The 72,089-nt window shown below is 38.3% G+C and overlaps 5 protein-coding genes across 7 annotated transcripts; 3 read left to right on the forward strand and 2 right to left on the reverse strand.

Moving 5' to 3' along the window:
* Positions 1-8,015: 8,015 nt before the first annotated feature.
* Positions 8,016-15,139, forward strand: LOC103998551 (CDPK-related kinase 3). Of its 3 annotated transcripts, XR_001979753.2 has the most exons (12): positions 8,017-8,794; positions 9,430-9,560; positions 9,936-9,977; positions 10,084-10,192; positions 10,322-10,400; positions 10,604-10,900; positions 11,074-11,183; positions 13,467-13,574; positions 13,752-13,814; positions 14,315-14,482; positions 14,563-14,751; positions 14,839-15,139. XR_001979753.2 is itself a non-coding variant. In XM_009420044.3 (11 exons), the coding sequence occupies exons 1-11, from the start codon at positions 8,240-8,242 to the stop codon at positions 14,695-14,697; spliced, it is 1,797 nt and encodes a 598-aa protein (XP_009418319.2). In that variant the 5' UTR covers positions 8,017-8,239; the 3' UTR covers positions 14,698-15,139. The 3 variants fall into 3 exon arrangements, 1 of the variants encoding a protein (XP_009418319.2); XR_001979754.2 differs by lacking the exon at positions 14,839-15,139 and having other exon boundaries at positions 8,016-8,794; positions 13,752-13,819; positions 14,563-14,700; XM_009420044.3 differs by having other exon boundaries at positions 14,563-15,139.
* Positions 15,140-17,966: 2,827 nt separating this feature from the next.
* On the forward strand, positions 17,967-28,464 carry LOC135593529 (uncharacterized). Its single transcript, XM_065083641.1, has 3 exons — positions 17,967-18,390; positions 19,565-19,713; positions 28,074-28,464. The coding sequence occupies exons 1-3, from the start codon at positions 18,205-18,207 to the stop codon at positions 28,204-28,206; spliced, it is 468 nt and encodes a 155-aa protein (XP_064939713.1). The 5' UTR covers positions 17,967-18,204; the 3' UTR covers positions 28,207-28,464.
* Positions 28,465-34,198: 5,734 nt separating this feature from the next.
* LOC103998553 (RHOMBOID-like protein 3) lies at positions 34,199-36,910 on the forward strand. The gene is made up of 5 exons (XM_009420046.3): positions 34,199-34,588; positions 35,326-35,489; positions 35,801-35,964; positions 36,043-36,293; positions 36,635-36,910. The coding sequence occupies exons 1-5, from the start codon at positions 34,311-34,313 to the stop codon at positions 36,744-36,746; spliced, it is 969 nt and encodes a 322-aa protein (XP_009418321.2). The 5' UTR covers positions 34,199-34,310; the 3' UTR covers positions 36,747-36,910.
* Positions 36,911-38,518: 1,608 nt separating this feature from the next.
* Positions 38,519-39,249, reverse strand: LOC103998555 (histone H3.3). Its single transcript, XM_009420047.3, has 2 exons — positions 39,090-39,249; positions 38,519-39,000 (listed from the first exon to the last, which is right to left on the reverse strand). Exons 1-2 carry the CDS (start codon positions 39,159-39,161, stop codon positions 38,662-38,664), a joined length of 411 nt encoding a protein of 136 aa, XP_009418322.1. The 5' UTR covers positions 39,162-39,249; the 3' UTR covers positions 38,519-38,661.
* Positions 39,250-41,276: 2,027 nt separating this feature from the next.
* On the reverse strand, positions 41,277-44,119 carry LOC135593530 (arginine decarboxylase-like). The gene has a single exon (XM_065083642.1). It carries the CDS (start codon positions 43,677-43,679, stop codon positions 41,523-41,525), a length of 2,157 nt encoding a protein of 718 aa, XP_064939714.1. The 5' UTR covers positions 43,680-44,119; the 3' UTR covers positions 41,277-41,522.
* Positions 44,120-72,089: the final 27,970 nt, after the last annotated feature.

Raw genomic sequence — 72,089 nt, forward strand, 5'->3', positions numbered from 1 at the left:
TGTTGCCCATCACTATCATCGTTGTAGCAACAACAACATCTAGCGATAGTAATCCAAAACTTCTACAAACCAAGTAGACAGCTTTCTGGTGAAGTCGAAGTTCTCAAAGAGCACATTAGTGCCCCCACCTTCTTCCTACATAGGCAGAGCCAAACCTTCTCCCTCGATCTCACTCGCGACCGCGTAGAAATCCGTCTGTAGAAAACCATTGTCGATCGATTGCTCTACGCCTACAGCATCATCGGCTTCTCCCAAAACTGCAAGTTGTAGCATCTCAAAGACCTGCAAGCTGCAGCATCTCACATACCTGCAAGCTGCAGCACATTTAGCGACGGTGGTGCCACTGTAGTCGTTGTTACTTGCGATAGCATCAACAACTACAACTGCATCATGAACAGTGGTAGCATGGATCTCATTGCTTGCTTGCCATTAATGCCTCAGTGAAGACTTGTCAAGGTGCAGCATCATATGGCAAATACAAGAAGACCTTTTGCCTAGAAAGTTGGCAAGTGATTAGTACAGGAGGCCTTCTCGTAGCAGAATAAAACTACTTTTCCTCCGAGAAGTATAACTCCTCGCACTTAATCGCAGTAGTTTTTTTTTACCCATCTAATCGTTGCAGTCTCCCACCTTGCTCCCTTAAATTGGTATATATGTCTAACATGTCCTCATCATTTATATCTAACATTCCAATTACTATTCCCGTAGAAAACCACAGTATCTTTTACTCTATAGGCCTTATTTCTATCAATGCTACCACTCTCATCCCCTTCAAATTATCCAAAGGTAGTAACTACTTATCATGGCTTGCTCAATTCTCTAATCTACTATTTGGCTATGATCTTCTAGGCTTTATCGATGGCTCTCTTCATTGTCCACCGACAATGCTCAACATCCGAGGCGTATTCAGTCTAGTATCAAATCCGACCCACAAACTATGGTTACGCCAGGATTGTTTCATCCTTCAAGCAATTCAAGCCTCGGTCGTTGGATCCCTCACCCCACTCATTTCTTCATGTGACACTACTGTCGAAGCTTGGTGCAAGTTGCAAACCACCCTGACCAATCATTTCCGCACTCGCATGCTTAGTCTCATATCCAGTCTCATAAAGATAAAACAAGAGGGAAGTACTGTTGCTGATTATCTACACAATATAAAGATTATCATCGATAACTTGACTTTGATAGGTTATTCCCTTAGTGATGAAGAAGTTACTGTCTATATCCTCAATGACCTAGGAGACGAGTACAAGGAATTGGCAGCAGCAATATGAGCACGTGATTCACTAGTGTTATTTGAAGAACTCTATGACAAGTTAACTGACTATGAGATATATCTCAAGCATGAGGACAAGTTGCTAAGACCATCTATCATAGCTCAAGTCAGTCAAAAATCTTAGAAGAAGAGCAACCGGCACAATAAGGGCTCCAAACAAACCTCCCCTCCTCAACCTTCTCAATATTTTAATTGCAACCATCAAGGCGGCTACTTCAATTATCCTCATCCCTGGTGTCCTGATCACACAAATCAACAAAGAGTTGTCTGCCAACTATGTGACAAATTTGGCCACTCTGTAAAAGTATGTAAAACTTGACCCAGACTTCCTCCTCCGTCGCATTGGCCTCACGCAAATCTTACAGCTATTTCGGCTACTGGTCATCAAAATTGGATTATGGACTCTGGCACATCTCATCACATCATCCCTGATTTACAAAACTTGTTCATCTACAACGACTATGGCGGAAACGAAGATATCATCATCGGTGACGATAACAGACTCCCCACTACTCATACTAGTTCCACAATGCTTAATTTATATAGTACTTCATTTACGCTAGATGATGTTTTATGTGCACCCCACATCAAACGAAACCTCATTTCTGTTTCTCAATTCTGTAAACAGAATAATACCTCAATTGAATTCTTTCCTAACTCCTTTCTTGTTAAGGATTTGAGTACGAGGGCGTCCTTGTCCGAGGCCAGAGTAAAGATAACATTTACAAGTGGCCATCAGTTCCACAAATCATCCAACCCACTGCCTATTCTTCGGTCGCAACTCCAATTGATGTGTGGCATCGTCGTCTTAGTCATCCCTCCACTCTTATTCAGCAAAAACTGCTTTCCCGTTATTCTCTTCCTACGCTTAAAACCAATAATATCATAACTCATTGTGATGCTTGTTTAAGTAATAAAAGTCATAGACTTCCCTTTGGAAAATTCTCCATATCCTGCTCTAAACCCCTTGAGGTTATTTACACCGATGTTTGGGGCCTCGCTCTAATCACTTCCTTTAACAAATTTAGATTTTATGTTATTTTCATAGATTATTTCACCAAATACACATGGTTATACCCTCTTCACCATAAATCTAAAGTTTCAACAGTCTTTATCAACTTTCGAAGATTGGTCAAGAACTTCTTTCAGTCTAAAATTAAGACCGTTTACTCTGATGGTGACGGCGAATATCAAGCTCTCACATCCTGCCTATCTGCTTGTGGTAAACAACACCTCAAGTCACCTCCACACACTCCTCAACTCGTCGGCTCTGCTGAACACAAATATCGACATATAGTTGAAACTGGTCTCACACTTCTACACCAAGCCTCTATGCTACCAACTTTTTGGACTGTAACATTTCAAGCTGTCGTCTACCTCATTAATCATATGCTCACTTCAATCCTCGAGTATGAGTCACCATTTGAAAAATTATTTCACAAATCCCCAAACCTTCAAAAACTCAAAGTGTTTGGTTGTCTATGATATCCATGATTGCATCCATATGCCTCACATAAGATAACATCAAAATCTAAACCTTGTGTTTTCATTGGATACTCCCTTGACCATAATGTCTTTCGATGCTATGAACCTCAATCTCGAAAAGTCTTTATGTCCCGTCATATTATTTTTATAGAGACTACCTTTCCATTTCACAACCCTGAGTCTCCTGCTGTGCGACCTACTCAATCATATATACATTACTGGAGTACGCTATAAATCCCGTCAACCGAGTCTCCCATAATATCATCCAGTCCTTCTCCTCAGGATCCACACTCTCTCCTTCTCCCGGTGCAACAACTCCTCTCCCCCTCCATTGTGCCTCTCCCTTTTTCACTAGGTTCCCCTACAACTGAAGGCATTCCCTCAGAATCACAATCACTATCTTTATCCTCTCTTGGGACCAATGACATTGAAGACCACTGAACCTACCATAATTACTCAAGCCCAAAAATCTCCATACTGGCGTAAAGCCATGTGTGAATAATATGATGCACTCCTCTATAATTCTACATGGACTCTTGTACCCTCTCATCCCACACAAAATATCATCGGGTGTAAGTGGGTCTTTCGAATTAAGCAGAACCCAGATAGATCCGTAGCCAGATATAAAGCGCGTTTAGTGGCCAAAGGGTTTCATCAACAACTTGGTATTGACTTCACAGAGACATTCAACCCTGTTGTTAAACCCACAACAATCTGACTTATTCTGAGTTTGGCCATCTCACAAGGCTAGCATTTACGTCAACTCGACGTTAAGAATGCCTTTCTACGGGGGACCCTAACTGACAATGTCTTCATGCAGCAGTCTCTTGGCTTCATCCACCCTCAATATCCAAAGCATGTTTATAAACTACAAAAAATTATTTATGGACTTCGTCAGACTCTAAGAGCTTGGTACACTAAACTTGGCTCGTTTTTTGCATTAGTTGGCTTCATCAACTCCAAGTGTGATACCTCCTTATTTCTCCGTCACCAAAGTAGCAATATAATATATCTTCTGGTATATGTAGGTGATATTATTATCACAGGCAACAATTCTATGGAAATTAAGGTATTCCTCAAGCATTTAGCAGATCGATTCTCTCTGAAAGCTCTAGGAACCTTGAGCTATTTTTTGAGAGTAGAAGCAACATACACATCTTCTAGCCTCTTCCTATCATAACAAAAATATATTCAAGATCTATTATCTAAAACAAACATGCAAGATGCAAAGACAGTTACAACACCTTTGTCTACTAGCAAGTCGCTCAAACTATATGATGGAAGCCCTTCTACAGACCAAACTCAATACCGTCAAGTCCTTGGCTCCTTACAATACTTATCTCTCACCTATCCAAATATCTCATTTACGGTCAATAAATTATCCTAGTTCATGCATTGACCATCTACTATGCATTGGTTTGTAGTCAAATGAATCTTACGGTATCTTCACGGGACTATCAATCATAGCCTCTTTTTTCGCAAACACTCCTCCCTTAATCTCCATGCCTTTGTCGATTCTGATTAGGTAGAGAATTTTGATGATAGAACATCCACGTCAAGGTATATTCTCTTCCTTAAATCTAATCCAATCAATTGGAGTTCTAAGAAACAAAATACAGTGTATATTCTACAACTAAAGCTGAATACCATGTCATAGCCATCGTTGCTATAGAACTCAATTGGATCATGAATCTCCTCAAGGAACTTGGCATTAACATCACCTCTACTCCTAAATATATTATGATAATGTTGAAGCCAGAAACATATAGCCATCGACTTTTACATAAGATCTTGACTGTTATCAATATGATCCCATCCACCCATGAGACTCGCTTCCCCTCTTCGGTCAAAGCAAAGAATCTCGACAAACTATTCAATCTAACCATGCATGCCTTTACGAAGCCAATTGGTAATGGGTGCAACGCCTCCATCTAGAATTATCGATGGGCTATCAACTCTAACAAATTCTTTGGTATTGCCTCTAATATTGGATTCGGATTCGGTAGATGTAGTATGCTATAATGTTTTGTTTGTTCCTAGATTATAAGGTTGATTCCTACACTACTATGCATATAGTACATTCAATATGTTTTTATTTGTCTCTTTGTGTCACCCAATGTTATATAGTTATCCACAAAGTTATAGGAAAAGTTGAACCGAAAAGAAAACATTTTGTTTGGCTTCAGCAAGTTGTTATAGAGATGCTATTTGATTACTTGAGTTCCTATGGTGTTAAAAATTCATCTGATCATGCTTTGATTATTTGAATATCAACATACAGGTCTTGTGTACTGTTTTACCAGCTCTCCATCTTTCACTTATTCAAAGATTTTTGTATGTTGCCCAGATTGTATGTGCCATTTCAAACATATATATTTACATGTATTACCTGCTTGGTATATATTGATAGAACTTAGATTTGAGGGTGGCTTATGCAGTTAAAACATCATATTACACAGAAATTCCTACTAAATGAATTTGATTATGCCCTGAGTTAATTGCTGCTCCACAATTTGGCTAGTGGTTTTTTTTTTTTCTTGCATGTTGAAAAATATCCTTATTTGGTTTTATTTGTTGTTCTCTTAGTCATTGGTGTGGCAAGCATTACACATTGTCTTGTTTGCAAGTTGGGATTGTTTATAACTGTGGCAAAGAGGATGATTTAAATTAACAATTCATCTGTGTAGGAAGCTTAACAGTTGATGCAAGAGATGTTGCATTTCTCCAGCTCTCAGTTCCTGTAATTTTGGATAGCACTCTTTAATTTTCTGGTGTAATCAACATTATGTTGCTCTTATGTGCTCTCATAATAGCTTTAGAATACTGCTGGATTTCTAAAATTAATGTGTTATCTATTAGGATATTAACATCTTCAACCAAGATTTATAAAGAATATGGTTAGAGGGGGTGAATCAATTAGGATTAATTAGTAATGCCAGGAGAATAAAGGAAAACCCATAAATATAAATATTGTTCTTTTTCTATTGATTAATATGTTAGGCACTGATTTTTAAGGAAGAGATGTGTAATATTTCTAACAAAAAAATATTTCTTTTTCTGCAAAAAAATCTGCTTCGATCAATGAAAGCACTTGAATTAATCAAAGCATATTGATCAGACTCATCTTTAAGGAAGAGCTGTGAAATATTTCTGCCATTTTAATTTTATGCTGCAGAAAAAATCTGCTCCCTTCGATTAAAAGCACTTGAATTAGTCAAAGCAGATGATGCTTATGTTATTAGACCGGTGGAATTCTGGTTCAGTTCGTATGGGCAGATCTGATCATGGTTCGGTTCGAACTTAAATTGAACCGGGCTTAAATCCGGATTGAATTGGTACAATGACGCATTAATTTCGAATCAAATCAGAATTGGTTTGATACGGTTCGATTCAGATTCTCAAGTTTGAAAATTTGGAATCGTGACTGTTTTGGTTTCGATTTGAATCATCTTTGTAATTTTTATATTATTTTTATTATTCAAAAATAAATTTATATTTTTTTATATATTTTAAAATTATTAATTAAAATAATAATAATGAAAAATTATCGTTTCAAAATTGATCTTTGTTGATTTGATTTTGATTCTTGATTTTGTTTTGGAGAATTGAAAATCACATTAAGATTTGTTAATAGTGTATACAATTAAAACTTGGAAAAAATATAATTCTTGAATAATGTTTGTATGCTTTTAATTAATATTATCCTCCTCTGCAACTCCTAATATATCATTTGAAAAATAAATAATTTTTTGAAAAAAAAAAAACTCTTATTGTCGCCTTCGTCATCTCCTCCCTCCTTCAAGTAAACTAAGATGATTTTGATAAAAGAATCTCTCATGATATAAGAAAAACCTTTTATTATCATTTTTTTCATCAATTTTGTAGGTACCGTGACCTAATAATAAAAAAAGAGAAAAGAAAGATGTTTTCTGATTAATTAATCGAATAGTAAGGGATCATAATAATTTTCATCAAAATTGGTCAAGACAATAAATGATTGTTAACCCAAATGCTTCGTGCTTCACGATGAATAAGAATAATTTGTATCTTTTATACTAAATGCTCGTTGTTGTTAGACTATAGATAGAGATAGATAGAGAGAGAGAGAGAGAGAGAGAGAGAGAGAGAGAGAGAGAGAGGGCATTCTCTTGTACTTTGGTCAACGAGAAATAAATAGAGGTATATCACAATTTGAATTTGACCCCAATTAGGGTAAGCCTTGGAAATTGAGTTTCTCGATTTACCCAACTAATTCTTTTAACGCGTACTTAAAAAGAACAATTTCAAAGACTCGTTCAAATTTCTACGTTGGCATGTACAGTTCTTTTATTACGTATTTAGCATTTCTCATCGACATCCCTCATAAATAGCATGGAATTTTTTTAGAAAGATTAATTACATATAAAAATAGCATCTACATTTCATTAACAAACTTACATAATAGTGGAAAAAAATCATAAAATATTTTTTTTGATAAATTATATGTGTTCTATCTACTTAAATTATGTCGATGTTTGCGATCAGGTGGATTCGAATAAAATTTAAATTTCACTTCGAGTCTTTTGAAAATCTAAATATGTTACTTGACTTTAAGATTTAAATTTATCATCCATATTTATTATGAATTTCACTTTGAGAGCATCATATTTATAATTATCTATATTAATATAAAACTATATATATATATATATATATAGCTAAAATTATGATAATATTTTTTATTTTTTTAAAATTTTATTTTAGAGGTGAGTATTTTTTTATTTTTTTTATTTTTAAACATATTTACGCGTGAGTATTGGATTTCCACTCGAAATTAATTATTAATTCTTTTCGTTTTCTTTCTTTAGCATGTCTTGAATTAATCTTACGCTCGAATCGACGTCGTGGATCGCGTGGCCTCTCCGCCCATCTCTTTCCTCCATTCATCATCTTCCACGTTAGCCTACGAATCAGGATGACGACGAGAGCCGTGATGTCGCTCAACAAACATTATATCGTTTCCTGGCGGTCTTGCAACAGAAGATCCTTTTTCTACTTAAGTCGACGGGTCATCGCGTAACGTCTTTACCCATCTCTTTGTTCATTCACCGTCCATCGGTTTCCTCCATTCGTCGTCTTCCACGTTTGTATCCGAATCACGATGACGACAACAAGCAGTGTTATCACTCGAGAATATTATCGTTTCCTGGGTGGATCCTTATTCCAACGTATTTTACAGATAGGCCACTCACGTTTGCGTATTGTGTTTGCAGTCCTGTGCGAGACCCCTGTTTAACAGCTAACGCCCATCTCCCTCCTCTTCCGCTCCTCCTCTTCCTCCAACGGCCCAAAGCCGCGTCTTTGACCTCCTCTGCGTTCCCCCTCGCGAATTAAACCCACGAACCCTAGCGCTCCGGTAAGAGAAGAGGAAGAAGAAGAGAGGTTGGAGAGGCGGCGGCGGCGGCGGCGGCGTCGTCGGGCGGCGGACGAGGACGGGGAATGGGGCAGTGCTATGGCAAGAACATCTCCGTCGTCAGGGACGGTGGGCGCCACCGACGGCAGACTCCGACGCACCCGGACAACGGTGTCGATGCCGGGGGTGTTCCCTCCGCTGCCGTCACCCCGCTCCGCGAAAGTAGCGGCCCCGCCACCCCTGTTCACCAGTCCTCCACCTCCTGTCCCAGCCCCAACCCCCAGGACTCAGCCGGCCCCCTTCCCGCCGGGGCCTCCCCCTCGCCGTCCAGGTCCACCCCGCGGCGATTCTTTCGCCGTCCCTTCCCGCCTCTGTCGCCCGCCAAGCACATCAAGGCGGCGCTCGCCAAGCGCCTGGGCTCGGAGAAGCCCAAGGAGGGGAGCATCCCCGAGGCCGTTACGGGAGAGGCAGAGCAGCCTCCTCTGGATAAGAGCTTCGGGTATGGGAAGAACTTCGGATCCAAGTATGAGCTCGGGAAAGAGGTGGGGCGGGGGCATTTCGGGAATACGTGCTTGGCTACGGCGAAGAAGGGGGAGATCAAGGGTCAGACTGTTGCTGTCAAGATCATCGCCAAAGCTAAGGTGCGGTAGCATGATGTCTTATAAAAGAACCATTTCCTCTTTTCTCTTTGTTTTTACTTCTTATTGAGTCACCACCTACGTAGTTCTTCATAGAAATTGGAGGGTGCACAGTGCAGAGTAATTGGATTCATTGATGTAGTTCCGATCCATCTTACCCAATATATTACACTCCTTAATTTCGTCATGTTTGTATCCGAGTCTGAATGATGTTTGTGTTCTATTTATCGAGGTTTTTATGGATAATAACTGCTGGATTTTATTGAGTTAAATATAATAACACGTCATTTTTGTCATAAATTTGCTATCAAGATTTTGGAGACCAAAAGGACTGCAGAGTCAAAATCCACATGGCCCATCAAGCTTTTAGCAGTAAATTATGTCACACATCTTAAATTTTGGTGGTCTTGGATTTGTTTAGAAGATCTTTTCCATTCATATTAGTCACATAGCACAATCTAAGAAGTGAGAACTTTATTTTTTCAGTTAGCCCTGGTGCAATATATAGCATGGTTTTGGTTTTAGCTTCTTTACCTTTTTATTTGTTTGACATAAAAGGTATATTTTTTTCTCAACTAGACCTTAGAGCTCCACTTAAATTGATTTATAATCATGTGGCTTGTTGTTTCTTATGGCAGATGACAACAGCAATATCGATTGAAGATGTTCGTAGGGAGGTCAAAATTCTGAAAGCTTTGTCGGGGCACAAAAGTCTTGTTAAATTTTATGATGCATGTGAGGATGACGTTAATGTCTACATAGTCATGGAGTATGTCAGTATTCATTTCTTTTTCAGTTCTTTTGTAAGTTGTTATGATATACTGGAATATATCTTCTTCCTGAATTGTGCATACAATGATATTTCTGACCAGATAAGAAAAAATGATCTGCCTTTGTTTTTTAAATGGCTGTACTATAAAAGGAAGTATTACCAGTGAACATTCTTATTTACATAATTAAAATTTCTAATTCCTTAGATCTATTGAAAGATGCAGTATCTTAAAAAAATATGGCATAAAATTGATCTTTTACCTGATTTTTTTATCATAGTTTTTTGAATTTTCTACTATGTTTTGGTGATTGTCAAGCCTGTTAGTTTAGCTGTCTCATAATTTTAACTAGCTCGCCCTGCTTTTCTTCTCAGATTATGTGAAGGTGGAGAATTATTAGGTAGAATCTTAGCCAGGTATTTAAAATTACTCCATTTTAGTTAATTTGTTTGGAAGAGGAACTTCATTTTTGTTTTAATTTATCATGGACTTGTGAGATCTTTAATTCCTGTATTTCCAAAGAGGTGGAAGGTACACGGAGGAAGATGCAAAAGCAATTGTTCAACAAATATTGGGTGTAGTAGCATTTTGTCATCTTCAAGGTGTTGTGCATCGTGATCTAAAGCCAGAGGTTTACCATGAATTTTATGTTTGAGGCTTCATAAATAAGTTTGAAATTAGCTGCACCTTTTTCTGTGCATTTTCCTTTTCTATTAAACCTATATTTGTTGCTGGTGTTATCTTCTTTATGTTGTAACAGAATTTTCTCTTCACCAATAATGATGAAAATGCTCCGATGAAGTTGATTGATTTTGGTCTTTCTGATTTTACCAGACCAGGTACAACATGGCCATGTTTGTTGTATATATATTTTCTGATATTTCATGCATTAAGTTACATCTTCTCTAGCTTATTTGCCTACTCCAGTTTCAGTATCTTCTCTAGCTACCTGATTATGGTATATCAGTTATTTTTTCCCTATTACTGTACTTGCATTTCATGTCTGAGGTTTAACAAAAGCTTCCTATGTATGATCATGCAGATGAAAGGCTAAATGACATTGTTGGAAGTGCATACTATGTTGCTCCTGAAGTATTGCATCGATCATACAGTAATGAAGCAGATATGTGGAGCATTGGTGTTATAACTTATATTCTGTTATGTGGAAGTAGACCTTTCTGGGCACGAACCGAATCAGGAATCTTTCGCTCTGTTTTGAGAGCTGATCCTAATTTTGATGACTCACCGTGGCCTGCTCTATCCCCAGAAGCCAAAGATTTTGTGAAAAGGCTTTTAAATAAGGACTACAGGAAAAGAATGACAGCTGCTCAGGCTTTGAGTAAGTTGCTTGTTTCATAAAATAATAATTGGTCATCAATCGTATCAAGTTATTATTTTTGGAATTCAGTATATATCTGACTAATACATGACATGTCTACTTTCCCTCTTTTTTTTTCAAACTCTTTGTTATTTTTCCATTTGAAAGCAAATATGTTCTTCCTTTTGTGGCAGCTCACCCTTGGTTGAGAAAGGAGCAGAGTTCAATTCCTTTGGATATACTTGTATATAAATTAATCACATCATACTTTTGTGTTACACCGCTGAAACGGGCTGCATTAAAGGTACATGTCATATAGTGCTCTACGATTGAATGCTGACATTTTTACTTGACTTGCCAGTTTAACTTGCTACCAAAACCTTATGTTGCTTGAGGAGTTCTTCATCTTCATGCTTTTTATTTTCAAGATTTACCATAAATTCTAAATAGGCTATCAATGTTCTGGTCACTACCATCATATATCACATTGTTACTTATTTTTCATTGTTTTCATAGAAGTTAAATTTAGTTAATAAGCCAAATTAGAACCTTAAAGATATTTGTCATAAGTCAGTGGCAAATTGTGGTAGCAACTTCATCTTTTTTCTTCTTATGTATTCTTAGCTGAACCTGACTAACTTTTCATTAAACTTATGAAATGTTAAGATGCAAACTGAATAAAATTAAAAAGGAATAACAGAATGGGTTCAAATATAAAAGAGAAGTCATAGTTGATGGGGAGCAACAGTAGGACGGAGGTTTGGCCTCGATAATGAACTCAACTTTCCTTGATATGATACATCTTAGTTTGAGTTACCTTATAGTCAGGTGTTTTTGAAGGTGGGTGCAATATATGCAGCTAAGTGGGTGGCAAGCATAATGGATATATGGCTTGTGGTAAGTTGTGTGGTTGACATTTATTTTAACACAGTACACCAAAAGTAGAGAATAAAAAAAATAAAACCAAGTGATTAAGTCAGTGTATAATTGGGTCCCATAAACAATGGTGTTATTGACATGACACTATATGTTTACTTAAAAGACTGTGTAGCAATAAACATGTTTTATTTTCTGAGAGATTAAAATTTAAAAACAATATGTGCAACCTGCCCCCACCTCCACCACCCTAATTATAAGATGATTGGTGGAAGCGAATCTCCAGCCATACATATGGTGCATCCGGATTTACTTAGTTCACTTGACAGAATATGTATGTGATCACCATACCAGCCGCATGTGGTTGTCTATACTTTTCTAGGCTTCCTAGAGAGTATTATGTACCCAGATGACTCAAATGGGCAAGTATCTATATGGTGTGGCCATAAGGCTAGAACCACATGCATGCCAACTTTCCCTTTTCTTACTATCTAATTTATTTATTGATCTATAATGCATAGATTCATTTTGAATCAACAAAAAAGGAAAAAACAACTAACAAGTTACAAGTATTTAGTTGCTTTCCTAGCATATATTCAGGATAATAAAGAAATTTTGTCTTGAGGATGGAAAACTCCTTGAATTCATAAAACATCACTTTCACATTCTTTTGCCTGTGACATATGGGAAATTAAAGATTTTCGATAAATATCACTTGTTCTTTGTTCTTTTTTTGGTGGAAGAAAGTGCTAAACAAATCACATCAGTGCGATGATTCAGGAAACTTTCAAATACAGCAATTCCATTCATGTATCCCTTTCCACAATTTATATGAATGCCACAAATTTTTTGACTGAACAGGTCCAAACCTTTTTTAATACAACATAAGCAAGATGTGATTAAAACTCAATCCACTTATTCTATCTAACTGAAAATGATATAAACTGTTTCAGGTAGAATGCTTGTTGTAACAACCCACCCTCTTTTCTAATCAATTTCAACTTAATGTGATGTGAGAAATATAAAACCAGAAAACTGACATATAGGTTTTAATATATACGTCAAGAAGTGGATCTCCACCTTCCTATATGCATTAGTTTTAGGGGATCCTTTCTCATTTGTGATATTGATGCACAGATATTTTCATGTATAACATATGATAGATCCTCTTAAGCAACTATTCCATTCCTTGATTCATGTGGAAAGCTTGTAAAAAGGAAGTTAGCCTTCAAAAGATAAGGTCATGTGAATGAAAAGGATTGAGAAGTAACATGATGACGGAGAATTTATTAGAGAAAAGCACGGGAATGAGATGTAGGAACTGACATCTATATTTGAGACTTGGTAAGTGGTATGCTTGTTTACTGCTCGGTCGGCAAGATATTAAAGTTTGGTTCATCTCTTCTGTGCTTCGGTTTTAAGTCTATGCTGTGTTTTTCAGGTTTAACAAAATTATTAATGTGTTGTCATATATAAGCAATACATGGAATGCATCTTCGATATTACATCATCTATTTCTTGCCCCTGTTTATTAATTTTCATTGACTGAAGAAAAATAGTTTCTAACATATCACTTCTATATTCAGAGTGTCCTAGATGTATTCATGCCTAACTATATTTATAGGATAGATATTAGAAATTCTAAATTCTTTTCTGATGGAACCAAGAAATCTAGAAACGTGTTTTAATTCATCCTTTTTTTTCTGTACAGGCACTATCAAAAGCTCTATCCGAGGATGAGCTCTTGTACCTACGGTTACAGTTTAGTCTACTGGAACCAAATAAAGATGGGCTCATCTCCCTTGAAAACTTTCAGACGGTAGGTTTTCATTTTTGACTTCATTAAAGTGTTTCAGTTGGATGGTACAGTGTTAGAAGGGTTAGATTGTGATGTTTCATGTTATCCATCATGTTTCTTTTCCTTTCATATTGCCCATTTTTCATGTGGTGATACATATTTGTGTTATTTTGTTAATATTACATGTACTCCACGCAGGCACTCATGAAAAATGCAACTGAAGCAATGAAGTTGTCTAGGATTCCAGACATTCTGAATGCGGTGAGGCATGTAGTCTAATGCTATTTAATAGTATGAGGTTAATTTCCTAGAAAGGATTTTACCATCTAGACATAATCATCAGCTATGTTCTCTTTATGATGTTATGATCATAAGAAGAAGTGCATCTGATCTTGCTTCTCCATATTATTGATACTTCAGAGAGCATTCATTAACAATTAAGTGACTTTCTAATGTTGACCAAAACATCATCTGCAAATAGCAAATTTTTGAAGACTGCCTTGCAGTGAACTTTATTCGATCTATTTTCATTTTCTCGAGGCTTGAGTTAGACTTTTTGTTTTTTGATTGCTCTCCATTATGTGGGAGGCAAAGTTTATATGTTTCCTCGAGTCAATTTGCTATTCTGAAAATTTTGTTCATCATTATCATTTTCTTGGTCTTGCTTGTAAGATGTCTCTTAGATAATGCTTCTGCTGCTTGTGAAAATCTTATTGTGGTGAAAAGCAACACAATTGATTTTTGTGTAACTCAAATCTCAGATGGAGGCACTATCACAGAGGAGGATGGATTTCAATGAGTTCTGTGCTGCTGCCACCAGCCCGTATCAGCTTGAGGCTTTGGAACAATGGGAACAGATAGCCAGTACAGCATTTACATACTTTGAACAGGAAGGAAATCAGGTCATCTCAATCGAAGAGCTAGCTCAGGTACTAAATACTATTCCAGGATGTCACTATATATTTCTAGTTAATTTGTGTCAGTACATGATCAGAACTGCTCCATGCAGGAATTAAACCTTCCAACCGCTTCTCATTCCCTTCTGCAAGATTGGATTAGAGAAGAAGATGGCAAGCTCAGTTTTCTTGGTTACACCAAATATTTGCATGGTGTAACCATCCGCGGCTTGAACACCATTACCTAATTAAATTCTGTGACCACTGATGTGATTATTTGTTCATTCTTTACGCCACACAAAGTACTGCTGCAGTTTTTCCACCAGCCTCTTCTCTTTCCTTTAAGCTTATTTGTTCTCATTGCAATTCTTTTGAACTTGGCTTTGTAGAGAATGCTTGTGAAGATTAATCTGTAAAGAGGCCTGCATCATTGATTCAAAGCTTTGCTTTGCATGGGAGCAAGAAAAGTGGATGTTGCTTTGTAAGTTGAAGTACTTGGAAATGTGAGCTATTTTCTAGGGCAAGATGTAATCAGTTTATATATATATATATATATATAACGAAGACATAATGTAAGAATGAAATGTACAAAGGAACTCAAATAAATTGTAATATTCTTTTGTTAATCAGATTACATTAATTTGTATCTGAGTATCTGATTTAGAAAAAAAAATATATATGTTACTCTCATGAATACATCACAATTAAGACATCTATTAGGAATGTATCAATACAGGGATTTCAATAAAGAATAGTGGTTCGGTTCTTAAAAGCTTTCTTACCCAGTGGATCTCATCCTCTTTAGGCCATTAAGATGTAAATGTGTATATTTGCACTCCAAAATATATTTTAACACAAATGGAATAACTTTCATGCTATCACTAACAATCATGTAATTCATGATTCACCCAATACAATACAAACAAGAGCAAGTTTTCTTTCAAAATCTATCAAACATTGATATCTTGCCAACATAACATAACCTTTGGATCTTTGTTCTTTAGATCAAATATTCTCTTCGGTAAATTTTTTTAATCATACAAAAATAATAAAATTTTAAATATTCGGTGTTAACTATATGAATCCTTTGTCGTATCTTTAATCGAGTTAAAAAATATTTAAATCTTTATTTATATTTTTGACATTATTTTTTTTTAATTTTTTTGGTCACTTTTCTTTAAGAAAAAAAAGGTCTCCCACCTTGCATATACACCAGAATTAATTAATTAGTGAGGTCATTAAGTCATGGTTTTACAAGAAAAAAATAAATATTAATCTCTCCATATGTTATAATGCTTCATGTATATTCATTCCTCTAGTTAACATACAATAAAAAGATTAGGTTAACTAACCATAACCATAATTAGCACCTGAAAATTACTGTGGTTAATTGTAAATTCTGCCCAACCCAGCCAAACAATTAATTGCATGTAATGATTCTACAAAACCAAAAAGCAAAATATGTGGCGTAATCTTTTGCACGTAAAAAGATATTTTAGATCATCAGTGACTCAAAACAACAGTGCATCAATAATTGCAGATGCAGGAAAACTCCGTATTTTCTTTCCTTTTTCTTCCTATATAGCTTTGAACAAGAAAAGGCGTTCAAAGATCAAAGTCAACTGTTTTCAGTGGCATGCATCAGGAGTCAGTCAACACCCTCGAAACATGGTCACACAGCGTGGTAAGGTCATTTTCTTCTTAGCTTCCAGAGAACAATTGTTTCAGCACTTGCAGTGATCCAGAAAACTGCAGCCACCTGCACATAACACATTGTATGCCAGCAGCATTACTGCTCGATTAGCTTTGGTTTAAGCTAGCTTTGATCCCATGTCAGATCAAAGAGGAGTTTAAAGATTTAGCCTGAGATTTTCCCCGCTTGCAAAGAACAAATAGAGATCTTGTATTGATGTGAATGATGCTCTCTTTGGCCGTGCAAGACTGTCAGGGAAGTCACCTGACCTGCTGTTCTTGACTGATATCTGTTTTTATCGCCATCACGAGCGATCACTGTTTTCTTTTTAAGTTGACACGGTGCGATAAGCTATGAACTGTAGCATCTAATCGACCCTAAGTCGAGTGCATCATTCCTCTTGAACTAGGGTTTCATTGGCGTCGCAGTGAAGGTAATTTATTGGGCCAGTATGATATTAGTATATCGGACGATATTTGATATTTCTAAAAATAATAATAAAATATTATCGATAGTATATTGTGCTTGTTAGCCTAAGACCCATCAATCAATCAATCAATCAATCAGGTTGGTTGACTGTCAATTTCGTTTAATCTAAATCATTGATAACATTATTTAAACTAAAATGATAATAATATACCCGCAATTGATTGGGATTTATTACCTTCTATAAACATAGTTTCGTAAGGAATTTTATCGTAATTAAATTTTTTTTATTTATCGATAATTATAATTAAAATTTAATCATATTTATAATGAAGTCAAAGTCCCAAAAGATTATTAGTGTTTTGTATCTTGTTCCCTATCGTCCTTAATCGATGGGTTCTTTATGCAAAATAATTCCAGCCAAAGAAACCTTGCGTGTTTCTTTTCTTTTCAGACGAACTCTGAGCAATGTGAATTCTGCACTATTTTCATGCCCATATAATCTAAACTATAAGATGCATTCATTATTTGCCATCCTATAACAATATGATGTAACAAAATCAATAATGGATGGTTAGAGTACTGAATGGTCTTCCCAACTAATCCACACACAATCTTATCAGCCAGTGGTTGGCAAAAGTGAATTGTCATATGCAGATAGATATAAGAAACATCAACCATGCCTATCCAAATCAACAGCTTAAATTGTTTAATCAATCTCTAAAGTTGGAAGCAATTCCCACAAAACATTATATTATGTGCTAATAATGATGATTGCTTAAAGAACAAGTGAGGCATCCAAGTCTCAAATTACAAAATCTACATGGATAGGAGGAGAGAGACAGATTTCCAACTATGCATTTATTTTAATTTCCGACTATGAAAAATATTATTATGAACTTTGACTGTATGTTCTGAGAATCATATTTAGTCTTATAAGCTACAGAGTCACTCCTCCTTAAAAACATTTTTGAAGTCCATCCATCTTGAAAAGATAAAATTAATTTCAAAGTTCATTTACAAAATCAAAATTAAAAATATCTATAAGTTCCTGAATTTTATTTTTTATTTTTTAAAATTTATTTAATATATATATATATATACATCTTTTTATAAAATCCAAAAAATATTTAACCTCTATTAAAAAAAATTATGATCATTGGACCATTAGAGCACAGACATGGAACTCTAATTAAAAGTAATATGCTTTACAATAGATTATTTTGATGGTAAGAATATTAAGATTCTTTTATAGTTAACTTTAAGATTATCAGCTTTTTTTTTGTACTATAATAATAATAATAATAATAATAATAATAATAATAATAATAATAATAATAATAATAATAATAATAGATCTAACTAAAAAAGTTGCTGGGAAATGGATGAAGGGGTTGGCCTTTGCCGTCTGATCTCTTCCGTTCTATTTATTGTTTTCTGGTCGCCGACGGAGAAGAGCGAACGAAATCAACGCCATACAAGTCCAATTCCAACGCCTTTGACCCGAATCGCTCATCGTCCTCGATCTATATTAGTCCCCACTCCCCCTTCGCTTCTTGATCGCTCGCGCTTTCTACCTCTGCCTTGGCTTGGAGTCGGGAGCAGAGCTCGAGAGGGGAACCTCAGGGCGACAGCGATGGCGAAGCTCTACGTGCACACGGTGCCGCCGCCGGATCTGAACAAGAACACGGAGTGGTTCATGTACCCCGGCGTCTGGACCACCTACATACTCATTCTCTTCTTTTCCTGGCTCCTTGTGCTCTCCGTTTTCGGATGCACCGCCGGCATGGCCTGGACCGTCGTCAACCTCTTCCACTTCGCGGTAGGTGGCCTCTCCTTCCCTTCCTCACCCCGTTTTGGAAGAGATTTGATCTTCCCCGTTTTTTCCCGTTTTGGAAGAGATATTCATACGTTCATTCACTAGATCATTTATCATTCTTTCTTTATATGATTGTGGAAGATCTCTTTTCTAGTATTGGTTTAAAAATTAGGGTTCTTAATTCCTGGTCGTTTTAGATGTGAGAAGTTGGGACTTCTATAGATCGGGCTCAGCATCTTGACTGGGGAAGTGGTGAAACTCTCTCTCTCTCTCTCTCTCTCTCTCTCTCTCCCTCTTGTGTTGAGCTTCTTCATCATATATATGATTAAATCTGGCTCGAGATGATCAGTGCGATAGCAATAAGTTATGAAAGAAGCATGTGGACGACTCCAAATATTTCCGTTGAAGATTGTCACCGTTGGCACTCTTCATTATTGAAACTTTGCTTTGATACATCAAGGGATATTTCACCAACAAACTTACTTGCTAACAAAATGACCATTAGTAACTTAGAATGATTCATTTTCTTCGTCTTTGCACAGATAGTATAAATCTACTTATGTTCGAACTGATTCACTAATAGTTTACTTTTTGATGTCTTCGAATTTGACTTGATATCGTCATTATGATTCAACATGGTTGATTTCCATGCAAGCGTTTTTCATTTGTATGGTTGTGTCAAGCATGATCGTATAATCAAGGTTTGAATTGTCACATATAAAATTGTGGATTGAACAAATCGAATAATTCTTCAAGAAAGTTCAGCAGATGTGGCCTTTGTTAGAGATTCTAAACCTTATGAAGCCAATAAGTTTATATGTTTCTTTCTTATAATTCTGGTGAACATTCATCTCCCAGAAAGGTCAGCAGCTGTGGCCTTTGTTAGAGATTCTAAACTTTATGAAGCTAATAAGTTCGTATGTTTCTTTCTTATAATTCTGGTGAACGGTGAATGCATCTGTAAGTAAGACTGACATCTATTGCACTATCAAATTATTTTCCATGAAGCAAGAGGATTGACAGATTAAGTTAGAAGTTTGTCATCGTTGTTTAAACTAGTCAATGTTATTGTGTTTCCTGGTTTTCTTTAATTATAAATTTGCATATTTGTTGGTTATATAGTTATCACATATCTGGCATTTTGTTTGTCCCAATCTTATATCTCAATTGTTTCTAGGTTACCTATTACTTCTTCCATTGGAAAAAGGGTACTCCCTTTGCTGAAGACCAGGGTATCTACAATAACTTGACCTGGTGGGAACAGATGGATAACGGGAAACAACTAACACGTAACAGGAAGTTTTTGACTGTTGTTCCTGTTGTCCTGTGAGTACTGTCCTTTTGAATATCGCTTGCATATAATTTTGATGTTTTGCTTGGACTGAAAAATCATGGAAGACAACCTTTATAAATGGATAATGGTGTGGTTTCGTAATATGGTGTTACAAATGTTAAGGCTTGGATAATTAGTCATTCTTCTTGTTGCAGCTTAGAGAGTCACACCTGGAAATGCTCTTGACATCCCAAACACCATGAAGCTTATTCCTTGCAACTAGATATGCTTATGCCATACCATTTTTCAATTGATAAAAAAAGTCACCTTTTGATGGTGGTGATTGTTAGTGACGCCTCTATCAGCTTGACTCGGTCCTGGGCCACGTGTGTAAGAATCTAGAGATGGCTCTGAAGGTGACTCGAATGCTTGCTCGAGAGCCGACCCGCAAGAAGTTCAACGTTGAGTGGGTGCTCGACCCAATTCCTCTGATGCTCAAGTTAGGTCCGAGATAAAAAGTGAAGCCATAGGTGAACAATAACTGACTTAGGTAATAGTAAATTAGTCAGCCTTTATAGCTGGTTAAGCCCAAAGGAATATTCTATAGTATGGATAGAATATTCCCTTCTAGGCAAACTGTTATTGTTGGGTCTGGGTGATTGTCAGGTTATCTGGGTCCTACTCTCCATACCAAGCTGGTAGCCACGTTGTCACGCACTTAGCTGGTTTTGCCTAAGTCGTGCAACACTCTTGCGTGTCCGTTCGTAAAGGTCAACCTCCTCGAAACCTCCTATGGTCCCTTAAGACATACAAAAGAGAAAACGGGTTAAAGAAAGTGTCTGGGATCCACAAGCAATCATTTCAGTAAACACTTCATAGCCAATGTAAATTACAACCAGACTTCACAAGTTCTAAACGGTCGCACAACAAAGGGTCTAAAATAGTCCACTACAGACCGAAATCACCACAAGTGCCCATATGACATAACCGTTGTTTGCAAGCCTAGGACGACCACCAAAACAAAAGAAAATGGGGCTGCTAATCCTACTGCCAGCCCTTTACATGTTGTGTAAAGCATGAACAAAATTGAAAGACACGGACATATATGAACATTATATCAAACACTCCGTTTACAGTTTTGTCCGTGACATTCTCCCATTTATTCCTTCGACGTTCTTATCGAAGTCTTTGCAAACGCTACATATTCTCGTCTTTGTTGAGTCTTTAATCTTCTGCTCTAGTTGCAATGCGCCCCTTGGCTCCCAGCTGGACTCCGTTGCTGTTGTTGAGTAGTTGAACTTTGATCTGCCATGTTGCTTCAACTCGCCAATGAGTCTGACTCTGGTGTAGGGTCGATTGAGTTGTGCTAATCCCTGTTGTTTCCTGTGGATCCCTCAGATAAAAGAAAAGACCATCCTTAGTATGTGCCAGTCTCTCAAATACCTCGTGCCGCTTGAACTAGGTGGATGCTTGTTGGAGCTTTAACGAGCATTGCCTCGCAGACTTTAAAGTTTTTTTATTCTTCCTTCGTACAATTTATCAATCGATTCTTCTTTCACTTAGTTGGCACTTCCAAGTAGGTTCACATCACTTCCGCTTTCGATTGACATTTTGTTAGGAAATGAAGCGGATAATCTACTCTCAGTAGCACTAATCACTATTGATGAGAATTTGACAACTATTGTTTTCCATTCGATTTCTTCGAAGGATTTTTGAACTTGTGTAGAGCTCCTCTACTGGATAGATAAGAGAATTGAGGTACTCGGTTCGCTCATTCTCTTAAGAGTTGAGAAGGCAAAGGTTACTTGACTTCACCCACCTCCTCGAGGGTTGTATTCCATGCATCGAGCTGGTTACTAGCCTTCGCCTGCTCTTTGCTCACACTTTTGAAGCACTTGAAGTGTTTGCACTCTTTGCGTTGAGTTAGCTATTGTGATTCACCTTCTCAATACCATCGAACTTCTGGAATGTAAGAAGTTTTCACCCCAATTTGGAGCAAGTCTCTAGTAGTTTTGGTCACCTCTGGGATTGTACCGTCTTCTCCATCATCTTTACCGCCTACTCTAAGTTGCAAGGGTACAGCATCGCGTACTGTTTACTTTGTTCCTTGGTCAAGCACCCTTACATTGACCCAAAGTCCTTCACTTTCGGCTATCTTGATGAGAAGTTCGTTGACACCGGTTTTACGAAGTTCCCTGGCCTCTACCCTTCAGCCTTGTCTTGGTACTTGGAGTTTGCCTTTGCATTCTCTACTCCCTCGATCCTTTTCACGACCAAGCGCTCTCCCTCCATGAGAGCAAGGGATCGATGACTTCACGGAAGTCCTGCCTTTGTCGTACCATGCCCATGGCCCTACTATCCGTCGCCTTGCATCTGTGTCCCTTTCTTCACGATCGGTAGATATGCCTCTGTGGCATTGTGGCACTCCTCCGAGTCCACCTCCATTCTAGCCGTTACTTGGTTTTAGGTAGTTAAGTTTCTCTGGACTCGTTGTCGCTTTCTCGTCCTTTTCGACCCTTTGCTTCAACACTCCTGTGTTCTCCGAGCAGTTCCCTTTAGTCGATGGAAAGACAGATTGCGATTCCTATGCATAGCCTCCGCCATCATGTTGCAAGGTTCGCGCTGATTCTATTCTTCCTATCTTCCTTGGTAACAATATTCGCTTACTTGGCCTTGTCCTCTAACTTACCAGGCTCCCTTAAGCGAATATGAGCTCTGGAGCAGTCCAAATCTCCAGTCGTTCCGATCATATCTCTACATGATCAAGTCCCCCCCCATGGGACTCACTAGTTTTTGGGTAGCTAAGTCCCTCCGGACTCATCGTCGCTTCCTCGCCCCTTTCGACCCCCTGCTTCAACACCTCTATGTTCTCTGAACAGTTCCCCTTGGTTGATGGAAAGACAGACTGCAACTCCCATGTATGGCCTCCGCCATCATGTTGTAAGGTTTACACCATTTTTGTTCTCCTTAGCTTTCTTGGTAGCAACGTTCGCTTACTCGACATTGTCCTTTGACTTGTCGGGCTCCCTTAAACGAATATGTGCTTTGGAACAGTCCAACTCTCCAACCGCTCTGATCATACCACTGTATGATCAAGTCCCTCCCCCCCCCCCCCCCATGGGACTTACTGGTACTTGCATTCGATATTCTCCCTCGGTAATGCACAACCCCTATATGCTGATTACCAAGGCTTTTATATGATGCAAAATTCGATGCACGCACAGAAGACTCGCCTCTGCGATACTATGACATTCGCTCCTTGAATCCATAGCCTTTCTTACCGTCGTGTTGTTCACCGAAGTGGAGCTCACAGTAGCTCTCGATCATACCTTCGTATGATCTAGTCCCTCGCAGGACTAGTTTTGTGTGTATCGCACTGTCACGAATTGTTCCACCACGATCCATTGCACCATGTCGCCTCTTAGTGACATCTCCATTGCATTTTGATCATTGTGGGATAAACTCAAATTGTGATCCCTCCATGTGTGGTCTCAGGCAACACATCGTAGGGCTTCTTCCACCTTCGAATGTGTTCGCTCCTTTGGCAATCAACCTTCGTCCACCCACTCTCGGGTCACACCCAGACGAAGCACCACTCTAGGATAGTCTGTCGCATAGTAGCTCCCGAAGTCCACCGACTTTGCTAAAAATGGTGCACCATTGTCTGGATCTTGGGCCTTTGCCCCCACCAGCACAATCTTCGTTACGTATTACTTCCTTTATGGCAACTTGAATGGCAGCACTGTAGCATATTCTTTAAGAGTATTCGTCTCTACGTCCTCTTGCCCCGTGCCAAGGCCTTCTGAACCTAACTTCGCCTCTGCAAATTGAGTCGCCTTGGTTCATTTGTCAAATGCTTCTCTGAGATAATATGCATATGCCTTGAAGCTCCCTTCATCTTTGGCACCATGTAGAATGAGTCTGTTCCATCAGAATGAGGGACCCATGGAATAACATGATTCCGTTCTTGCCTCTGCAAGAGTTTATGTCCTTGACCTTTGTCCAAGAAAAGCTTCGTGCCTCCGCTTCATGTTTAATCTTCTATGCCAACTCCCTTCATGCGGCTAGGGTCCTTCATTACGTTGCACCCAAGTTGCTTCGCTCCTCGATTTGCATTGAGTTGATGGTGGCGCTCACACCCACCATTCCACGGGTTAGCCCTCCATCGAGTCTGATCTCCATATCAATACCTTTATTTTTTGTTGTCTCGAATCACTCCCCCACTTGATCTTGCAATGCATCCATTAATGCATTACCTCATGCGAGATCATGCGATAACTCCTTGTTGATAACTTCTCGCCACTCGCTCAGTCAACATGTGCGGTCCGTTGCATATGATTCTCCCTTTGGAAAACCGAGACTTATCCCTCCAAAGGTATCTGTCCCGTTAGAACAACTTCTCTCTTCATATCATTCCCTTTAGAATTTTCGGAGATCACTATCCCCTTAGACTACTCCACCCTGCTGAACCAACTATATATTGTTCTGCCCCCACAAATGCACTTGCTAGATTGGGACTCCTCGCCAATACAGTCTCTACTGCACCCCTCAAGGCCTAGCAACATGCTGAATTCGCTACACACTTCGCCTCATACGAACGTATCCTTCTCATACCGAAGAGAAAGTTTCAATGCTCCATGGCGTCGAGTTTCGGTCGTCTTAGGATGGCCATGAACATTCCATCGTTCGTATACGAGCCCTTGCATGAGTACCGAATTCTTTAAGTTAGCAATTCCTCTCACCTCTGTGAGTTTTGCATAACTCTTTCGGTCATTGAACAACCCATTCCACCTTGCATGGTCTCATCCTTTACCAAGCGCCTCGCTTGCCTTGAGCACCCATTAAGTACGGTTGCCAATGTCGAGTTAACTCAGCCATCCCAACCTTTGTGCGCTATGCATTCTTCCCAGCTTGCTTGTCTTCGTGGTGCCTCTTGCGCGAAGGGTTGGCCATTCCTCTGAATGTCAATCTTAGATGCCCGCTCCTCTGAGCGACTCTTTTTCCCTATATCTCAATGCAGCCCCGCTAGGTTCCCTATGTTTGCATGCCAAATGTTTCTATGAGTGTCTGTCCCGCTTTGATATCATATGTCATGCTTTAGCTGGTTTTGCCTAAGTTATGCGGCACCTTTGCATGTCCGTCCACAAAAGTTAGCCTCCTCGAAACCTTCTATGGTCCCTTAGGACCTACAAAAGAGAAAATAGGTTAGAAAAAGCGTCTCACTTGGGATCCATAAGCAATCATTTCAGTAAACATTTCATAGTCAATGTAAATTACAAACAAACTTCACAAGCTCTGAACGGTCGCACAACAAAGGGTCCAAAATGATCCACTACATACTGAAATCCCCACAAGTGCCCACATAACACAATCTTTGTTTGCAAGTCTAGGACGGCCACCAAAACCAAAGAAAATGAGGCTGCTAAGCCTATTTCCAGCCCTTTACATGCTGTGCAAAGCATGAACAAAACCAAAAGACACGGACATACATGAGCATAACATCAAATACCCCGTTTACAGTTTTGTCCGTGACAACGTGACGAGCTACAATTGGGGGGGTCAGTTTTCTCCCGTCACGTATGTATCCAAAATATGTGCACAATAATACCCGTAATCTTTCTAGCAACACTTACGTATACTGCTTTAGAGCATTTGGTGTTGCTCTTGATTTGGGAATTTATGCTTTAATTAATTTGTTATACTTGTGCCACTGGTTATCATAATTTTTTTTTTTGACCTTACCCACCTTGCTGAAACTTAAGCATGCCATCATTCTGTTCAATTTGAAATTTAATTGGATTTGGTTGAGCCTGTTCCCACCAAAAGGTTTTAGTCTTGTCATCTTCTTAAGATTATTTTCTTGACTTATCTCTATTCATGCATTCTTCAATTTACCTATTCTCCAAAGAAGGTTTTAGTTACACTGCAATTTTCTTTTTCTATTTCCCCCTGTGCTATGAGGAACTTGTTGTTATATCACTCAGATCATGATTTCTCTTTCATTTCATTTATAAATTTTACAAATATGTGAATGCTCTTTCACTTCAAGAATCAGGAGTTTGTTTTTGTTGTCATTATAATCATGTTTTACTGATATAGTCCAGATTTTATGTGATGTTTATATATTTAATTTGAAAGAGTAAGATGGCACATAATGGAGCTTTCGAGATTCACTTGTTTGTTTAGAATTCTCTTATATCTAAAAAATTTTGGCAATGGTTTTGTGATCCTTGTAATTTTTTTTCTTGGCATGAAACTTAATGCTGAGTTTTCACATAATTGTCGGATCAAAGGTTTTAGTTAAGAGTTAGCAATACCCATGTGATCAAACTCCGTCTGTATCCACATGAATTTAGCATCCATACAGGTTCGACATCTACTATAGAATCTAGCATTTAAGCATTTTTTTTATCAAGGATCACTTATAGTAATTATCATCTTGCATATTTCATATTAATACAGATTCAGAATAGAACATAACTTGAAAATGAAAACGCTTATTTGATAAGTTTTTGACCTATTGTCAATCTAACGGCAACTTGCTAAGTTGATGCTGAAGTTCCAACACAGGCAAATAAGTCAAGGACTTGCTGTGGGGTTTAAAAGGCTAGTTGGTGGATAGAAAGATCTACTTTATGGATCAGGGTTTAAGCTCAAGCAACAGTACAAAATCCTCCTAGATCTAGGATGAGTCTAAAGCCTGAGGAGCTAGTCACCTGAGACCATTATTTATTATAATGTCATGAATTTACAACCAAGAAGTGTCTAGATACTTTTGGTGAGATTGCAGTTAGAAACTGCTGAGACTTAGATGCTCAGCCTTTTACCATGAGTTCTTTGCAATAATTTGAAAGAACTTGATGGGCTAACATCTGGGTAACTCTAATATTTTAAAACCACAAATTGCTCGTCTAGAATTTTGAAGTTATGCATATTCATTTCTAAATAAAAAACTTGAAAAAAAAGTAAGTTGAAACATAGGAATTCACATTTGCTTCACTTTTCCATTTATATTTTTAAAAGGATTAAAAGAAGATCCAATGTTTTTTCAGAAAATGGTTGTATGCTTAAGTGTTTAGAATACATATAAATAGAAAATTTTGATATTCCTTTTTTGTTCCTCCACAAATCTCAAGTGTATTAAAATATAGGTCAAAACTTAAAAAAAAGTATAAAAAGAAATATTTACTCTGGCTCTGCCAAGTCCCAGTGATCAGGAGACTCTGCCTTTACCTGTTAGCTTTTGGACCAAATCCTAGCATAAAACTGTGATATGGATACTCGGGTGATCTAGATGTTACATGGGATGTGTTCAATCACTGCCTTGGGATTAGTCATGTTCTGTTGCCATGGAGAGCCTTGAGATACATTAGAAATGATTTGATATGACAAACATGTATGCACTTTCTTATTGCTAAAACAGCTACTTGGTTATTCATCCAGATGCAATTAGAGTCAACACTACTAGGAGATTAAGTGATTCAGGTGATAATTATCTTGATAAGGCCATCACTCAGCTTCTGTTTCCAAATTTATACTCTTTCAGAACTTCATTGGGTCCAAGTCATGCGTATCTGATGCTTAACCTGGTAAAATATTAGGCTGTAGAATGTTAAACTGAGCTTGTAGTAAAAACTAGAAATGGTTAAACATCCACTACTAAAAAAATAGTATTGAAATGTAAGTTTATAGTTGATAATGTGGTGTTTTGGCAAACCAATCCCTGATCAGACCAGGGGACCCCCAAAATATTACAAGATTTAAAACCATGGTTGAACATCCGTAAAGCCAGCCTCACATCTCTGAGAGTTGGAGAGAACATTTTATACATAGTGTTGACAAAGTATTGAAGCCCAATACCACGGTCTGGTACGAATAACGGACAGGTTACAATTTCTGTAATGGATGGTATAGATAACTAAAAGGTAATTATTGCTGACTTTACACTAAGGCTAAAACTAACAGTTGTTCCTTTGAGATATGTGTACATTTTTTACATGATGAAATATTTTTTTGTCACTTTCATCTTTTTTATGTAAAAATCAGTAGGTACTCTGTGAAACATGTATAAAACATGCTGGATTTCTGGCAATTATTTTGTGGGCTCAATTGAAGCTTCATATGTACATGACAAATTAATTGTATCAGCATATACCGATGTTTCTCCGGTAGTCTAGTACAATACATTTTGTTTTGTGGCATATTGTATGCTTAATGCATGACTTTCCTTTTTTTATTTTATCTTCTCATTGTGATTTATACCGATACATTAATGCTATTCAGCATATCTGTAATTGTTCTAAATAAGCATCTTTGTGTTTTAGCATTTTAAGGTAAATTGCTGAAGTCTGCTTCAATTTCTTGCATCCATATAAAATGGTTTTTCTACTAAGTGTATTTTGTTTTCTGGCAGGTACTTGATAGCCTCGCACACAACCGACTACCAACACCCTATGCTTTTCCTGAATACAGTTTCAGTAGCTGTTTTGGTGATTGCCAAGTTCCCAAACATGCACAAGGTTCGCATTTTCGGAATCAACGGGTAAGCAGCACCTCACATGAAAGATTACTTGGTCGTGATCTTTTTTCATCAATCGCTGGATCGATAGGTAGACCTTATACACCTAGTAGATAAAACCTAATCCTGCATCGATGCATGGTGCCAAAGTCATGGTTTGTGATTGTGTACAGAACTACTAAAGAATGTAGAAGCGGTTGTTGTGTTGCTTTTTGCTATCTGTATTCTATCTATGAACTCTTATCCATCTATTTTTATGAGTATAAGCAAAGTGGTGTATTTTTTAGCTGTTAGTCTACTATTCTGGTTTGTGCTGTTCACCATAGATTATGGGTTGCATATTTAGAACTAGCACAAGGTTAAAATAGAAAGAAAAAAAAAAGTTTAATCCATGCTTATGTTTCCTCAATTTGGATTCAGTGTCCGGAGATGGAAGCCCTGTTACTGTGTAAGTCAACCTTGATAAGGTTGACTCAATGTTGACCTACTGTTTTCCATTGCTAAAATATCAGCGTAAGTAACAACAATCCATGGAACTGGTGTTAAATTGGGGTTTGGAGATCCCTAGCCAACATCAAGTTGCTCTGGGTTATTTTTTTAATAGAAGATAAGATTTTCACATTTGCCTAAGAAAATCTCTAATAACTAACTCATTTGAGAAAAATTTTCTAACTTGTATAAATAGAGTTTATGTTAATGAAATTTAACAAGCTTATTTTTACCACGTCTTAATTTATTATGGTATTAGAATCATCTCTTGCCTTGAGTAATATTACCTCTTTCTCGTTATCCAATAATAGCAATTATTCTGATTTCCTCATTGATTGTCATATTCATGCTATCGTTCTTCCCAACTCTGAGTTGGCCATTGGTTGCATCCTATGACATTTTTACTGTCAACCATGGTCGAACGCATTCTGTCGTCGCATCCTGTCATTACTGTCGTCCTTCGATTGTATCTTGGCGAATACCTAATCTCTCATTTTGTGGTGCCTCTTGTTAACTCAATTATCATGGATCTTGCCCTATTGGGTACTAGATCTTTATCAAATTACTTAAGCTTATTAAATTAGTGAATCTCTATCTAATAATCTCTCATTGACTCTTATTGAATCTCATCTATACGATCAAATAATTTATGGGTTTATTGGATATCTAATAAAATAGGGGCTCTGAAGGATATCTCATATCTGAACCTTTGCTCATCGCAACACCTACCATATGTGTGTGACTCTCTAGGCCTAATATCGAGCTGGCCATGAGTTATACCTATCAGAACTCTTTTTGGCTTAGTGAATTATTATCTCTATAATAATTCACTTGACTCATCGATTACAAACAAGATCACTACACTACAATTCCTAGATGATATAGGAGAATCCAATACATTGGACATGTCTGTCCTTAGTTACCGTGTACTTATAGTCCCTCATTCATTCTAATCCCCCAAAGACCGTATATCAGACATGGTGTTGTCAGGCCCATACAATTTCTACTTGAGTCACACTCTAATTGGATTCTCCTAGAGAACTCTTTCTCTCTCAATCCGAATGACCCTGACCAAGAATTTGTTTGAGCAAGAACACACGAGATATTCTTCTCATGACACTAAGAGTAAATGATCCTCTATCGACACTCAATTGCTTTCATAAGGTTGACTACCATTCTCGAGAACCAGCAATACCAGATTTGAAACTTCCAAACCTGTAAGTCCAGCGTCAAAGAATAGAATACTCATACAATACACCTTTGGCGTATCAAGTCTAAGGATCAGACACACAATTGAGACTACGGAATGGTTGTCTGACGTTAGGTATCATTAATCATTCACCATTTTGTAATCGAATCAATCAGTGAACTCATTCTCCAATGAGCACTTGCACTATACTTCTAGTATCCCCACATGAGTGACTATGAGACCAGCCACCTCCATCATATGGACGAGTATACAGTACACCAGTTTATCTGGTTATCTCGATATCCTTCTTGAGTAACTTATGACCGGGATGATTTAGGGTTTGTGTTTAAAGGCGAATCAGTCTCATTATCGTGATCTCATCATGATCTGATTCCTATTGCACAGATCCAAGGATATCACAATATATGTATGCAACAAACAATATAAAGTGAGAAAATATCATAATAATAATAAGCAAAAAGACTATGTCATCACTTACCTGATTGACTTGCAAGGCACCTATGATTGGCACATCCATCCTTAATATCCAAGACTAAACTATAAAAAACTAGTTATGGACTTTGTCGAGTTCTAAAAGCTTGGTATGCCGAACTTGGTTCGTTTTTGTCATCAACTGGCTTAGTCTTGACATTTCATTATTTCTACGACGACAAAATGGAGGTACAATATATTTATTGGTGTATATGGATGACATTATCGTTATAGCCAATAACTTTATGGAGATCAAGGAATTCCTGAAGCAATTGGTAAATTAATTCTAGGAATCTCTGGGTGAAAACAACATGTACATTTTTAGGACTATTTCAATATCAAGGAAAGTACATTCAAGATCTATTATGAAAGACGAACATGTAGACTGCCAAAGAGGTTGCTACTCCACTTTCTACTACTGAATCACTTAAATTATATAATGATAGCACTACTATGGATCCTACACAAATCGCCGAGTACTTGGCTCCTTATAGCACTTATCTCTTTCACGTTCAAATATTTCATTTGCAATCAACAAATTATCATAATTCATACATTAACCATCCACTATGTATTGGTTTGCAGTAAAACGAGTCCTATAATATCTGAAAGGGACTCTAAATCATAAATTCTCTTTATAAATACTCATCACTTCATCTCTATACCTTTGTCGATGTTGATCAGGCAAGAAACATCAATAATAAAACATCTACATTAGGGTATATTGTCTTTCTTGAAGTAAATCCAATCAGTTGGAGTTTAAAAAAGTAAAAGATAGTCGTAAGGTCTATAACTGAAGTTGAATACTGAGTCATCGCCATTGCTACCATAGAACTCAATTGGGTTACAAATCTACTAAAAGAACTTGACATCAACTCCACCCTCACTCCTATAATATATTGTGATAATATCATAGCCATTTACCTATACGTCAATCTAGTGTTCCACTCACGCATGAAATACATTGTCATCGACTTCCACTTCGTTCGAGATCAAGTTGTTAGAAATTAACTACATGTTTCTCACGTACATATGGCTAATTAACTAGCAGACTCTCTCACATAACCTTTCGTCCATAAAATATTTTTATTTCATTGGTCCAATATCGAGATCCTTGACAGGAGCTCAATCTTATAGGCGTACGATAGAAGATAAGATTTTTGCTTGAGGAAATCTCTCCTAACTAACTCATCTTGATAGAGAAAATTTTTTCCTCTTGACATGTATAAATAGAGTTTATGTTACTGAAACTTAACCAAGTCTTTTAGTCTTGATCTATCACTTTCATCCTACTGTACTATCCAATTAACAACTCTTCTAAATATCTCAAAATCTCAAAAGTACTAAGTTGAAATATCAGATTCTTGTGATTCTGGAAAATCTAAATCCAACTACAGGAGAATCAAGAACAGAGAGCTCTCTCACTTTTTTGCGCTTAAGAATACTCATTTTAAGAACAAGTAATTGTCCTTCTCTAACCTTTATTGCCTAATCAAAGAGAAACAGCTAATGTGTTTTACTTATTGAAAGAATAGGATATATATATATATATATATTCAAAGAACCTAAACTACATTTAATGTTCAGTTGTTAAGCATGAAAAATATATTAATAAAAATAGTAGAAGGGTATTAGTAAGTACAAGGGGGAATATGTTAGTTTTTAAGTTCTATATAGGAATACATACTAACTTAAATTTAAAGAATCAAATAAAAAATCACTATCTTTATAGGGAACTCATATGCAAATATTCCTTTTTAATAGGATTAAACATTTTTCCTAAAGAAAAAGGAATAGAGAGTTGATTGGAGATTGGATCCTTGAAATCCTTAAAATCCTAATAAGTGGTTTATGTCATGCAATTAATGTTAACATACCCCTCAAGAGCGTTGTTAGAACAATTGTTTTCTTTCATCTTCTTCATCAACCCAGATGATCTGAGATGGATTATTAGGTCACCAATTAAATACAAAACAATAACAATGATTAATTTGATCCCATGGCCTCTATTTCAAAGCCAACCACAGTAGACACAAGAGGAAGCAGACTCGGAACAGTCCACAGACAAAGAATCAAACGGTTAGCTGCTCGCCACTCTCTCGCTGAACTCAGGACGAGGAACTCCGACGAGCCCATGGCGGCGGCGGCGGCGGCGGCGGAGGTCACGGGTCGACTCGGTGGCGCTGTCAGGGAGGATCCAGTCGCCGCCGCAGCCGCACGGGAGGCCCCATACAAAGGACTCCTCCAGCCAGTTGAGGAAGGAGGCGTGCCGCTCCTCCGTCCAAGCCCAGCCGCAGGAGCCTCTCGTCACCATCCTCATCACCTCCTCCGCATCCATCGATGCCACGAGGCCAACAGCTTCGAGCTGTACGTGCAGGGAGGAGAGCTACGAGCTCCGACTTCGGTTATAGAGATGGCGGGCAGGTAAAAATATCTTGGGAGTGTCTCTTGGTCGGCCGCGTGGTTAGTGGGATAGATATGTTCCGCAAGATGGGATGGGATGGGATGGGATGGGATGGGTGGAGGATGTATGTAGTAGTACATGGAAATTAAAGATATCTGCATGGAAAGTGAAGATATCTTGGAAATCTTGAGCTAATCACAAGATCAGCTAATGTCATTTTTATCACAATAAACGACAAAAGAAGGGATGAAATGGAGACATCTTTTGTTTGTTGGAGATCTATAGTGAATCACAAGAACAGCTGATGCCATTTTTATCACAATAAATAAATAATAAAAGATGAAATGAAGATATATTTTGTCTATGGGGCCCATTAATCTTCCAAATGTTTTGATTTTTTAGTATATGTGTACTTGGAATCCTTTTAGTGGAATGGATAAAAACATTATTGATTCATGTTGATCAATTATTTTTGAAAAAAAATTGTTAGTATAGAAAGGTCATAAGACAGTAGTAACCTTTTTAGCTGTATATCTAAAATATTCCTTCAGATTTATCATATATATATAATATATCTATCGCTTTAAATTTATTCTTTGGTGAAAATTAAAAAATAAATTAGATATTAATATTTTTTAAAAAAATGGATGCTGATAGTGATTATTAATCTAAGTTTATTCAATGGATGTTAATGTGAGCAATATATTTGCGGGACTAAATGTTAGAAGGATGTTCATGAAAGATCTAAATATTTAGAGAGATATCTAAATATCATATTAGATTATGAAGAATCAAATGTATATATAACTTTTGGATTTTAAGAATTACAATAATCTATTAATATTTGTTGAAACTTTAGGGTCATTGTGTTGGTGTAATATGCTAATATTTGGTCGCAACCAAATTATTTTAGTGATTAACATATTATACACACAGTTAAATGATTGAAGTTTTAGTACACAATATAGACAATAACAAAAGAAAGAGGTGTATAATATTAAAACAAAAAAAGAAAATTGATATGTTTAATCCTCCACCAAATGCAGGAATTTCTAACTATTTATTCCAAAACTAAATCGAGGTTTAGAGATATAATAATAGTGATTAGCATATTATTTATACAATAAAATGAACAAAGGGTTTGAGTTTTATTATGATTGTTGTATAAAGAAATAATGAAACTAAAAAGATGCTAAAAGCAGAGAGAGAGAGAGAGAGAGAGAGAGAGAGAGAGAGAGAGATGGGAAGGGGCCAAACCGCAAAACAAAAGAAGCAAAGAAAGTTTTAATCTTACGTCCTTTGATCGAGTGCGGATTGTGCGTCGACAGAAGGATGAAACAACAATAAAATAGAAATGGAAGGGGCAAACCGTAAAAGAGCAGAAAACAAAATTACGATTACGTCCTCCGCCTCCTCACACTGCTTCGTGAGTTCTTAACCTCCACCAGCTCACATCCTTGCAAGCCGAGCGACCCCCGCGGTCAGCCACCCACACCGTGCGGCCTTAAAGGCTCCACCTTTGAGCGCCGGAGAGAGAGAGAGAGAGAGCGTGACCGGTATGGCTGACGTAGAGACGGACAGGGACGGCGCCGGGAAGCGGCCGCGGGGCGGCAGAGCGTACGGTCATGGGCCGGCGGAGGCGGCCGAGAGGGCCTGGACGCCGTGGCTGGTGCCGGTCCTCTTGGTGGCGTTCGTGGCGGTGTTCGTGGTGGAGATGTACGTCAACAACTGCCCCGATCACCCCCAACCCTTTGGCCGCTGCGTCGCCCGCTTCCTCCACCGCTTCTCCTTCCAGCCCATCCGCCAGAACCCTCTCCTCGGGCCCTCCTCCTCCACGTAAACCTCACCTACCTGTTGCTGCCTCCTTGGTATTTTGATTAAAGTTTGGATTTTTATTCGCTTTTCGGGCGACATTTTTGCCGTCTGAACGGACGAAATGTTCGATTCCTCTCTCTCTCTCTCTCTCTCTTCCTTGTTGATCGGGTTCAAATGTTAGTCTTCAAAATTTCTCATACTCATATGCTAATACTTGGAGATGGTGATGTTATTCTTGGTGATCCTCCTAGTAAATCCTTCTCTTGCTCTCCCCGTCCAGTGTCCTCTATCCTTTTCCTTCGCTTTTGGAACTTTAAATTGCTCGGTGGACTTCGAATTTTCGTACCACCTTTTTCCTTCCAAGTTCTTTAGTTCAAGTATGGAAAGTTGATTGCTTTCTACTGCACCTTATGTTTGCTTGTTGACTTTTAGTTTCTTTTCCTTGTCTATAAACATGATTTGGATTTTTATGCTTGGCTAGCTTATAGCACTCTTGAAGTTCTTTACTTGAATGTGTGTAGGTGTACCACTTTTTCCTTTTTAAAGTTGTTTAGTTCAGGTATGAAAAGTTGGATTGCTTTCTACACTTCATGCTCTGGTTTTTAATGTTTAGTTTCTTTTCCATATTGTGGATTTTTCTGCTTTTGGCTAACTTGTCTAGTACTTTTGAAGTTCTTTGCTTATATGTGTGTAGCTGCTGTCTCTAGTTCTTCTGGTGCGAACTTGTTCTTTCCCTCTTATATACTCGTCCTTTTCAGCTTGGAAAAAATGGGGGCTCTTCAATGGAACAATGTAGTCTATCAGAATCAAGGCTGGAGGCTTGTTACGTGTATTTGGTTACACGCAGGTCTCATCCATTTGCTTGCAAATTTGTTCAGCTTGCTCTTCATCGGAGTTCGTCTCGAGCAGCAATTTGGATTCGGTGAGTGTTGCTATTTAATTCATTGGATCAGCGCATGTTTGTGGATTGATTACCTTAGTAGCCTCTTCTTTGTTTGGTCACTGTAAGCAAGAAAATGCAGCTACCACCGTTTGCTTCTCAGAAAATGGATTAGGGTTCTTTTCAGTTGGCTATCGTACATGTCCAATACACAAGTTATTCAGTGCTAACTCAAAATTTGACGTTGGAAATGGAAGATGATGATACTATGCTGTCTCTGAAACATCTAATTCTCTGTATTTTGTGAATGTTCGTTTAGTTGTTCTTAGCATGACAAATTTTATGCCATGCAGTGCGCATTGGGGTGATATATCTGCTGTCAGGCTTCGGTGGCTCTGTTCTCTCAGCTCTTCTCTTGATGAATAACATCTCCGTTGGTGCTTCCGGGGCTTTGTTTGGACTTCTTGGAGCAATGTTTTCAGAACTCATTATAAATTGGACAATCTATTCCAATAGGGTGATTATCGGGCTTGTATCCTTCAATATTTCAGCTTAGTTTAGCACCACAGACAGACTAAAGTTATCTCTTCTGTAGGTTGCAGCCCTATTAACGCTTTTGGTCATCATTATCATCAACTTGGGTATCGGCCTATTTCCTCATGTTGATAACATTGCGCATATTGGAGGGTTCGTATCAGGTTTCCTCCTGGGTTTTGTCTTATTAATCCAGCCTCGGGTTGGATGGATGGAACGCGATGATCTGCCCCCTTCAGCTCAGGTTACGTCCAAGTACAAAGCATACCAGTGCGTCTTATGGGTGATTGCATTTCTTTTGCTGATAGCTGGGTAAGAATCCTTCACAAGTTTCTTCCAAGGATCCCATTTTATGCATAAAATTGCATCATCTAGCATTGCATTTACAATCGGCAACATCCTTGTGTTAATGTTAGCTGCTTCACAGTTTTGAAAGATAGTAGCAGTTGACAAATTTTGCTATATTTTTTAGAAGTTCATTTCACTATGCACTAACTGTCACTCTTCTTTGACAATTACCGATTGACGACCAACTGTTTGTCAAAATAAATAAGGTGACCATGTTGGAAGCTTGAATTTGGCACTGCTGCCATTCCAACTGTAGTCTTAGTTTCTCCGGTACTCGCAATTCTCACCGCATGTTTGTTCTGCAGATTTGCAATTAGCTCGGTCATGCTCTTCAGGGGAGTTAATGGAAACGACCATTGCCACTGGTGCCGCTACTTGAATTGTGTGCCAACGTCAAGGTGGAGCTGTGAGGATTGAACAACAAGGAGCTTTTGCAAGGAAACAAAGGATGAGTTTTGGGAAGGCAGTGAAAGGATCAGATGTTTTGTTTGCTTGTACTTTAGATACAGCTGTGAATAGCTAAAATGTCAGTTGCCATATTGTTTGCTCATCGATAATGCAGAGAATATTACTTGTTTTTATTGGTGATCATAGTCTCACTTGTTGGAACTCTTCTTTTGACCCTCCTTCCTCATACATAATCCCAAACTTTATGTTAGATCACCAGCAATCAGCAAAGGAACTTTACAGATCTCATAAATATTGAGCTGACATTCTTTTTAATTAACATAGAGCTCAATCATAGAAAATGATTATTCTTATATTGCATCATCATCACCCACAAGAGAGTTGAGATTTCCTCTCTGAGTGAGCCTACTAAAATTTATGACAAAGGGTATGTACTACTATTTGCATCAATAAATTACAAGCTCACATGAATCTTGGCTGGTTGCACTTTTTTTGATGTATACATGTGAGAGATGTTGACAAGCTAAACTATAGAGCTCCTCCCATGACAGATGGTCCAACACAAGCCATTGGCTTTGGAGCCTATTTAGTGACGAGCACTTGCAGCATTGCTTTACGGTGAATGAAGTCCACCGGTATGGGATTTTACACATTAGAGAAGTTGAGGTTAAGAAATATTATTGCTGGAATCGTTGCAGTTTACCCAACAATAATATCTACCAATGTGATCGATCCATTCTCCGGGCCAGTCGAATTTTGAGTCAACATTGGTGCCACCGGTGGTGAGATTGCCGGCATTGGAAGTCAATTTGAGACTGTTACCGTCAGTCATATTTGGTATCGGTAAAGCCTTCGACGGAACAGCAAGGCACCGGGCTTCCGTCGATCATTTAGTATGGTGGGAGTACGTGTTCCCTTTACAATGGTGGGTGGGCTTGGCTCAACGTCACATGGAAGCTTGACCTCGCTCCTTCCTCATGCAAGCCGTAACGTCTGTCTGTCTACTTAGCTGATGGACAAAGTAACAGCAATATCTTACGAAGACGACGTTTGAGTTATGCCAACATATTTTTTCGTGAACGATGTAAAGATTGGGGGGGTTGATAGCCATGGAAATTGAATGGTTACAAAGATTTAAGATTTTAAACCACTGGTGGAGATGAAAATTGCAGGAAATGCAACGTCTAAATTCTTATCGACGCTAACGTTCCGAGGATTTCAAAACCCAAAATTAATTCAACGGTGTTTTTGTTTTTTTTTGTTGAACATGAAAACTTCACAAGTGCAATGTCAAATTTTTATATATATAATATCAGGTAAAGATGGAAAAATAAAATAAAATAAAATAATTAATTAGAATAAAAATAAAAATAATTTATGCTAACTTTGATTCTGTGGGTACGCGATAGGAGGAACAACTTCGCTCTCGTCCAAGCGGGTGCCAATAGCAAGACGAGACGCGGAAACCCACGATGTTGTATATGTTAGGCATGAAGAAACGGTGGCAGGCGTCGTTTCATCGAGCACCTGGCAGGCATTGGAACGAGAAAAGGGATCAAATACAGGCATCTAAACAGCAGAAACAATCACGAGTCTTCACCAAGATCGCTCTTGATTTGCTTCCCATGGTTCCAATGCCATCTCTATAGTAATATCCGCATGCTCCCTTCTCTTAATAATCCAATAAGGCTTCTATTTCAAAACGAGGGGCGGCGCATGATTTAGAGTCGTCGATCGGAAAACCCTAATCCTTGATTCAAGAATCATCTACACATGCACAATTCAATTAAAATAGTTACCGATAAAATAAAGATGGACACATATACCATTCGATCGGCAGTCCTATATGATCTCCTCTAATTTAACAGGTCAAATCTCTTGAACAAAGATGCTAAGATTAACCAAGCGAGAATCCACGCCAGAATTAGGCGCGTTCGCCGCGGATGCGGCGGGCGAGCTGGATGTCCTTGGGCATGATGGTGACCCGCTTAGCGTGGATGGCGCAGAGGTTGGTGTCCTCGAAGAGCCCCACCAGGTACGCCTCCGCCGCCTCCTGCAGCGCCAGCACCGCGTGGCTCTGGAACCGCAGGTCCGTCTTGAAGTCCTGCGCGATCTCCCTCACCAGCCGCTGGAACGGCAGCTTCCTGATCAGCAACTCCGTGCTCTTCTGGTACTTCCTAATCTCACGCAGCGCCACCGTCCCGGGCCGATACCTGTGGGGCTTCTTCACGCCGCCCGTCGTCGGCGCCGACTTCCTCGCAGCCTTCGTCCAAGAAAAACAAGTTAACGAAAGACGCCTTCGAGATAAACGAAATCGAGAGGCGGATCGGCCCGCGATATGAGGATGCGCACCTTGGTCGCGAGCTGCTTCCGGGGAGCCTTGCCACCGGTGGACTTACGAGCGGTCTGCTTCGTACGAGCCATCGAGCGCCGGAACGGAGGAGAAGACGAGACCTAGGGTTTGACGATCCCAAACTACAGATCAAGCAGAATAATACGTCGTGTAGGACACTAATAGGATTAGGATGTATATTTATGGAGAGAGAAGGTCCGTTCGCTTTGCCCTTCCGCGAGTAGGATGGGGATCCGACGGCCAGTGATGGGTTACAGGAAACACAGGATCCGCGTGATTCGCTGTGATTGGCAATCGTGCTTCAGACCGAGATCGATGAGCTGTCACATTTGGATAGATCGAACGGCCCAAAACAGCGATCATTGCTGGGAAGGGTTTCCTATCCGTGGGGATGAGTGGGGTTGGGAAATCTCGATCGCATTCTGACTCGGATTCCTAACGTCGGTTGACACAAAATCCAATTTAGCTTAAATCTGATCGAGTTTGATCGAATCGTAGTATAATCTGATTTGCCAATATAAGATGAATACCATATGCGTTACGAAATATGTCACCGTGGCTTTTATATAGTAGTACCATGGTGAACGTGATATCATCAGACGTTACAACTCCATACACGATAATTCAAGTAATATAATGTGAATAGTTTGATTGCGTAACTCTTTTGACTAGAAACAAGTTTGAATAGTTGACTGGAAACAATATATTCATATTGATCGATGGTGACTCTTTTGACGGTCAATGATATTCCTGACCACATAAATCGTTATCACAGCAGTTGACAGACTTTGAAAAGGATTCCATCAAGTGCTATGGCCGTCGACAACTTTGTAACCTTTTTCCCGAAGCAAACACTCGTCGAGGCTTTGCCTCTAATTAACTTGTGGCTTGGGACCAACGGAGTTGCTCCACGCATACAAATTGTCCGATCTCAGCAACGTAGTCCTGTCATCTTCTGCCTTGGGACAATTGAGCTCCGGCCGCGTAAAATGATTCAAAACTGTCGGCAACTAAACCTTTGCATATATATATATATATATATATATATATGCTTAACTAACTTAGTTTGTAAAGATTTTAATATATTATCAAAAGATATTTATTTTGAATCTTATTTTTACCTTTATTTTTTATTAAAAAATGGCAAGTAAACAAAAAAATGACAATAATGAAAAGAAATACTATACATGGAGGGTGAACTCAATTCGTGCTTAAAGTTAATTAGTGAGTTATTGATTAAATTAATTAATTAATGATTGAAATCATATTTTTATTAAATACATAAATATATATATATTATGAGTAAATTCATTTAAAAAAAAAACTCTCATTTTAAGCTTTTTCCAGGAAGTAACGTTCGTCCCTGGAAATTCCTTAATAACATTCTTTGTTTTTCTAATATCTGAAATACAACACTTGACATAATTGAGAACACTTTATTTCTTTGGTTATTACTAAAATCATTATAACATAATGTAATGATACTGTAATTGTATCAATTCACTCTATAGATCAATCTATAAAAAGACAGACAATTATGATAATATATATTGTATATTATGAAAAACTCATAAAGGTAATTTTATTTCATCCAAATATTATAATACTAAATATTTTTTTTGTAATGAGTAGAAAATTAATAGTATAAATGGAATATATTGAAGGGATGAAAGATTAACAAACATAATAGAATTCTTTTGTCTTATGTTATTATGATATACGATTTAATTTAAATACGGAAACAATTTAATTAGTGAACCGACTTGATAAAAAGGATTTAAGTTATGTTTTTTACCAAGCGAGATAGGTAGAATCGATCGAGGAAGTCGACTCGGATCGAAAGGAAATCTCGAGTCCGAGAAAATCCGAATGTCTTGAACCGATCATTCGTCCGTTGTATCGTTTTGATTTTGGTGACCGCATGCTGCACCATCTGATCGTATTTCCAACGCCTGACACGTTCCATCATCCACGTTTCGAATTCTCGTTGGTGCGGTTGGTCAGCCAGATAAAGCTGCGACGGTATTCGTTTGGGTTGGAGCGTGGCATACATCCAAATGCGTGCTGCACCGCCCCCACAGTCCGCTCCCACATGATTCGCCGGTCAGCTGGTGGGTCCCTGACAGATTCCCAAGCGCGAGATGCCTCTTATTCCTCCGCCGGTATATTCACATACCATGGAAGCATAACACAAGCAAAGCAACTTGAATAGAAAGCAAAGCAGGACACGTACCGCCCCCCCTTTCTCAAGAGGAGGTCGGAGCGCATCACCATCACCAAAATCAAAGTAGATTTGGAATCTAACACAGCGACTACGACGAGAGAGAAGAAGAAAAAGCTGACAGCACCAAAACGCGAAACACTCCGACGACCACCACCACCACGACTTGCCTTGACATGTTTGAATGGAGCGGCAGCAACAGACCGCCCATTCACACGTGCAAGCAGCGCATGAACTCCCACTCCTCGTCCTCCTCCTCGCCGCACCCGGCGCACCCGTCCGAGTCGCTGCTCATCCCGTCCGTGCCCTCCCCGTCGCTGGCGGAGACGCCGGCGGCGTTGGCGGCACAGACGAGGTACGGCATGGAGTGGAAGGCGAGGGCGAGAGCGCGGGGCACGGCATCCCCGGCCGCGCACTCCGCCGCCCGGTGCTTGAGCGCCTCGAACATCACCTCGGGCTCATGCTGCATCGCTCGCAGGACGTCCGCGCACGACGGGCCGGGCACCGCCAGCGTCACCGCAAAGCAATGCGACCCGTCGGCCTGCGAGACCCGCACAACGCTCGGCCCCCCGAACAGGTTGTGCAGCCCTCCGAGCGCCTCCTGGTAAGCCCCTCCAAGAAACATTCCCAGGTAGTATCCGCCTCCCAAGCCATCTCCTCCCCCGAGCTCGTGAAGCGGCAGGCTCGACTGCCCGCCGATGAACCGGTCGACCTTACCATCGCTGTCGCATGTCAGATCGGATAGAATCCCCTTGATCGCCGGCCGCTGGTCGAGACGATGAATTGGAACGATGGGGAAGAGCTGCCCGATCGCCCAGAAATCAGGCATCGAGGTGAAAAGCGACAGATTGACATGGTAAGTCTTCACCGGATCAGCCACCCCCAACTCCTTCGACACGAGGTCGCAGAGACCATCAACGGCCGCCAGGTGCTCGAGGCCGAGAACACCGTCTTTAAAGTGGTCGATGCACCTCCGTTTCAGCTGATCGGCGTACAAAGCGCAGGTCTCGTACTCGCCGTCCAAGGCAGCGGCCATTAAATTGTGGTAATCAGAACGAGCATCATCCGCAAGCTCATCCAGGAAGTATGCGAGGTTGGAACCAATGGACGGCAATGGCTCAGCCTTCGTGGTGCTGGATGAGACCGCTTCAAAGATAAGCACCGAGTGGTGGGACACCAGAGCCCGGCCACTCTCGCTACAGATGATGGGGTGTCGCACATGCTTCCGGTCGCAGGCGGACATCACCGCCCGGACCACAGCACCGGCGTATTCCTCGAGTCCGTAACCCACTGACATGTCAGAACCACAAGAGTGAGAGCCATCATAGTCGATGCCGAGACCACCGCCGATGTCGATCACGCGCATCGCCGCCCCAAGCCTCGCGAGCTCGCAATAGATTTGGGCTGCCTCGCCGACGCCATCGGCTAGGAGCGTCGTGGACGGAATCTGCGAGCCGATGTGGAAATGCAGGAGCTGGAGACAATCGAGCATCTCGAGACGCTGGAGCTTCTGGGCTACGGAGAGGATCTGCGTGGTGGTTAGCCCGAACTTGCCCTTCTCTCCGGAGGTGGATCCGAAATGACCAGAATGCTTGGTGCGGAGCTTGGCCCGGAGGCCAATCACCGGCCGAACGCCGAGCCTATGGCTGGTCTCGACCACCGTGTCGAGCTCCTCCTCCTGCTCCAGAACGATGACCGTGTTGAGATCCATGCTACGGGCGACGAGGGCGAGGGCGATATACTCCTCGTCCTTGTACCCGTTGCAGATGAGGAACGCCTCCGGGCTCGCCCTCGTGAGGCAGTTCATGGCGAGGAGGAGCTCCGCCTTCGATCCGGCCTCGAGGCCGAACCCGAACGGCGACCCGAACTCCACGATGTCCTCCACTATGTACCGATCCTGGTTGCACTTGACCGGGTAGACACCCTGGTAGCGGGAGCCGTAGCCGTTGGATCGGATGGCGAAGTCGAAGGCGGCGTGCAGGGACTGGAGCCGGTGCTTGAGGACGTCAGGAAGGCGCACGAGAAGCGGTAGGCGAAGACCGATCCCGCCAGCGGACTTGGGGTCGGAGGCCTTCTTCACCACCTTCATCAGGTCGATCTCCTGGTGGGGGAGGGTGGCGGCACCGTGTGGCCGGACAGCGATGTCGCCGGCGGCGTTGACGCAGAAGTAGGGAGCGCCCCACCCGTTGATCCGGTAGAGCGCCGCAGAGTGGTCGGTGGACCACGGGGAGGTCCAGTCGGAGGTGGCACCGCCCGCCGTCGTCGGAGCGCCGCCGGGGAATGCCCCCGGCGCGGGAAGAGCGCCGCCCCACGCGAAGCCGTAGCCAGGAGGCGGCACTGCAGCATCTACGCACGCGAGGGCCGGCATCTCTTCCCGTTCGCAGCCGCAACCAAAGATAAAAAGAACGCTACGCCTTCAGATCTCGATGTCAAGATGGGGGCTTTGCAAGCCGCCGAGGCCGGAGCCCCGGCCACCCCCCCAAACGAAGCAGGAAGGGTCTGTTATAAAGAAGAAGAACCCTGGCGCGACCTCAGACGACCACGGAATCCCCACGCCGGTCCGTCAGAACACGGGGGAGGCTAAGAAATCGATCAAACGCCCACGCGCAACGCAAGCCGCAGAGGTCGCTGGGTATCCGCGAAACCAACCACGGTCGGCCCAGCCACAACCTCAGATGAATGGACGGAGGGAGGCGGAGCAATAGAAGGAGACGGCGGAGGGTGACGGAACCCTAACGAGAAACCTAACGGGGCAGAGTTATAAATAAGAGTAAGAGGGAGGGGAACCGGGCGAGAGTCGGAGGCGAGGACGGGGGTGTTTATATAGGAAGAGGCATACGATATGTTGTGATTTCCTTTTTATTCTGGCCCAAAAAAACGGTAACGAAAAGGAAGAATATCCAACGATATAATCATCGATCTATCGGGAGAATATATCGTTTTTTTCTCGGGGCGCTCGGATCCGCGCCTATCCGCGTCGAGTTGCCGCGTGGCGGCGCGTGGGACCCTGCGACTCTACAACCACGCCGAGGCGGTCGTCTCGCGAGAACATCGCGGTACATCGTGGGTGTCGTAGATAAGGGTGAGCGAGATAGATCTTATCCAGGGGAGGAAGGAGTCCAAGCACCGTATCCACGGACGGCCGTGATGGCGCCACGGTGTTTCCGCTACCCATCTCTTTCCAATATTAACGCGTTCTTCGCCTTTCTTTCCTGGCGAACGACGTCATCATTTACGCGCGTCGGGGGGACGAATACTTTCCTTTCCCACCTCCGTTGTTCTTACCTTCGTCATGATTGGTGATCAGTCCTGGGCCCACCGATACTTCTTGCAGCAACATGCGGGGATTTTGCTGATTAGTTTTATCTTGTGTAATCTAGATATGTTTTGTACAGTTGTATTTCAAGTATTTATTGCAGACGCTATTAGTTAGGCAGCAGATTTAAAAATCTTTTTGGGGTTATGATGGACTTCCTCTCCAGTGCAGAGTAGAGGTAAATGCATGCATGCATGCACATGCACTTTTGAATAGGAGAAAGGGGAGGGAATTGCTTCCAGGGAAGGTGAGGTGTGGGTTGGTGTGGTGTGAATGTTGAAAAAGGAAGAGGTTCCATGGCACACAATCTCAGCCATTGGAATCATGCAGCTGTGAGACATCTGTTTAAAGAGAAGCCATATTGGACCGAAGCTTTTGCTGAAGAAGGCGTTGTGGTTTGAGTCGGTCAGCCACCAACTCCCCTCCCCTCTCCTCCCCTCAGATCACCATAACCTAAAAACAAGCCCTCACCAATTTCCTCAAGGCAAGGTTTAATGGCAGAAAAGCTTACTCAACTCAAGCCAAGTGGAAAGCCGACTGCATCTATCTTTGAATTTATTGCCATTTTCTATGATATCATCTTTTGAATCCCTGAAACAATTATTGCTGCCGTTTGAAAGAGAGAAGTTTTCTTTGAGAGGACCATAATGTGTGGCCGGTGGATCATCTATGATGGATTCAAAAAGCTCTGTGGGGAAGTTTCCTCGGAGGAAGTGGCTGAGCAGACTCCGTCTTATTATACCTATTGTTCAGTTAAAAGAAACAAAATATTGTTACACATATAATAATGTCATCATGTAAATAGCATAAAAAAAAAAAGAAACATAAGGAAACCCAGAAAAAAAAAAGAAAAAGAAAATCAAGAGCTTCAACAATAAGAAAAATAGGAGTTAGAAAATGCATATAAATCCTTAATTACAAAAAGAAACATTTTTATTTTCTTGAAATAGAGGTATGTGGTTTTTTTTTTTTGCTATTAATATATACATACAAAATTTTTAAACAATTAAGATTAATCAGATATGTTTATTTTTTTGGTTTAATTTAATCAAAATTTGATTGAGCCTAAAAGTATTATGAGACTGGCGAGTCCAAATTAAGAATGGCTTATTTGACTTAACTTCTTTCTTTTCTTTTTATATAATTTTTGTGACTATTTATTGTTGGGAAAATATCAAAGACATGGGAAAAAGTCACTAACAAATATTATTAATTAGTAAGACTAAACTTCCCATCAGATAAAAAATTAATGGTTTTCCCAACTTTTGGGGATTTGATGGTCTTGAGCGTTGCAACCTCATCACATAAATTATATTAGTGACTTGTGCCCATATATAGCTCTAGTATTTTTCCCTCCATCAGTAAGTTATTGCTTTGACCTTTATTGTTCTTCAGATATACACTCACATGTTCTACAAATAATATATTTCTAAATATTAATATCATTCATTCATTCATATATATATATATATATATATATATATATATATATATATATATATATATATATATATATATGTTCTCATCAACATTCATCCTAAAATCTCAAGTTAGTCATATATGCAATTTGAATTTCTATACGTAATAAATATATATATATTATACTCATTATTTTTATTACAATCAACTATAGGTTCACTCAGCACTCTTTAAAGGGTATTAACATCAATTAAAGTTTACTCAAGGATAAAAGATGATCATGGAGATGAATCTATAGGATACAATCAAATTATATATATATATATATATATATATATATATATATATATATATATATATATTCCTTTTTTTTCCTATATGGAGAGACAGGTATTCACTTGTCCACCCAATTTTTCCCAACTAGCTAAAATTTGGGACCATTCTCTCTCTCTCTCTCTCTCTCTCTCTCTCTCTCTCTCTCTCTCTCTCTACGTGCCTCACGTTCCTCACCCAGTGTCATGTTCTCTCCAGTTGCAGGTCCAGGCCAGTGCCATTTGCCCTCTCATGGACCATCGCAACATGCAAATCCGTGACTCCGTGCCTATCCACTTCAACATGAGCCTTTCACCACCTTTCGTTTTTAATGATCCTCACCAATCTGCACTCAGATAATACTCAACATATATAGATCTAGAGAGCAATGAGAATTGTTGAGACCGCATTATTAAGGCCATGCAAAACCTGCAGTGATATGAATGGTGTATATAAAGCCAGCAAGTGGAACATTGTTAGGTTTCTAAGGCTCTAATATTTATCTAAATTTATTCTACGATGCTGAACTAAAAATCTCAGTATTAGGTTTCTAAGGCTCTAATATTTATCTAAATTTATTCTACGATGCTGAACTAAAAATCTCAGTATTAGGTTTCTAAGGCTCTATTTTCGAGAAACAATTGGAATTAGGATTCCTATTATACTAGAATTTGAGTAGCATGCATGGCTTTCTACGTAGCAACATGCATAGCATACCGCTCACCTATTTCGTACCCAAGTATATGAAGCCTGCACCAGAAGCTGCCTTCACTGTCCCATTCAAATAGATGTTGAAACTGTTGTCATTAGCACTTGTCGGATGTTTTGGTCCGGAGAAGATAAGAAAAGACATGTTAACATGCTGCTGCATGTGGAGAGGATGGCCCATCAATGACTTCAAAGTTGAAAGAGAAGCTCCATCGTTTACTGGTTTGCTGTTCAAGGCAGGAATCTGGATCACCTGTCCATCATTATGGGATCTCTTCCATAGATTGGAATACGCTTGGAAGAGTAGGGCATGTCCCACAAATCTTGAGGCCTCCTCAGACCCAGTTCTACAAGGCATATAGAGACATCAAAAGAAACAGTGAAGAGAGAAAGAGAGAGTGAGAGAGAGAGAGGAATTGTACTCTCGTCTAACATGGAGACATGCCCAACAATGTTCTTGTATCATACTTGATGAGGCCAGATTACAACGGTACTCTATCTGATATGAAAGAATGGAGTTGATCTGATCCCTTTTCTCATGTGTCGATGCTATAGTTTTGGAAAGATTTTGTCGAAAGTTGTAAGGAGATTGTCGAACCATCATACAGAAGAAGGTTGCTTGTCAAAAACTTGTATAAAGAGGTAAAGGATTAAGGCACTATATGGATCGAAGATGTAATACTCATAATAGCATTCTGAGACTACATCTCCGCATCTAAATCTTAATCTCTCTTCAACTGTCCTCAACTAGCTTATAAACCCTTTATCTCTTCAAATATAATATGATTTAAGCATCAGAGGAGTTTCCATTCGACAAACCCTTTGTACTCTTTGTTTTATAAATCATGGGCATACCACAAGTGATGTTTGTACTCTTCATGACAATCTGACGATAACCTGAAAACTTGTAGCATGGCTTGGCTTTTGGTATTCCCAAAATTTACAAAATCAACGAACAAGAAATAAAGGATTCAAATTGGTTTTATCAGTCTCATATCAAAATTTGATATCACCAATAGTTACTACATTAAGACTTACATCACTATTTGTCATCATCGACACACAAATACAAAGGTTCGTGAGGAATTATCTATTTTGGATGAGCTCACATGATTTTACCCTTTTGGATGAGTTCCATGAGATGCTACCAAGAGTACAAGATGATTGACACTTATAAAACTTTTATTCCTTTACTCTTCAATCTATGTAAAACCAAGCATGCTTATCAGTGCTCTTCTAATAGAGGAGCTAAGTCCTTCTTAGAAAACTTGGAGAAGCATTACATATATAGCAAAAGGTAAAAATAAAAACTGGTTTCCCAAAATAATTTTATTAAATCATCATGCGAAGATTGAGAGTGTAAAACTTGAGAAGCAGAAAACTGCATAAAGGGCATGAGACATTCTTACATAGGAGAACTCGTATATCCCATAATATCATATATCCTAGTCCATGGATAAATGAACTCTCATAAACTCCTTTTTAGTGGTGACTCACACGATGGATGCAGCAACGATGCACTTCCTCGCGCAAAACATTCTTTCCTCATGATCGTGCACCACCATGCAACAACACACAAGGAGGGATTGGTCCCTCTAGTTGTCCTCTCACACCAGAGAGGAGGCAATCGACTGAAGGAAGAAGGGGGGAGGAGATAAGGAGGGTGACAACAATAGGGGTCTAACCTATGACCCTTTTAGTTCCAACTCCTATTTATAGAGAGCTTCTTTTAACTAGCCCTAATGGATCCTTCTTAGTGGGTAGTGGATTCTAATCAAATAATCATTGCCTTAATGAATATTAGATCCTTATCCAATAACCACTCTAAGCTCTACTGAGTTTTTATCATATATCTCATATTCAATCCTCTATTCATTGAATTGTCCATCATATATGACCCTTTAGGCCCAATACTGAACTGGCCGTGAGTTGCGTATGTTATAACTCCTTCCGACTTAGTGAATTATTATCCTCATAATAATTCATTCAACTCATCGACTATAGACGTACTAGGCCATAGTCCTTAGACAATATAGGAGGATTTAATCTATTGGACTTGTCTGCCCTTAATTATTGTGTATCTATAGTCTCTCATCGATCTAATATTCTAAAGACCATATATCAAACATGATGTTGTCAGGCCCATACGGAATCCATAATAGTCTCACTCTAATCGGATTCTCTTGGAGAACTCATTCACTCTCAATTCGAGTCTCGCTTTTATCAGATTCATCATAATCTAATTAGCCTTAACTAAAGATTTTTCTGAGTGAGAGCACATGAGATATTCCTCTCATGATACCGAGAGTGCATAATCCTCTATTGACACTTAATTACCTTCGTAAAGTTGGCTCCTATTCCTAATGATTGTTTGTACTATATTCAAAACTTACAAACCTATAACTTCGGTATCAAAGAATGGAGTACTCAAACAAAGCATCCTTAGTGTCTCAAGTCTAAAAATCATATATACAATTGGAACTATGGAATCACTATCCAATGATGATATATCATTAACTATCCAACATTCCGTAAGTAGATCATTCATTAAACTTATTCTCCAATGAGCACTTGTACTATATCCCTAGTATCCCTATATAAGCGGCCATGAGACTAGTTGCCTCCATTATCTGGACAGGTATATAGCATATTAGTCTGTCTGGTTATCTTGATGTCCTTATTATACTACCTATGATCAGAAATAGTTAGGGTATGCATTTAAAGGTGAATTGGTCTCATTATCATGATCGTATCATGATCCAATTCTCATTACATAAATCCAAGGACATTATAATATATTCATCATCCAATATAAAGTGAGAAAATATCATAATAATAATAATGAAAAGAAATTATGCAGCATATCACACGTGCCATAACTCACGTGATTGGCTTGCAGGGCACTTGTAACTAGCAATCTCCTGTTTGACTTTGTTTGACTTAAAGCCAATCACCCACATTCTTGATCCCTATTAGGTCCTAATGACGCTTTAACATAATATGAGATAACAACTTTGTTAGTGAATCTGCAATGTTATCTTCAAATGGAATTCTTTCTACTACTACATCACCATGGGTTACGATCTCTTTAAATAAGTGGACCCTCCTCAGAACATGTTTATATTTCTGATTAGACCTAGGTTCCTTCACTTGAGTAATTACCTCATTGTTGTCTTAATATATGAGAATCAGCTCCTTATTGTCTAGCACAACTCTCAGATCTACGATAAACTTCTTTATTCAGATTGTCTCTTTTGTTGCTTCTGCCACAACAATATACTTCGCCTTAGTGGTTGAGTCAACAATAGTATCTTATTTGAAACTCTTCCAACTTATTGCTCCTCTATTCAGGGTAAACATATACCCTGAGTTTGACTTGTTATTATCAACAATGGATTTGAAACTTAGCACTCAACCTTGAGGTAACCTCATTCGTATACTAGTAAAAGATTCTTAATCCTTCTTAAGTACTTAAAGATACACTTTACTACCTTCCAGTATTCCAAACATAGATCCGCCTGATACCAACTCGTACCACTTAGAGCATGTGTTATATCATGTCTCGTACATAGTATAGCATACATAATATAACCTATCGCAAAGGTATAGTGTATTCTATTTATGTCTGCCATTTCTATATGAGTCTTTGGAGATATACTCTTGGAAGTGATCTTCTATGTCTCATTAGTATGAGACATCTCTTGGAATGGTATATATGCACATAAATTGGGACAAGTCAAACATCCTCTTGGATCTATCTCTATAAATTTGAATCATCAAAATGTAGAATGCTTCCCTTAAGTTCTTTATGGAGAAGTATCTAGATAACCAAACCTTAACCGTGCAGAGCATTCTTACATTATTCCCAATGATTAAGATATCATCCATAAATAGTACCAAGAAGGTGATAGTGCTTCCACTTACATTCCAATATACACAAGACTCATCTTCATTCTTAACGAAGTAATAAGATTTGATTACCTAATTAAATCTTATGTTTCAACTTCGGGAAGCTTGCTTTAGTCTATATATGGATTTAAGCAATCTGCATACCTTATGTAGACTTTCCTTAGATACAAATCCCTTAGGCTGTATTATATACACATTCTCCTCAAGGTTGTCATTGAGGAACGTGATTTTCACATCTATCTACTAGATCTTATAATTATAGTATACTATAATAACTAACATGATTCAGATGGATTTCAGCATAGCCACATGCAAGAAGGTTTTGTCATAGTCAACACCTTATTTTTGATGATATTCTTTCGTCACTAATCTTGCCTTATAGGTCTTTACCTTTCTATCTACTTCGATCTTCTTTTTGAAGATCCATTTGCAATCAATGGATACAATACCCTCAGATGCATCAACTATGTTCCAAACCTTGTTGGAGTATATTGAATTCATCTTGAAATTCATAATCTTTTTTCACTTCCTGGAGTCTATGCTCATAATAGCCTCCTCATAGGTCTAAGAATCGATATCCTCAATGTCATCACCATTGATATGTTCCATATATCTCTCAAGAGGGTTAGACACTCTATCAGACCTATACAAAGTTGGAACTTGTGTACTAGATACCTAAACAGACTCGTCCTACAGAATGGTACTTGAGCTAGGTTCTCCAACCTTGCTCAACTCTATCATGCTCCCACTATTTTCACCAAGAATTTATTCTTTCTCGAGGAACATTGCCCTCTTCGCAATAAAGACCTTTTGGTCCTCAAGGTGATAAAAATAATACTCATAAGTCTCCTTAGGGTATCCCACAAATTTGCACCATCCCGTCATTGATTTTAATTTATCGGGATTGTGTCTCCTAACGTGGGTAGGGCAACCCTAAATTTTAACAACCTTGATATCATGCTTCTTCCCTTTCCATCTCTTATATAGTGTAGGCACTGTCACTTTAGATGGAATTCTGTTTAGAAGATAAGTTGTAGACTTTAGGGCGTAGCCCCAAAAATAGATAGGTAGGTCGACAAAATTCATTATAAACTGCACCATGTCTAATAGTATATGGTTTTTCCTATCTAATACACAATTGAGTTGAAGTGTATAAGGAGGAGTCCATTGAGATATGATCTCATGGTCTTTGAGGAACTAATACTCACCTTCTTGATTTGATCGAAGAGTTTTGATATTCTTTCTAATTTCATTTTCTACCTCATTCTTATATTCCCTGAATTTCTCAAGGCTTCGGACTTATACTTCATTAAGTACACATGTCTATACCTAGAGAAATCATTAATGAATGTAATGAAGTATGAATAACCACCTATAACCTTAGTTGACATAAGACCACATACATCAATATGTATGAGTTCTAGCAACTTAGTGGCTCTCTCTCCAATTCCACTAAATGAAAAGTTGGTTAATTTTATTTGAAGGTAAGACTTGTGGGTTGCATAAAATTCATAATCAAATAGATCTAAGTATCCATCCTTTAGCAACCATTGAATTCATTCCTCGTGGATATGACCCAACTTATAATATCATAGGTATGCATCATTCACCTTATTTCACTTCCTCGTAGACATACCAATATTCATGACATGTGGAACAATATCTAACATAAATAAATTATTATTTAATATTCCTCTACTAATGATCTCATCATCTAAAATTAGTTAACAACCATTATTCTCAAAAACTAATTTGTATCCATTATTTGTCAAACAAGAAATAAAAATAATATTTTTGATAATCGAAGGAATGAAATAGCATACATCTAATGCAAGAATAGCTCCACTAAGCAACTACAAGGTTGCTGATCATAGGTTCCCTACAAGCCAATCACGTGAGTGATGATACGTGTGACATTATACACATTATTTTTGCTTATTATATTTTGACACACACACACACATATATATATATATATATATATATATATATATATATATATATATATATATATATATATATATATATATATATATATTGTGATATCCATGGATCTATGCAATGAGAATCGGATCATGATAATGAGACCGATTCACATTTAAACACAAACCCTAAATAATCCTAGTCATAAGTTACTCGAGAGAGACATCGAGATAATCAGACAAATTGGTGTGTTGTATACTCATCCATATGATAGATGTAGATGGTCTTATAGCTGCTCGTGTGGGGATACTAGGGCTATAATGCAGGTGCTCATTGGAGAATGAGGTCACTAATTGATCCGCTCACGGAATGTTGGATGGTTTATGATACCTCATTGTCAAACAGTGATTCTGTTGTCCTAGTGGTGTATCTGGTCCTTAGACTTAAGACACCAAGAATATCCTGTATGAGTACTCCACTCTTTGATACCGGACTTATAGGTTTAGAAGTTCCAGATCTAGCACAGCCGGTCATCGAGAGTGGTAGCCAACCTTACGAGGGCTATTGAGTGTTGATAGAGGATCATCCGCTCTCGATGTCATGAGAGGAATATCGCATGTGTTCTTGCTCAAATAAATCTCTAGCGAGAGTCATTCAGACTAAGAGAGATAGAGTTTTCCAAGAGAATCCAATTAGAGCGAGACTCGAGTAGAAACCGTATGGGTCTAACAACACCATACCCGATATACAGTCAATAGGATATTAGATGAATGAGGGACTATAGGTACACGGTAAGCAAGAGGGTGGGGCGGAAACGTTGTGTTGCCTACCTACGGTCGCCCCCTTTGCGGTTGTCGTTGCAAGCGGTTGCATGCATGCAGATGACAACAAGCTGCCATCTGTGAGGGCAGCAAAGGCAGCAATAGTTACTGCCCTTTCTCAAAGATTGTATCACACATCATATGAGCAATCACACCAGATGATCATGGACCATAGCCTAATGTGATTAAGCCTGAGACAATGAGCATAATCATTCACATCAAGATCTATGTATGCAATGGTGCATCTTCATATACTATGATCATCCATCTCACCCTTGTCGGTTCTATCGGCATTTCGATGCATTTTCATGCATCGCGATCATCCGTCTCGGTCTTGTGGGTCCCGCTATCATTTCTACGCTCCTACTACACCTCCTTGTGTAATTATAACTTAATCATAAGTACGCAGACCCGATAATAAAAAAGAAATAAAGTGGAGGCTCGCAGGCCTCAATAATAACAATAATCACAAGTACACATACATCACATAGTACAACATTCCGTAAGCAGATCAATCAGTGAACTCATTCTCAAATGAGCACAGGCATTGTATTCCTAGTGTCCCCACATGAGCAGCTATAAGAACAATTGTCTCTATTATATGGATAAGTATATAGTATACTAATATGTCTGGTTATCTCGATGTCTCTCTCGAGTAACCTATGACCGGGATTATTTAGGGTTTGTGTTTAAAGGTGAATCGGTCTCATTATCGTGATCTCATTACGATCCGATTCCCATTGTTCAAATAAATGGACATCACAATATATATATATATATATATATGTATATATATATGTATATATATATATATGTATATATATATATGTATGTATATATATATATGTATATATATATATATATGTATATATATATATATATGTATATATATATATATATATGTATATATATATATATGTATATATATATATATACATATATATATATATATATACATATATATATATATATACATATATATATACATACATACAACAAGCAATATAAAGTGATAAAATGTCAAATAAAATAATAAGCAAAAAGAGTGTTTGTCATGTCACACATGTCATCACTCACGTGATTGGCTTGTAAGGCACCTATGACTAGCAGTAATAGCATCCTCATAGGTTTAAGAATCAATATCCTCAATATCATCTCCTTTGATATATCCTGCATATCTCTAAAGAGGGTGGGGTACTATACTGGTCCTACGTAAAGTTGGAACTTGTGTGCTAGGTACCTAAACAAACTTCGTGTTGGGACCCTTTTATTTTATAAGCTTTGAATAATGTTTATTGGGTCTGTTTAGTTCAGTTAGAGTCGGGTAGAAGTTTACTTAATATTTATTTATTATTAAGAGTCCAAGTCCTGGTGGACTCTAGGTGGAACTCTATAAATAGTGATATAACCATTTCTTTAAATCAATCAATCAATCAATAAAATGTTATTCTAATATGTGGACAAACCCTAGGAGGCCGATCCCCTCAAAGCGATCAAGGAGGCCGATCCCCTCGAAGCGATCATTATCATTTTCTTTTCTCCTTTTTCTTCCACAATAACACCTTAGGGTCTTATCATTTGGTATCAGAACATTTTATGATAAGACTTTAGGGTCTTACCATTTGGTATCAAAGCATTTTACGATAAAACTTCAGGGTCTTATCATTTGATATCATAGCCTTATTATTTGGTATCAAAGTCTTAACATTTGGTATCAGAGTAGCGATCCTTGGAGTTCTCACTGTAGTGTTGTCGTAGCTATCAAAAAAAAAAAAAAATTATGTAAGGAAGGGTAAAGCCGGTAGCCACGAACGTCGATCCTTCTCAACCAAGAAGGAACCTTTGCGTCCCGGCCAACAACCACCGTTGTCACTTCTCCACCACCATCGTTGTTTCGCAACCAGCAGCCACCATTGCCACTGTTGTCCCCTCGCTATAATTATCTTCATAAAAAGAGAGAGAGAGAGAGAGAGAGAGAGAGAGAGGAAGAAGAAGCCGTAGCCACGCAGCCTTGCTTCCAGCCAGCCACTGTCGCCCGCCGCTGCAAAGTGACTCCACCGCTACCGCTAAGCCCTGGTCGCTCACCACTGCTCATTCACTATCAGCCGCCTTCTTGCCGCAATCCTAAAAAAAAAAAAAAAAAGAGAAGAGAGGAAGAAGAAGCCGCAGCCACGCACCCTTGCTTCCGGCTAGCCCACCCGCCGTTGCTGATCTCTGGTCAGCGATCACTGCCACCGCTGCTTCCCGGCCGAGGGACCACCACTACTGCCACTATTTCCCAGCCAACAACCACCACCACCGCCGTCGCTACCCCCACCCGGCCAGCGACCTCTCCTCCTCACTTCCCCATCTCGCTCGAGCGATAAGGACCGTCGGCGTCGTTTCCCAGCTAGCGGACCACCCCATTGCCGCTTCTACCGTCGGAGATGCTGCCCTAATCCGCCATCGTGCCCGCCCCCCCTTGGGTCGCAGCCGCAGTTGTCGGTTGTCGTAGCCCCTCCTTACAGCGGTTGCAGAAACAGAGCTTCCTCTATTGCCTCCTTCTCCACCGCTGCTACTGCTTTCCAACCGCTCGACCACCGCCGCCATTGCTCCCCAGCCAGCAACCTCCCCTCCTCGCGGTGACCAAAACAGGGCAATCGAGAAAGGGCTGCCTCCGCCATTCCCGGCCAGCGGACCACCCCCTGACAATGCCTAGCCTCGGCGACCCTTTGCTGCTCCTCACCCTCGACAACCTTGCTCCCAGTCACACTGCCACTACTGCCTCTCAACCTCGGCAGCAACCTTCCCTTCTCGCAGCGACAGAAACAGAGCATTGTTTCCTATTTCCAACCGCGCCACCACCGCTTCCTCTGCTTCCGACTAGCGACCACCATCACCGTTGCGCTCCAGCCAGCGACCACCGCTGCCACAGCTGCCCTCCAGCAGCACATGCAGCAACCGCAGCAAGTTCTTGTGTGGCCCTGCCTCAAACCCGGCAATGCACACACTGACTCCTCTTTTCAACCTCGGCCACTTCAACGCCGCCCTCCCCCGCCGCTGTTTCCTGACCAGTGGACCAAACCCCTCGTTGTTTCTACTGTCGGTGACACTACCCCCAACCACGCCACCATTGTCGCCTCCCCTTGGGTCACAGCTATAGTCGCTCAACCATCCCTCCTTATGACGATCAAAATAAGGCAACCACGACCGCCACAGCCACCATCGTTTCCTCAACCGCACACGATCCCTCGGCGTCATTAGTGCCTCCTTCTGCAGTGCGATAGAGACAAAGCAATGTTGCCTTCCATCCATGCCATTGCAGCCATCGACGCTCTCACCCCACGCAGCTGCAACCACACCGACGTAGTCGCCTTCCAGCCCTTGGCATTCTCACCCTACACAATGACCGAATAGGGCAGCAACTCTTCCTCCAACATCGCGACCGCAACACTACCCTTAACGTCTGCTTCCTCAGTAGCTTCGCATCGATAGTGTTGATGCCCTTGACCAGACATCAGAAATAAGAACTAGGGATTACAGATTTACAGTCTTACGTAATGGCCACCGATAACAGTGAAAGCACAAATTGAAGCATTGGAAATCAGAATTGAGAATTAGCTGCAAGAAACACTTAATGATTTCAAAAAGAGCCTACTAGAGAGCCTCAACAAATTTCAACAAAATGAGGGCTCAAGTTCTATGTTGCACAGATATGAAAATATAAGAAAAGGGCCCCAAGATTGTGACATAAACTACTCATACATGAAGGTGGAATTTTTGAGATGGGAAGATGGAGATCTGACCAGTTGGATCTCTAGAGTAGAAAATTTTTTTCGTTTTCACAGAACCCCAGAAGAATCCAAGGTAGAAGTGGCCTAAATTCAACTCAAAGGGGATGCAATCCAGTGATACGATTGGTATGAAACTTGCCACGGAGTTCCTTCGTGAGAGTAGTTCAAAAGAGGACTTCTTGTTCGCTTTGGCCCATCCGAATATGAGAATATTGATGGCTAGCTTGTCAAATTTTGTTAGACTTCTACAGTATTGGAATATCAGAGTAGGTTTGAAAGATTGTCAAATCAAGCTAGAGATTGGTCAGAATGATAATTTTTAGGTATATTTATTGAAGGGCTTATTCTAGATATCCAGTGTGAAGTTAAAGCTCATCAACCCCGCACTATGATAGCTGTGATATCATTCATACATCTACATGAAAAAAAAATTAGCAAGGAAAGATCAGCAAGGGGTTTGTACTATGATGAAAAGTGGAGTATGGAGCACCGATGTAAACAAGAGCAACTTCTGATGATTAAACCAATTGGAAAGGAACCGAAAGTTAAGAATGTGGACTCCAATCATGAAGGTATAAATTCTAATGAAGATGTTGGACCTACCATATATACAATGCATACATTAGCCGACTATTCTAATTCGCAAACTATGAAAGTTGGCGGAACTCTAGAACATCAGTCTGTTATAGTTTTGATTGATACTGGTAGCACTAACAATTTTATGGACAGTGAGACTGTTGACAGATTGGCCCACCACATTGAAGGTTGTGATAGATTCGAAGTAAAGATCGTTGATAGACGAATTTTAACTTATGATAGCAAATGTTCAAAGATAAAATTGATTATACATGGCCAGGAGTTTCTTGCAACGATTACTACACTGAAAGATCGACCTGTTGCTTATACTATCCAAAAGTGGAGACCATACTTACTTGATCAACGGGTTGTGATGTGTTGCAGATGACCTATGAATGAAGTGCTAAAAGAGAAGCTCCCCGAGTTTGATGCTGCTCGATCTTGAGGACAAGGCTGATTTGAAGAGGGAGGAATTGTTGGGACCCTTTTATTTTATGAGCTTTGAATAATGTTTATTGAGTTTGTTTAGTTCAGTTAGAGTCGGGTAGATGTTTATTTAATATTTATTTATTATTAAGAGTCCAAGTCCTGGTGGACTCTAGGTGGAACTCTATAAATAGTGATGTAACTCTTTTTTTAAATCAATCAATCAATGAATGAAATGTTATTCCAATATGTGGACAAACCCTAGGAGATCGATCCCCTCGAAGTGATCAAGGAGGCCGATCCCCTCGAAATGATCAAGGAGGCCGATCCCCTCGAAGCGATCATTATCATTCCATTTTCTTCCTTTTCTTCCATGATAAGACCTTAGGGTCTTATCATTTGGTATCAGAGTATTTTACGATAAGACTTTAGGATCTTACTTTGTGCGGAATGGTGCTCGAGTTAGATTCTCCAACCTCGCTCAACTCTATCATGCTCTATTGTCTCCACCAAGAATATGTTCCTTCTCAAGGAATACTGTTCTCTTAGCTATAAAGACCTTTTGGTCCTCAGGGTGATAGAAATAATATCCACAAGTTTTCTTGGGGTATCTCATGAACTTGCACCATTTTGTCCTGGATTCCAATTTGTCAGGGTTGTCTCTTAACGTGGGTAGGGCAACCCCAAATCTTAATAACTTTAAGATTGAGCATATTTTCTTTCCATATCTTATATTGAGATGGATAGATCGATGAAACTCATCATGGATTGCACTATGTCTAATAGTGTGTGATTCCTCCTTTTTGATATACCATTAAGCTGAGGTATATAAGGAGGTGTCCATTAGGATTGAATCCCATGGTCCTTGAGGAACTAGATGAACTCTATACTCAAGTACTCACCTCCTCAATCTGATAAAAAAGTCTTGATGTTCTTTCCAATATGGTCCTCTATATCATTCTTATACTCCCTGAATTTCTCGAAAGTTTCGGACTTGTACTTCATCAAGTACATATATATATGTACCTTTAGAAATCATTAATGAAAGTAATAAAGTGAGAGTAACCACCTATGGCCTGAGTTGACATGTAATCACATACATCACTATGTATGAGTTCCAACAACTTAGTGGCTCTCTCTCCACTTCCACTAAATGGAGAGTTTGTCAACTTTCTACGAAGGCAAGGCTCGTAAGTTGCATATAACTCACAACCGAATGGATCTAGGTATCTATCCTTTAGCAACTTTTGAATCCTTCTCTCATGGATATAACCTAGCCTATAATGTCATAAGTATGTAATATTCACCTCATCTTATTTTCTCTTGGATACACTTATATTTATGATATGTGGAGTAGTATTTAGTATAAACAAACTATTATGTAATGTCCCTCTAGTGATGATTTTATCATCCTTAATAGTTAAAAAATAATTGTTCTAAAAAAACACTACTTTATAACCATTCAATATCAAACAAGAAATATAAATATTATTTTTAATAATAGAGAGAACATGCATATAATACAATAGTAGTTCCACTAGGCATATATAAAACGACCTCGTCGATAGCAACAATAGCAACTCTTACTCCATTGCCCATCTTAAGATCCATCTCGCCTCTCATCTCCTAAGCCTTACCATAATCTACAATGAATTATAGATGTAATAAACACTACCGGTATCCAATACCCATTTGTTATCACAAAAATCTGACAATTGGAGATTGATCATGAATGTACTTGAAGCTTCTCCAAGCTTCTGTTTCTCCTTTTCTACAAGATACTCCTTGCAGTTCCTCTTTTAATACCCATCTTTACCGTAATGAAATCATTAATCTTTGTCTTTCGCAAGATCCTTCTTAGCAACCTTTGCTTTACCCGGTCTGTCTTTGCCCTTGTCCTTCTTAAGGGATTGTTCTATATTTCTTTTATTTCTAGTCTTATCAACCTAAAGAATTGGCTTCTCTTTCTTAATAGTGCTCTTAACCTCCCCTCAATATATTGAGGAATTCAAGGAGAGTCACCTCAAATTGAGAAAAGAAATTTGGTAGGGACTAAAGCACAAGATCCACACACAGGCTATCCTCTAGGACCATTCCTAGACTTGTGAGTTTCTCTATCTACTTAATCATCTTAAGGACATACTTCTGAACCGATGTCCCCTTAGTAATCCTGGTGCAAAAGAGACTCTTGGATATCTTATATTGCTTAAGTCCTTTCTTGTTCCTCAAACAATTTACGGAGATGCAAGAGAATGAATTTGACATCCATCTTTTTATGTTGTCTCTATAACTCAAGAGTCATGGAGCCTAACATATAATACTGAGCAATAGTGTAGTCATCTATATACTTCACTGTATTAAAGACATACATGACATCTTTTTAAATACTGAGCCTAACATATTTTTCTCGCTTGCCCCTTTCTCAAGCTTAGGCATCACTGTATTAAAGACGTACATGATTTTCTCCGTCGTGAGAACAATTCTTAGGTTACAAAGCCAATCTATGTAATTTGGTCCAGTAAGGTACTTGACATCAAGTATGCCACGTAAGAGATTTGAAAGCGATATTTTCTGAAAATAAACATGTAGTATAAATAAATAACATGCAAACTTTACAAAAAGTAAACAACTAAGATATAGTCTTCTATCTTAATCTACTACCACTATTTTCTTGCAAAACACACAACTCCCTCTAGTGTGTGAATTAGAGATCTCTGATAGATCTCTAGTGGGGATTGGGATCCAATCAGCATCTCAATGTAACCTCGAGGGATTCGACCAATCACGTTAAGTCCAAAAGGTAGACAACTCTTATCGATCACAACTCCTTATGATTCTCGTCCTGTTCGGCCTTCGAACCATTATGGTCTCGAGGGATTCGACCAACTATGATGTTGGTTAAGTCATCATCATCATTACAAGATAAGTCTGATTCGATGATATGCCCTCGAGGGACTCGACCAAGCATATCATGTTCTTAGGTCACCGGTGACATCTCTATGTCATAGGCAAGATCTCGAATCACAATATAGGTGAGCCTCAATGGACTCAACCAACTCAACCTATGTCGAAAATTGATTCCTTCCTATAACGATGGAAGGCCATGTGAGTCAATCTAATTATCTCACGTTTACCAACTTAATATTATTGAGAGAGGAAATTTTGATTCAGTCTCTACATTATATATATATATATATATATATATATATATATATATATAATTTATTTATTTATATATATAATAGATGTATAAGTAATCACACATCATATGAGTAATCATACTAGATGATCATAGACCATAGCTTAATGTGATCAGGTCCGAGCCAATGAGCTCACTCACTCACGTCACAATCTACGTGTGCATTGATGCATCTCCATGCCCAGTGATCATCCATCTCATCCTCATCGGTTCTATCGATATTTCAATCTTATGATCGTCTATCTCGCAATCGTTCATCTCGACCTCGTGGGTCCCACTTTTGCCTCCATGCTCCCATTACGCCTCCTTGTGTAATTACAACATAATTACAAGCACACAGACCCGATAACAAACGAGAAAAATTAGAGGCTCGCAAGCCTCAATAATAATAATAATCACATCATATGTACACACACATCACATAGTCCATGATTATCCGTCCACATTACACATTACGTATACACATCACCATATAGGACTACTAGATAATAATTAATTAATTAATTAATTAAATTATTTAATTAATTATTCTGTAGTATTTTAGGAACCCTACCATAAGGTGCTCATACATGGCAAGTAGTCCCTTATGTGTCTAGGAAACATTAGCCACTAGGGACTCTCCTGCGGCCAAGAATCCTAGGCCATAGGGCTGCCTTGTGTGGCTAGGAAACCCTAGCCACTAAGGAGTTCTCTGCAGCTAAGAAACCCTAGCTATAGGGCAGCCTTGGGCGATCAGGAAACCTGGCCCTCGCTTACCGCATGTGACTAGGGGTCCTGACCGCCAGGGCAACCCCTACGACTAGGAAACCCAGGCTGCTAGGGGTGCCCCTTACAACTAAGAAACCTGACTACAGGGGCTGCCAACGCCATGGCTGAGAGCTCCCTTTGTTGAATCTCAGATTTTGATGATGAAATCAATTGATAAATTATTGATCTAATCCATATGTTAAGAAAAGTGTTGCAGGACTAACTACGATAATAAATAAAGCATAAAGCAGATGTTGGGCCAGAGTCAAAGATTGAATGATACGTCGAAGATTCGGATGATGGGTCGGAAGCTCACCGGGAGTTTATCGGGAGCTCGCCGAGAGTTTATCAGGAGTTCACTGAGAATTCATTGGGAGTTCGCCAAGAATTCATTGGGAGTTCACCAAAAGCTTGTTGAGAGTTCACCAAAAGCTTGCTGAGAGTTCACCGAAAGTTTGTCGAGGTTTCACTGGAAGAACAATTGACATATCAAATAAAGAATGCTTAGTTATTGTCTTAATTATCATAGTTAGAACCTATATTGAGTTAGGATTGGAAGGTAATCCCACTAACTCAGTTAGGGGCCAATTGGGCCCAAAACAATACTGAGTTGGGCCAGATGGATGGCCCACTTGGTCACTTAAAGCCCTACCAGGCGGTGGAACCGCTTGAGGCGTAGCCTTCCAAGAGGTTTGGGTGGTGGTACCGTCCAGATTGGACGATGGTACCATTGGTAGTTAATGCTGTCGGACGGTGGTACCGCTAGAGCCCAGTCTCCGAGGCTCTGTCAGGCGATGATACCGCCAAACTAGGCGGTGGTATCGCCTAGTGTCAGAGTGACAGGCAATAGTACTGCCCAGTATTAGCGATGGTACTGCCAATACATCAAAAATCTAGGATGAGACACTTTTTTGCTCCAATTTTAAAGCCATTGGGGCTTATAGATACCCACTCTTTTCTGCATGAAAGAGAAACAAAGTGTGAACAAAAATCTTGAAGTGTTGGGGTGTGAAAGTATTGTAAAAGTGCCAAGTGTCCTCCTTCTCTTTCTTTAGATTTAAGATCATTCCAAGAGAGGTGTGAGATTTGTAAGGGTTATCTCCTAAACTCAAAAAAGGAGAGAGTGTTGTAAGAAGGTGGTTGGTCTTCGTCTATTGAAGAAAGACCATTAGTGGACACTGGTGGCCTCAACAAGGAGGAATCGAGAGTGGATGTAGGTCACGACGACCGAACCACTATAAATCCGGTGTGATCTCTACTATGCAATTTCTATTCTACTTTTCATTATCATTGCTATTACTTTCTAAGTTAATTACTTAGTTTACTTATTCTTAATCAAGCACTCTTTTCCGATATGAGCTTTTATCGAATGAAAATTTTGATTCGACGTAATATTTTCATTAGCACTAATTCACTCCTCCCCCCTCCCCTCTTAGTGCCAATTTGATCCTAACAATTGGTATCAAAGCTAGGCTACTCTCAATTTAGTTTAAAACTCAAGAGAGATGACTTTTGCCGACAATCAAGAGGATCATTCTATTACATATCCACTCATATTCAATGGAATGTATTACACATATTGGAAAATTAGAAGAGGATTTTCTTGATTTATATGGATTTCGAGTTATGAAATATTGTTGAAAATGGATTTCAAAAGTCTTCTCTTCCAATGAACGATTGGAATGATTTGGAGAAGAAGACTTTCTTTTTTAACGCCAAAGCTATGAATGCTTTATTTTGTGCTTTGGATAAAAATGAATCCAATAGAGTTTCTATTTGTGAAACGGCTATGACATTTGGCATATACTCGAAATCACACACGAAGGCACGAGTAGGATTAAGGAGTTAAAAATCAATCTTTTGATTCATAGTTATGAATTGTTTACATGAAACCAAGCAAAACCATTGGAGGCATGTACACTACAAGAAGCAAAGGAATTGAACAACTTTGCTCTTAAAGAACTTATCGGATCATTAATGACCTATGAAATAACGTGCAAAGCACATGATGAACATAAGAACAACCTTCTAAAGAACATAAAGAATATGACACTAAGAACCAAAGAAGGCCACTTGGGTGAAAACTCAAGTGATGATGATGATGACAACGACTTGTGGCACTCCTTACAAGAAAGTTTAAAAAATTCTTAAAAAAGAACAAAACAAAATAAGACATTAAGAATAAAAATGAACTAAAAAAGGATCAAATAATATGATACAAATGCAAAAAGTCGAGGCATTTTAAAAATGAATGTCCCCAAGTGAAGAAGAAGTTACCAAAGAAAAAGAAGGCACTCAAGGCGACTTGGGACGATTCAAATGCATTCGAAGACGAGGGGCCAACCAACAAAGAAGAAGTCACGAATTATGCTCTAATGGGGCTCAATAATGAGGTAAGTGACCTAAATGAATCTCATTTATCTTATGATAAATTACTTAATGCTTTTAATGATTTTAAATTAGTTAACAAAAAGAATAAGTTATTAAAAAAGGATTATGCTTCTCTTTCTAGTGAACTTAAAAAATTAAAAAGTGAGCATCATAAGTGTATATTAACTCCTTGTACTTATTGTGTAGAATTAGAGTCATTTAAAAAGAAAATTTTGTTTCTACAAAAAATATTAGAAAAATTTAAAATAGGTAATAAATCTTTAAACATGATCCTTGCTAATAAGGGTCATGTTCATAAAAAGGAAGGAATTGATATTATGAGTAACACACAACAAAAGTCAACTATCTTCATTAAAAGACCTACGTTACATTTCTCATCTAGAGAGAAATATAATTTTTACGATAGAAGTGGACATTATACCTATAAATATCAATTTAAAAAATATAGTCCACACAAATTAGTTTGGGTTCCTAAAGGAACCATGAATAACTCAATGCCACTAGTCAAGATAGGTAGAACTATTTATGAGGGACTCAAAATTAACTGGGTGCCTAAAAGAAAACCCCCTTTCTTGTATATATGTTTACAATCAAGGGTTAAGAGCAAGAGATGGTATCTTGATAGTGGATACTCAAGGCACATAACTGAAGATCCAACAACTTCTTTAAGCTCATTAGCCAAGATGAAGGGTATGTCACCTTCGGAAATAACAACAAAGGAAAAATTATTAGTAAAGGAACCATAGGTAACAAGTCAAACCTTTTAATTGAAGATGTATTATTAGTAGATGGTTTAAAACATAATCTACTAAGCATTAGTCAATTGTGTGATAAAAGGATATATCATCAAATTTGAATCTAATGCTTATATAATTAAAATACCACAAAAAAAAAATCTATGATTGTCTTAAAGAATAATAATGTGTATAATATTGATGATTTTTGTGATGAAACATATTTTTTGGCTTTAAACGATGATGCATGGCTTTGGCATTGGAGACTAGGTTATGCTAGCATGAAACTACTCTCTCAAATCTCAACTAGAGAACTCGTAAGGGGAATGCCTAGTATCAAGTTTGTCAAAGACAAAGTTTGTAATACATGCCAACTAGGAAAACAAATATAAAATAGTTACAAATCAAAAATTCAAATAAGCACCTTTAGACCACTATAATTGATCCATATGGATTTATTTGAACCAATTGATATAACAAGTCTAGGAGATAGTAAATACACCTTTGTAATTGTTGATGATTATAGTAGATACACTTGGACATATTTCTTGGTCACAAAAGTGACTGTTTTAAATATTTTTCAAAATTTTGTAAACTTGTTTAAAATGAAAAGGGCTTTATGATTTCGTCTATTCATAGTGATCACGGTGATGAGTTTCAAAATTATGATTTTTAAAATTTTTATGAGTTAAATGGGTACAATCATAATTTCTCTACTTGAAGAAATCCAAAACAAAATACAGTAATTGAAAGAAAAAATATGAGCTTACAAGAAATGACAAGAACCATATTAAACGAATATAATCTACCCAAATATTTTTGGACCGAAGCCATTAACACAGTATACTATGTCATGAATAGGGTTCTAGTAAGACTATTACTTTCCAAAACTTCCTATGAATTATGGAATAACAAAAGACCCAATATTTTATATTTTAAAGTTTTCAGTTATAAATATTTTATTTTAAACAAAAAAGATGCCTTAGCTAAATTTGATGTAAAATCTGATGAAGGTATTTTTCTTAGTTATTCCTCTATTTCTAATTTTTTTTTGTGTCTTTAATAAAAGAACCTTAGTTATAGAGGAATCAATTCATATTGTTTTTAATGCGCTTCCCAAATTTAAGAAAAATGATTTTAATGATAACTTTGATTTTGATGCTTTAAGTTTGAATGAAAACACTCATCTCCTAAGCAACTTGGATGCATGTTCTTCCAAAGAATCTTTACATAAGGATTGAAAGTATGTAAATGCTTATCCAAAGGAGCTAATCATTGGAGATACATCAAAAGGTATTCAAACTCGTTCTTCTTTTAAAAATTTTTATGTGAATGCGACATTTTTATCTCAAATTGAACCAAAATACATTGATGAAGCCCTAAAAGATGATTCATGGGTTATTGCAATGCAAGAAGAGTTAAATCAATTTGAGAGAAATGAGGTGTGGAAGTTTGTTCCTAGACCTAGTGACCATTTGGTAATTGGTACTAAATGAGTCTTTAGAAACAGCAAGATGAACTTGGTATCGTGGCTAAAAACGATAGACTAGTGGCCAAAGGTTTCAACCAAGAAGAAAGTATCGATTATGAAGAAACCTTCGCTCCCATGGCTAGACTTGAAACCATAAGGATTCTCCTTACTTATGCTAGTTGTAATAATTTTAAATTATTTCAAATAGATATGAAAATTAATTTTTTAATAGCTTTATTTTCGAAGAAGTTTATGTTAAACAACCATCTAGATTTGAGAATATCACTTTTTTGAATCATGTTTTTAAATTGTCTAAGGCTCTCTATGGTTTGAAACAAGCCCCAATAGCTTAGTATGAGAGACTTAGTTTCTTTCTAATTAAGAATAATTTTATAAAAGACAAAGTCAATACAATATTATTTATTAAATATTTAAAAAATAATTTTCTTATAGTTTAAATTTATGTTGATGATATCATTTTCAGTTCTTCAAATGAGTCTTTATATGAGTCTTTTACTAAGTGTATGAGCCAAGAGTTTGAAATGAGCTTAACGAGAGAATTAACTTTTTTCTTAAGTTTACAAATTGAGCAACTAATTGATAGAATTTTTATTAGTCAAACTAAATATTCCTTAGATCTATTAAAACATTTCAATATGGATAGTTCAAAGACTACTAATACACCAATAAGCAATTCCACAAAATTAGATATTGATGATAATAGAGAAAACTTTGATAAAAAAACCTATAAGGGTATAATAGGTAGTTTGTTATACCTCACTGCAACTAGACCATATATTATGTTTAGTGTTAGACTATGTGCTAAATTTTAATCTAATCCCAAGCAATCTCACTTAATAGATATTAAGAGAATTTTAAGATTTTTAAAAGTAACTCTTAATATAGGATTATGGTATCTAAAATTAAAAAATTTTGAATTAATTACTTAAGCTAATGCTGACTCTGGTGGATGTAGAATAGATAGAAAATCTACATCTGAAACATGTCAACTCTTAGGTCATGCACTTGTATCTTGGTCTTCCAAGAAACAAAACTCGATTGCATTATCTACAACTGAAGTTGAGTATATAGTAGTAGGTGTATGTTGTGCGCAGGTTATATGGATGAAAAACACTTTAGAAGATTATGGAATTCACTTGAATAATATACCTATAAAATGTGATAACGTTTAACAAAAAATCTCATTCAACACTTTAGAACTAAATATATTGATATTAGGTATCATTTTATTAGAGATCATATTAATAACCATGATGTATCTTTAGAATTTATTGATACAAAACATCAATTAGCTGATATTTTTACAAAACCTTTAAATGAGAAATAATTTGACTTTATTAGAAGAAAATTAGGTATGTTAAATCTTTCAAATGCATGAGTTCCTCTTATATATTTTTCGAATTTCTCGACTTTTGAAAATTGAGTTATCTTTTTTCTTGTAATTCACAAAAGAAGATATTTGGTTCATAGATTTATGGCATAATTGATCCCTCATTTGATGATAATCTCCTATGAATCCTTCTTCCCTCTATTTACAAAAATATGGATTTGATTTATAAGTTTTTAGATGCATATTTTGATGATGAATCCTTTTTCTTTCTATTTATGAAAGTAGAAGGTTGATTCATGGACTTTCGGTTCTTATAACTTGATTTTCTTATGATAATGAATTCTTCCCTCCTCCTCCTCCTTCTTCTTCTTCTTCTTCTTCTTCTTCTTCTTCTTCTTCTTACTATGATAAAAGGAAGAAAGAAACTTTATCTTAAGAAGAACCAAAAAGTGCCTGCACATCTAAAGAGAAATGTTAGCTTGCTAATTTCAAGAAGCAAAAGTTGCTATCTTGCACATCTCAAAAAGCAACAATTTTGCTTAACTTCACATCTCAAACTTTACTAGCTTGCCCATTTCAAAAAGTAAACATAGTTATCATGCAAAGTTTTTGCATGATAAATTCTTAACATTTGAATGCATGAAGTGAAGTTATCATGCATGAAGTGATTTAAAGTTTTTGCTTATTTCATAAAGTTGCTAGCTTGCATAAATTGGTATAAAACTTACTTCAATAGTTTAAAATATCTATATAAATTATTGAATGATTCTCTTTTTTGTTGATGACAAAGGGGAAGAAATGATGAATGTTTGGTATCATGAAATAATGAATGGTATCATGATCAAAATGTTGATGCATGAAGTAATAAATGCTTTAAATTTTAATGCTTTAGTATCATGTATGTAATGCTCAAAGTGATGTTGATTTATTTTTGGTATCATGCATAATGTGATAATAAAAATGTTAATTTAGTTTTTGTATCATGCCTGAAGTGATGATGAAATGTAATGTTTTGAAATTGTGCATGTTATAATAATGCACAACATATGAAATTTTGATTTGATATATTATATTCGATTGTCGTGATCAAAATTGTTGCACTTGAATTCAAAGGTCATGATTCCTTTTGAATTCAAGTTTATCTTATCTCAATATGACATATAGAAAGGGGGAGTTAAGGTTAACTCCATCATCAATTGATTGTCATCATCAAAGGGGAGATTGTTGAATATAGGATTTTGATAATGAAATAAATTGATAAATTATTAATCTAAGCGAATGATCTCCCGACGAATTCTCAGCGAATTCTCAACGAACTCTCAAGAAACTTTCATTCCATCATTTGAATCTTAGATGTATTATCCGATCTTTGACTCTGGCCCAATATATGCTTTATGTCTTATTCATTATCGTAGTTAATCATGCAACACTTATCTCAACATATCTCCTAAACCCAAAATAGAAGAGAGTGTTGTAAAAAGGTGGTTGTTCTTCGCCTATTGAAGAAAGACCGTTAGTGGACATTGGTGGCCTCAACAATAAGGAATCGGGAGTGGATGTAGGTCACGATGATCGAACCATTATAAATCTGGTGCGATATCTACTATGTAATTTCTATTCTACTTTTCATTATCATTTCTATTACTTTCCGAGTTAATTACTTAGTTCACTTACTCTTAGTCAAGCACTCTTTTCCGATACGAGCTTTTATCGAATGAAATTTTTGATTCAACATAATTATCCCCCCCCCCCCCCCCTATCCTTAGTGCTAACTTGATCCTAACACCCTGCAGCTCTCAGCCTTCTAGCTTTTGGCCTCGAGAGCAGCAAAATGGTGCTCTCGGCCAAGGTTGCAAGCAGCCTTCAACCAATCCAAAGGGGTAGCAATAGTTGCTACCATTTCTTCCTCTTTTGTGTCAACAAATTTGACATTAAATACCCTTTCTAAAACACCTCTTAATAGCAAGAAAAGGTGCAACGTAGATTTGAAAACTATGATAAAAAATCACAGTAATCATGCAAAATAATTCTATACGATTGAACACAACACACGCAGTTTAAAAAACTAATCTTTTGACCATTATTATATCTCATATAACCTTTTGTAGTAGGTTAATTAAGAGAAATATTTTATAAAATATTTTTCATCTTACTATTTTGAGGTGTGATATTTCTTTACTATTGATTATGTTGTCATGTGTCGTGTTATCATTGCGAGTCTATTTTTCTTATCAAATTAATAAGCTATCATTTATCATTATCGACATAAAAATAAGGGATCATAAAGAATTATCTATTTTGGATGAATAAATATTATTTTATCCTTTGAGGATTAGCGTTAAAAATGTGCCTTACAAGATAAAAGATTACTTTAGGCCTATATTAATAAATACATATGGTCCTATATTAATAAAACCCAAGTCTTATAAGTATGTGAGTCGACCAATAACCTCGTGGACATCTTTTGAGAATCATCTCGAAAGGTGAAGCCGTGTAAACTCTGAAAACTTGCAACAGTTTCATCAAATTAAAAAATAAAAAGGAAAGAAATCTAACAGATTCTCTTAGAAAAATGATTCCTACGTCAGAACAACGTTTGCTAAAAGTTTTTCAAGGCATCAACATACTTTGAAATATGATAATATATATATATATAGGGAAGATGCAGTGCCTGCCTGGAACTTGATGCCAGATTCGTAGGGATAATGCTGGCCGCCTAATTTTTGTTTTCTTGTGGACTGCTGGAGATGCTTTGAGTGACTCGTGAACAACAATTATGGAAAATATCATCCTCAAATGTTACGCCACAATTTGGTGCCTTGCTGCAGTCTCCCACCGGCGTTCAAAGAATCCAATCCGTTCCCATCAACTAAAAAAAGCAGAAAGAAAAATATAGAAAAAAAAGGGAGAAAAGTCTTATCAGAGGAATAAATTGTGGGCAGATGTCACACGCAAACACAACTTTATTCCCACACGTGAATAGTAAAAATATATTTTTAATTTTGATAAAAATAACCTAAAATCATCATAGTCAGCAATCAGATGGATCAATTAATCCCATTTTATATCTAGTAAATAAACAGTTAAAATTTAGGAAAAAAAAGTAAATTAATATTCCTCTTACTGAAATATTATAAATAGATTTCTAATGTTGATAAAAATATATTAGAATTATCAACTTCTAATATATGTTTGTAAAACAAATATATAGATTTTGAGAAAAAAAAAATGAATTGATTCATTATCTGTCTTCAAGATTTTTAAAAAATAAAAAAATAATGATGTATTTACTACAATGTAGGAGACATAATAAGAGTCTAAGACAGTTTTTCTTTGTTTTCTGCAGAGAAACAAGATTGCTGGGGTGAATTTTCTAGTTCAATTTAATTATTAATCATATGGGGAAAGAATTGGATTTTTTTTTTCCTTTTTTTCCTCTAATCTTTATTGCTTTCTAATTGGTACTTTGATGGGCGTTCCAACCAATTGGACTTGTAACTTGAACTTGTTAATTAATTATTTTGTTCAGATCAATTATAACCTTGATCTGTTTTAGCATGAACTAGTCCTCATCTTCTTACAAATATTCATATGATATTTGTTTGGAATGCGATGTTCGATTAACTTACAAATATCCTTCTTCTTTCTCTAAAGGAATGACTACCAAGTTGTACAAAGGCATGGTTTCCAAGTGAATAATGA

The sequence above is a fragment of the Musa acuminata genome, chromosome BXJ1-9 (assembly GCF_036884655.1).
Source record: "Musa acuminata AAA Group cultivar baxijiao chromosome BXJ1-9, Cavendish_Baxijiao_AAA, whole genome shotgun sequence".
Taxonomy (NCBI): Eukaryota; Viridiplantae; Streptophyta; class Magnoliopsida; order Zingiberales; family Musaceae; genus Musa; species Musa acuminata.

Excerpts from the sequence above, each read along its gene's own strand:
- LOC103998551 (XM_009420044.3), top strand. The coding sequence starts at position 8,240 with ATGGGGCAGTGCTATGGCAAGAACATCTCCGTCGTCAGGGACGGTGGG. Across the intron at positions 9,978-10,083 it reads TTAGGTAGAATCTTAGCCAG|AGGTGGAAGGTACACGGAGG; the intron begins GTATTTAAAATT and ends GTATTTCCAAAG. Across the intron at positions 11,184-13,466 it reads TGAAACGGGCTGCATTAAAG|GCACTATCAAAAGCTCTATC; the intron begins GTACATGTCATA and ends TTTTCTGTACAG.
- LOC135593529 (XM_065083641.1), top strand. The coding sequence starts at position 18,205 with ATGGCGAAGCTCTACGTGCACACGGTGCCGCCGCCGGATCTGAACAAG. Across the intron at positions 18,391-19,564 it reads TCAACCTCTTCCACTTCGCG|GTTACCTATTACTTCTTCCA; the intron begins GTAGGTGGCCTC and ends AATTGTTTCTAG. Across the intron at positions 19,714-28,073 it reads ACTGTTGTTCCTGTTGTCCT|GTACTTGATAGCCTCGCACA; the intron begins GTGAGTACTGTC and ends GTTTTCTGGCAG.
- LOC103998553 (XM_009420046.3), top strand. The coding sequence starts at position 34,311 with ATGGCTGACGTAGAGACGGACAGGGACGGCGCCGGGAAGCGGCCGCGG. Across the intron at positions 34,589-35,325 it reads CTCGGGCCCTCCTCCTCCAC|CTTGGAAAAAATGGGGGCTC; the intron begins GTAAACCTCACC and ends CGTCCTTTTCAG. Across the intron at positions 35,490-35,800 it reads CGAGCAGCAATTTGGATTCG|TGCGCATTGGGGTGATATAT; the intron begins GTGAGTGTTGCT and ends TATGCCATGCAG.
- LOC103998555 (XM_009420047.3), bottom strand. The coding sequence starts at position 39,161 with ATGGCTCGTACGAAGCAGACCGCTCGTAAGTCCACCGGTGGCAAGGCT. Across the intron at positions 39,001-39,089 it reads GGAAGCAGCTCGCGACCAAG|GCTGCGAGGAAGTCGGCGCC; the intron begins GTGCGCATCCTC and ends TCTTGGACGAAG.
- LOC135593530 (XM_065083642.1), bottom strand. The coding sequence starts at position 43,679 with ATGCCGGCCCTCGCGTGCGTAGATGCTGCAGTGCCGCCTCCTGGCTAC.